Raw genomic sequence first — 72,089 nt, 5'->3', positions numbered from 1 at the left:
TTGAGTAGTGATCTGAGCAGATTTCATCAAACACATGCACAGTTTAAAGACACTCTCTGACAGAATAATCAAAGAATTCCGAAGTCCTGCTGCCATAAGATTCTTAAGCTTTCTGAAAGGACACCTCTGGTCTTTCATCTTTAATGTGCATGCAGAACCTTTGACTGGACTTAAATAACAGTATTTTTTGACAAATGAATATCAAATAGGCTGAAACCTGCATTTATCCTTTGCTTACTTGAAATGACACTTGTTATGTTTGGAGGCTACAGAAAGCTTGTAGTATTTGTGTAATTATCTCTGTAATGTCCAGAGAAAGAGACAGGAGATGGTAAAATGCTCCTCTTCAGAATATTGGTAGTGTGTGTCCAAATCTGGTCATCCAGATTATAATCTAGTAGAGCTAATGTAGTTTACGCAAATATTTCCAAAATTGTTAGTAAGTCTCTATTAAGTTAGTAAGTCTCTATTAAGACTTCCCAGGCTTGTCTCTCTTCCAACCTTCCAACCAGTTCTAACTTTCAACCAGTTCTAACTTTTCTAGGAAGGCTTTACATTGCTGGAAGGCTTTACATGGCTTCCCTGCTACAGAATTGATAATTCTCCATCTTAATGAAGTGCACAAGTACTTATTACTGAGGAGATAATATTCTCTTGATAGTTTTATGGCAACTGAAGAAAACCATACATTGTCCACTGCAAAGCCACCCACACAACTCCAGACGCTGAGTCCTTTCTGTAGGACAACGATAAAGGAAAGTCAGGTGGCTTGATGTTTTTCTTGAGGAGCTCACCTACTTCTTAACCTTCCTAAGGTGAAATCCACCCTGGTGGAATGGGATATGCATCAGGCCTATATGCTACTTAGTCCTACTTAAGTCCCACTTGTGTTTGGGAGCATAAGTGACTCTTTGTTGCACAGGCCTTGTGCAGCCAATCAGAAGTAATCAATGATTAGGGATAACAGATTACAATCTCTGTCCTAATTCAGGCAAAAATTCCCAGAGCAGATACTGGTCTTTTCCCTCTCCTGAAATTCATGGCTCTTCCTCATGCCTGACCAAAGCACCTCACATTAGTTCAGGCATCAGCCAAGCTCTTTCTTCTTCTTTTCCTTCCTCACTTCCCCGTGGCTTACAAATTGGCCTCACTCTGTATAAATGCAGTACGGCAGTCACTGTTAGTCAAATTCATTGGGCTAATTTCAACCTTGAAAGCTGCAAACCTACTTTGAAATTAATAAAATTGAAATTTTCTCATAGCTGGTGTGATTTGACCATGTAGCTTAGCTGCACAGACTGATTAACTAAGGTACCGGTGAACTTCCACACTGGGTTACTCACTTTGCAGATTAAGTTTTGTGTGCTCCAGTAAAGATATCAAATAGTTTATTTTGATCAGATTTTAAAAAGTGAAAATGACACGGTTGTTTTTCTAGGTTTGACCTAAGTGTAAACAAAAATCTTTACAGAATCACAGAATCACAGAATGGTCAGGGTTGGAAGAGACCTCTGGAGATCATCTAGTCCAATGCCCCTGCCAGAGCAGGGTCACCTACAGCAGGTTGCACAGGACGACGTCCAGGCGGGTTTTGAATGTCTCCAGAGTCTAAGACTCCACAACCTCCCTGGGCAGCCTCTTCCAGTGCTCTGACACCCTCAAAGGAAAGAAGTTCCTCCTCATGTTAAGATGAAACTTCCTATGTTCAAGTTTGTGCCCGTTTCCTCTTGTCATATCACTGGGCACCACTGAAAAAAGACTGTTTCCATCCACCTGGCACCCTCCCTTTAAGTATTTATAAGTATTGATAAGATCCCCCCTCAGTCTTCTTTTCTCCGGACTAAAAAGACCCAAGTCCCTCAGCCTTTCCTCATAAGAAAGGTGCTTCAGTCCCCTAATCATCTTTGTAGCCCTTTGCCAGACCCTCTCCAGCAGTTCCCTGTCCCTCTTGAACTGGGGAGCCCAGAATTGGACACAATACTCCAGATGCAGCCTCACCAGGGCAGAGTAGAGGGGGAGGATGACCTCCCTCAACCTGCTGGCCACACTTTTCTTGATGCACCCCAGGATGCTGTGGCCTTCTTGGCCACCAGGGCACATTGCTGGCTCATGGTAATGCTGTTGTCCCCAGGACTCCCGGGTCCCTTTCCACAGAGCTTCTCTCCAGCAAGTCAACCCCTAACCTGTACTGATGCATGGGGTTAATCACCCTCAGGTGCAGTACCCTACACTTGCCCTTCTTGGACTTCATAAGGTTTCTCTCTGCCCAACTCTCCAGCATGTACAGGTCATGCTGAATGGCAGCACAGCCTTCCGGCATGTCAGCCACCCCTCCCAGTTTTGTGTCATCAGCAAACTTGCTGATGGTACACTCTATCCCTTTCTGACAAATAAAATAAATTTTAAGGAGTGCACCAAAAATATATCACAGGGATAAGGTTCAATGGAAAGCCAGAGCACAAATACACACTAGAGAAAGAAGAGAATCCAGAAAAAAATGCATTTGTTGAATACGTACCAGTTGAGCCCTGCTCCAGGAGTCAGGGCCAACTGCTTTTGGCACAATAGGCTAAAGCTAAAATCCATGTTGTAGTTACTACTGTTTTGTTTGTGATTGGGTTTTTTTGCTGGTTTGGTTTGTTTTTTTTTACAAAATCTCCTTATGCATATAAAAGAAACCATGTGACTTCTTTACTAAATTACATATTTATAGTGAAATAGATTGAAGTATAGACTGAGAGAGTAGCAGAGGTGATGACTGATCCAATTTTTGTTTATTTGTTTTTCATGTTTTTCAAAACTTGCCTGGATTGTTTTGATGTTGTCTTGTACAACAGAGTGGGCTTAAGTTTTTCCAAGTAATTTGTAAGTTTCGGTGTAAAAGAGAAAGACAATATCATTGCAGTAACCAAGAGAGGAGAGGGAAAACAAAATTTGCAAAATCTTGTCCCTGTACAGCTCAAGCTCTATAGAGGAATTTTTCAGGGGAGAAGAATTTATTCTTTTTTAATAAATTTCATGTCAGCTAGAATTTTGAACTTTATTCCAGTGATGACTATCTCACTCTTTAAAGTTTATTTAAGCTTTCGTTTTATTTTGAAGGATGGACTTGGAAACTGGCATGACGTTTCAGCTTCATGTTACAACTAAACCAGAAAGATGATGAGGGCGCTATTATATCATCTCTGCAGTTTCTGTATTTTTGCTTTCATTCCCTGTAACTATCAAACAGTTATATTGGCTTGGTGTGAGGCATGCAAACTTTTTAGCTAGTAGTAACAAAGAATAACAATGGCCAGCACTCTCATCTGGGCGCTTCTGACTCCCTGACCCAAACCCCCAGGTGCCCAGGAGGTAGCTCACAGCATGAAACCAGAGCAAGATTTGAGTTCAGCCCCAGTAGGGTCTTCAGAGAAACACCACCTCTGTTTGGAAGTTTAAAGGCAGACAAAAGGGTGGAAGAAGGACAGACAGATCTGCCACTTTAGAGAGGGAGACGTGGCTCCACTGGTTTCAAGGAGGGCAGAGAGAACACGCTGGTTTTGTCTGTTCGGCAGCCTGAAATCTCATTGGCAGGTGCAAGACATGGGACTTGCTCCTGGAGTGCATCTGCTGCTTTAGTTTCATCCAAAAAGCACCAGGTTCACAAACTCCAGGAAGACTCTGCAGCAAGAACCGCAACATGGATAGTGGGAGTGATCAGGAGATTCCCATCAAAAGCACATTCCTGATCTCACCTAAGATATGAACATAGTTCAGTCTGAGTTAATTTCCTACTGTTTTGACTTCCACTTTGGAAAATTCAGCAGATGCAGTTCCAGCAGCACTACAGGCAGGAGGAAATAAAGTGATCTTCTAAAACAATTGTCCCTCTCTCCTTCACTCACTAAAGCTGTACGGGGACGGTTAACGGAGGAAACAGTCACTATTCTACTTTCCCTTCTGTCAGAGAGTTGTATAGTAGAGAGAAAAATCTGTGTCATAACTGGACTGAGGATTGGTTCCAGCAGTAAACACTTTCTCAAGTGATTTTCAGGAATTGATACGGTTATAAAATTATGCTCTCTACCCAGTTAACTTATTCCTTCTGTTCCTTAGCGAGTTCACCTATCTGACCAGAAGCACAGTTCCTTCAGTTCACCTTCACCACCCTCCTACTTCACCTGTCTCTGCCTTTGCTTTATCTAACGTCTTTTTTTTCTTTCTTACTCACCACTACTGTAGCTTGCATTTGATGTACTGTCAAAGATACAGTAAATATACTCCAGCCAATACAATTAAAAGTCGCTAGTGGATAAAAATGGGGATAAAAAAAAATAATCTTGAAACAAAAGATTTGTAAATTATCATGTGTCTTACACTTTTGTCCCCTTTCCTGAGGCTGCTTATTTCCACTGCAGCACCGTTCAAGAGAAGACTGTCTATTGCCCTCTAGCTATGGAATGGGCCCTAATGATCACTGGAACCTCCAAGCAATAGTGCATTGCAATCAACAAGCAAAACAATAATGCACAAAAAGAGAAGAATGTGTCTGTCAGACAGAAGGATCTGGTTTTTCTGTAACTATTGTGTAAGTATAATCAGATTTGACCAAAATTTTTCATTTGAGTTTTCATTGCCAAGGAAGCTTTGGTAGATCATTTTGACCCAGACGGAACAATTACAGAATTGTCTGAACTATAAATATTCCTGTTTCTTTCTTCAACCTTGGCTCGAATTTATTTTTCCTCTACTTAAGCAATACTATTTCATTCTGAAAGGTTCAAGGGGAGCGAATAAAAAAATTAGTAAATAAAACAAATGTAAGATAGATACATAACAGAACCTCACTATGGTTTATCTAACCCTCACTAGTCATGAGAAAAGAGTTCTGGGGTCTTACAAGGGTTATACCCCTTGGGTAGCTTTCCAAAGATTATTAAGATTGAGACTATAGCCTTGACATGGATTAATGGATAGCGTTGTGCAAAACCGCTTGCAGGATGATGTGTTTGTATGCTTATGAAGCAACTTGGGAGGTTAATGAGTAAAAGTGCATACTTCAGATTCTCCACATAATTTTAATCCCCTCGAGACAAGAAGATGATGCAAAAAAAGCTTTTAGTGTGTCCTGATAAATGGTAGCAGCAAATTTTAAAGGAAGAGAACATACTGCTCCAGAGCCCCTCAGCAATCCAGATGTGCCATTCTTCCCTACCCAGAGCTGAAGACTGGTTAAGTTGCAAGATGTATCTGCAGAGGGTAGCCATTCCTCCCTTTTCCAGAAAGTTTATTAAAGCACTTATGCAGTCCTTGCTTCAGCTGTCAGATCCTCAGGGCATCTTATTGCAAAAACTCTCAATCTCGATAGCTATACAAGGCTCACTGTTCTTGGAAGCAAGTCTGATTTCATGATCAAGCTCTCCAAAAGCTGACCTCTGTTCTAGTGCAGAAGAGAATATCTCAGGTTGAATGCAGTGGAATCAGCAAGGTAATTTTTTTTTTTTTTTTTGATAAGGAAATGAGACCTAGGCTAAAGAGTATGGTAAATCAGACCAAGGAACTCTGGCGAACAGAAACATTTTCCTGTATGTGTTGTAGAGAGTACAGCTGAAACTGGGTTTGTGACCTCAAAAGTCACAAAAATTCTTTTGTTTGTACCACATCTGTTGCTGGTGTGTTTTTACATGCCTTTTCAGATACCCAAGTAACCCATGGAGAATGCTTAGCAAACTATACTAATTTCAACACTTACATATCTCAGATATAGTCTAGTCTGAAAAAAAGCTGGATGAAATTAATCAGAATAAGCAATAGATAATCTCTGAAAGAAATAATCACGATGACAAATACAAGACAGAGAACAAAAACTAAAGGATGTGATGTGGGACTAACAGTTGGTAACCAGCTGAATCTGTCAGCACTCTTATACAGCTGCAGAAAAAAAAACCCAAACAGACCACAACTGTATATTCAAACAAGAGTCCAGCCTGCAAAATAAATGAAGTTGTTCTGCTTTCCTCTGCACTGTATGGACATTGTGTAACAGTCTATGTAATGGGTCAGGCTCTGTATTTCAAGAAAGATGTGAACTAACTGCAGACAGTTGAAAACTGATCAAATGCCTGGAAAATGGGAGTTAAAAGGAAAGATTAAACAAACTGAGACTGGTAGAAAACAGGGGAAGACATAATGGTCAAAAACGGCTTGTACAAAGAGTTTATTTTAAAAAAAAAATAAAAAAAGAAGTCTTTTTGCCAAGGTCCACGGTGGATTGGAGAAGTAGAAACAGAAACAGAAAAAGCTGTTATTTGTATAGGAAAGCATTGGATTCAGTATTTTGAATGGGGAGATTACAGAATAATGTCATGGTTTCAGTTTGATAGAGCTAACTTTCTTACTAGCAGCTGGTATAGTGCAATGTTTTGGATTTGGGATGGAATAGTGTTGATAATACACTGGTGGTTTTAGTTGTTGCTAAGCAATTAAGGCCCTTTTCTGCTCCTCAAATTGCCCTGCCAGTGAGTAGGCTGGGAGTGCACAAAAAGTTGGTAGGATACATAGCTGGGACAGCTGACCCCAACTGACCAAAGGAATATTCCATGTCATGTGATGTCATGCTCTGCATATAAAGCTGGGGGAAGAAGGAGAAATGGGGGGACTTTAGGAGTCGTGGTGTTTGTCTTCCCAAGTAACCATTACGCATGATGGACCCCTGCTTCCCTGGAGATGGCTGAACACCTGCCTGCCCATGGGAAGCAGTGAATGAATTCCTTGTTTTGCTTTGCTTGTGTGTGAGGCTTTTGCTTTACTTATTAACCTGGCATTATCTCAACCCTCGAGTTTTCTCACTTTTACCCTTCTGATTCTCTGCCCCATCCCACTGGGGGACAACGGTGTGAGCAGCTTCGTGGTCCTAGCTGCCAGCTGGGGTTAAACCAAGACAGCATCACTGAATATTTTTAAGAACACATTGGGTAAATATCTACTAGAATGGATACAAACACAGTTAGTCCTGACTTCGATGTGACAACACTTACTTTTCTACACAAACATGGACTAGAAACGGCCATTGAATTCTTTTCCATTCACTTGACTATGATTAATGTGCCCATAAAAAAATGAGAAAATCTATATAATGTTTCATTCTTGTTGTAAATTCTTCTGTCCCTTTCTTTCTTTTACAGTGTCCTAACTTCAATCCATATTGTTTTCATTAAAAAAATATAAAATTACACTATGAAATTTTATATAGTAATATGGGCACATCTATGTGTAGATGTCATGTAAAGTTCATGAATGTGTGAAATACCTGAAAATTCATCTATTGACGTGAAAAAGGAAAACCATTTGTGGTTGTGCATCTATGAATTTTGCAAGCATGTGTAGTTTATTCTACCTTCCATTTAAACTGGTTGTATTTGAAAAAAAAAAAAAAATAGTGGCATTTGTCTGCATCTGTGACTTCAGGCATCTAGTAAAATATTTAAAACATTTCCTAATTACTATTATCCACTTATTTCTAAATACTATCAAAAAACTACACACAGCAGGTATTGGATGGCACTTCTCCCTAACAAGTTTCTCTGTTGTCTGATTCTTCAGTGTCTAGACCTCCAATCCTACCCCAAACTAGAGCTTTTCGGTTGCAATTTATAATCTAAGGCGATGTTATTTATGTGCCAATACTCACATTAAGCACTTTTCTTGCTGTATCAAAAGGAAACTCTAAATGATGTTGAAACACATTGCTAAACCATAAGTATCCTTGATAGGTAGGGACTCACTCACAGAAATTAGGCATGGCAAGTGTCCTAAGCCACACGTTATGAGATCATTTATTTAATGTGTATTAATTTAACAATGTAAATATATATGCCTCCAAAATTAACCATATTTTGCACTGGGAATAGGTTATTACAAAGACTTTTTGCACTCTTGAGAACACAGTGAGACCACTGATCTTCAACTGTGCCCGGTTGCTGTGGAGTCCTTGTTTCATGCACAACCCTTTCAAAGGGTGAGCAGGGGTGCAGAGTGGTCCCTCCATCCATCCAAACAGAGCTGCAGGACTGAGGTTTTATTTCTGAGTGTGCACCAGTAAGAGCATAGACGAGTTACAAGAAAACGGTAAAACAAATTTTTATGACTTTTTAAACAAAACACTGATGTTTCTCCATGACAGAACTTATTGAAAGAAAAGGATGAAGCCTCCACCAGACCAGCCTGCATCATTATCATAACTTGTCTGAAAAAGCCAAAGGTCATTTTTAGTGGGATGCCAGCAAAGCTGACGCTTCATTTCAGCACAGCCTATCTCAGTTAATTCCCCAGTGAAGAAGAGGCAGAAATTCATGCAGTGGGATGACTGCTGTCCTGCTTGAAGGCAAAGCTTGGTATTGAATCAGCACAGGGAAAAAGCAACTCTAGAGAACAGATACAACTTCTGACTCCTATGTGGGATTATGCATCTGATTTTCTGGTTTCTGATAAAGTGAACATGAATGCATTTTTAACTGATCTCTATGGTTTGCAGAAATCTTTCACACAGGCTTTGCAGCCCTGAACCACCTGGTTTGGCAGTCAGGACTGCTTTCACTAACAGACCACCACACTTCATAACCTGGTATGAACCACAAAATATCTAAACTTTTACAGAAGTCAGCCCTGCCAAGAGTTCTAGACCAAAGAACTTCAGAATAAAGGTGGGGGGTGTCTGAATAACAATTTGTCAGGGTCCTGTGTGGCCTGCCTCCCTCCCTCCCTACCAGGGGTTCAGCCAGTGGCAGGCAGGGCTGGCTTGCCCACAGCACAAGCTGCTGTGAGGGAAGGGCTGGAAAACGCCCTGGCCAGGGCTGGTCCCCCTTTCCTTGGGGGCTGCCTCAGCCAAGGCTCCTGCCCTCAGCCTCACCATGTTTTCCTGGAGCCATGTCCGACCCAGCTTCCCCTCACCAGGCCCAAATCCTGATGCCTCCGCATCTGCAGACCCATGTCCTGGCCCACCCTTGGCCTGTCCTCATCCCCAGGGAGGTGCTCAGTGCCTGGGACTTGGCCTGCCCCAGTGCCCCCCTGGCTGCCCTGCTCCTGGCTGGGGTGTAGGATGGGCCCTGGCTGCTGGGCCCTGCCCCAATGGACCCCCATGGGGAGCCCCTTGGTCTCCAGGGAGCCCCACATCTGCGAGCCCTGGCACTGAGCACAGCAGCAGGCCTCCTGCTCCCCTGCAAGTCTCCCTGCCCCACACAGCTGTGGCAGTGTGGGATAAGACAGACCCCATGCCAGGCAAAAGCTGGCGGGTGGGAGAGGGGCAGCAGTCATGGCAGAGTTATAGCAGGCAGGAGTAAGGACTGACAAATAGAGCTGTGACCATGGAGCAACTGGAGGCCCAACATCTAAATCCTCCGTATGATATTTCAGCACTTCTGTCTCCTTTTTAAATCCAGAGACTTCTTCAATTCACCATGCACACACAAAAAAAAAAAAAACAAACCACAAACAGTGCAAGTTTAATAAAGAAAAGGCATGGGCAATTGCGAGTAAGTCCAGGCAGTCCGTTTCAATAATTTGTTCCTTTTTACTGAAGTCTTTGTTAAATGACATGTAAATTTTGTTTGCTTAACACTGTCAGAAAGACAAAAATCAAAGTTTTGGACCGCAAACATTAAGACTGCAAGACAATCATGAGTTTTGTAGTACGGGCCTTAGTTTTCAAATAGCCTCACTTTTATTAATAAACCTAGCTCAACAGATTTTGAGGACAGTAGCATTAAAAAGCACGTCCCTTTCATCAAGTTGCACAGCAGCTTAGCTCCCAGTAAAAATGAAAATAATATACTGCAGACACTGGCATTGTTTATGGGACTTAGGACACTGAAAATAATCCCATTATCATAGTCATGGCCTTAGTAAAGATTTGTTGTGTATTAAAAAAAAAAAACAAACAACCAATATGAACATACATCCAGAAAGAACAATCACCTTAAAGAATTCTTATAGGCAAATTTGCCTCATTATTTGTTTTACAAGCTGCAGGGCCAGAGTTTCTGAAGCTCCTTTTCAGTCTCCTTTTGAAGTGAGAATATGGCCCATCCTTCCTGCAGAGCTCCCCTACATTTCAAGACCTCATCACCTTACGGTTGTACATAATGGAGTTGTTTAACTGTGGCAGTAGGTGGTCTAATGAAATATTACCACACCACTTCTTCAAGGACTCCTTTGGCTTCTTGTGCATTTATCCTTCTCAAAATCATAGTGTTTACTTTGGACTGTTTAGCTGGAATTGCTCCTTGGTGCCTGATTGATTTGATGAAAAGAAGGACAAGCCGCCAGTGCCCCTGTGCCCCATTCAATAACAGAAATCTTTTCCCAAGGTTGGCAGCCTGCACTCGCTCCAGGCGCTGCTCCAGGTTTCCTCTGAGGAGCAGCTCTTTGATGACACGTAGCCTGATCGGAGGAGTCCTGTTGACATCACCAGAACTGGCTTCCCTTGCATGCTGGTTGTAGGAGATGCAATTCAAAGAGACATGAAAGGTGCAGGAGGACAGGGGAAGGAATGATCTTCTGTGAGTTGCATATCAAATGCCTTCTTTCTCTTCCAGAGTTGGAAGCCGAGCTAGGGAATCGAGGCTGTCGGCCCGAGAGCAGCTGAGACTCCAGCTGAGCTGCGATTGTTTGTTTAGTGACAACAATTATTCTCAGCTAGGGCCTTCAGCAAACAGTATGGGTTTGGAGAGGCAGGACAATGCTGCTGCTGCTGCTGCTGCTGCTGCTGCGAAGTACCGAGTGTCTCCCCACTCTAACTGCAGTGGAGGCTGAGTGCTCTCAGCACTTTGTTGGAAATGATCATCACCTCATGATTAGGCCCATGGACAATTAAGGCTTTCAGATGTTCCCACACAGAAGTGATGAAGAGTTGCAAACATGAGGTTCTGATTCTCACTACTGTTATGAAGTGTGACTGCTGAAACATTTATTTCCACTTTGAGTATTTGTCCATGTGTGTACTCCACTATTGGTATCCTTACACAGTATGGGGTTGAAATTTGAAATCTTTGGCCAGCAGTATCTGCTGGGGACATTCCTGCTTCTTGCATGTCCCCCTGCTGTGATGCCAAAAGTGTAAAGGACAGTTGAGGTATAATTGCAGTTTCTTTTTAGCATTCATGTTCTCCTAGCATAATCATTTGTATCATAGTCAATATATGCAGCAATGTTACCTTAACAGTGCTAATTAGGTAGCTGTTCCGTGAAAGTTCTTTAGACATATTTAGTTCGTTCACAGAAAGCAAATGAGCTTACTTCTTTGTGATAAGCTGTTCCACACTGGGAGTGCTGGATTGAAACACTGCCCATTTTTTAAGACAGAATTTCTTCTTACTTAAAGAAAGTACTTCTTTAGAAAGAAGGACCTGAGAAACTGCAAGAAGTACCTAAAGATGTTGTGGTTTGTTTTTTTTTTTCCTACACCCTTCTTTGTTCAGTACAACTGACCCCATCTGAAATCCCACAGTTGAAAGCAGAAGTTCCTCCAGACTTCTGGGTTCTCAGGATTCATCCTCACTCCTCCTGTTCAGCAAGCTCTGCTCACCCTTGTCATTTTTATCTTGAAGGGAATGTCACTTTCAAAGGGTGTGTTTTTAGGACAGCAGTCTAGATGAAACAGATGTCTTTAATCCACTTTTGTTAAAGAAATCTAATTCGATCATGTACCAAAGGGACTCTACAAACAGAAGCATGGACTTAAGGAAATGAAAGAGACCAAGTCAGCATCTGTAGCCCTGTCCTTACCTAGTTTTATCCCTGTGGAGACTAGAATAACTTCTAACATTGCTTACAGAGCCCAGTAGCTTTGTTAAGTTCAGTAATGGAAAGGGAACCAACACCATTTACATTTGCATTATTAACCTACATCCATGGTGATCCAGAGTGGAATTCACAGCACTGAGTAAGATCACATGGGCAAAGGACATCCAGGTTTTGAAATAGCCAGTTGCCCCTCCTCTCAAAGGGGCTGACCATTCCTCCAGTACACCTGTATCAGGGCCCAGCCTGATACAGACAAATGGAAAAACAACCAACTGTTCAAACAGAAAGCAGGTGGCACAAAATTCGGGCAGTGGAAAACGAGAGGAGTATTTTGGTCCCTATAATGTGTTACTTATGAGATAAGATTGATATTGGCTTGCCTGGGATAAAGGGATTTAGAAAAAATTTAGGTGTTCAGATACGTGAAAGGGTGCCACAGAGTTTGGCAGTGAAGTGTTTTCTGTGTTCACTGTGAATAGGATAAGAAGTAATAGGCTCAAAGAACGGCTAGAAATACTTTATGAATTAGAGAAATTCTTCTGTCTGTAACTGCAGTTAAGGAGAATATCTAGGGCAGTTGTGAAATCCCTATCCTGAAGAACAGACCAAGAAAATCATCTGTCAGGAGTGGGTTAAGTTGAGGTTGCCCTGCCTTGAGGAGGAAGCATGAGTCTGGATCTTTCCTATTCTATGACACTGATTTGATGTAGTATGACATGGGCAGAGGTCCATGACTTAGAGAGGTCTTCACAAAAAAAAAAAAAAAAAAATCATTAAAAAAGGCTATTATCCATTGTTTCTTCTTCAGTTTTTATTCTATTATTCTAAATTTCAATTTAAGCCAATCTTTCTTTGATTTTCTCTTTCTTGCAATTTACAATTGAAGACTTTTGTCCTCACCTGTATAAACCTGTTCTAATTCCCCTCACCCTCCACCTTGCTCAAAGCCACTTTTTATCCATACAGTATGACCCATAACACTTACCACACTGCCGCCAGCATGGTCTTTTCCCTGCTTGACTTCTGTGCTTTCTGTGCGTTTCTCAACATCTGAGATCTCATCTTCAAAACCCTCCACCACTCTTCTGTTTTCTTCAGTATTAAAACTATTCTGCAAAAGAAACATTTCATTATCGTGTCAGTGTCAAGCTTTCACAAACCATAAGACTGAATCACCTTTCCTTACAGTAGGAAAAAATCCCACACAATATATTAGGAGTCACAAAACACGAGTGGTACATCTAAGCAGCCCGGTCTTCAAACCCAGGGCATTATTTCAGTCCCAACTATAATTACAGTAAAAGACCATCCAGGGGAATACTAACAGAAGTATATAAAATGAGAAACTAGGCAATATGCTCAGCTTGTTAGTGTTTATTTCCTTTTTTAGAATGAGGTGAATAAAGGGAACAGCCATTGAGCGTTTTAGCAATTTGTGTACCAGTGAGGATGGGAGAAATTCAGCTAGGCTATTCAGGCACAGCAAGTGCTAATCTGGGATAATAAATCCTCGTATCCAATGAAATTATGTAAGGTTAAATGTATCTGAATATTGGAATAGATACAGAAACAGAGTTCAACAGGATAGTTTCCTTAGTTCTGGATTAAAATGTTTTGTCAACAAATGAACCAAAGTTTATTTGATCAATATATCTGAAGGGTCTAGGAAATATGTAAAAATCAGTTAATAATGATGTAATTCTGTACATTTTCATTGGGTTGGTTTAGGGGGGGACATATTTTCTTTCGGATGTCAAGAAGGAAGACAAAATATCATGGTTGTCTAAGGGGCAATAAAGAGCAAAACTGGGGTGAAAGAACTTATAATGATCTGTCAGGGAACTATCAGACTGTTTAACTATTTCAAACTAGTTTCTGTTGAAATATAACGAATAGTTGAGGGGGGACCTGATCAATGCTTATAGTTAAAGGGTGGGTGCCAGGAGGATGGGGCCAGGCTCTTTTCGGTGGTGCCCAGTGACAGGACAAGAGGTAACGGGCACAAACTTGAGTATAGGAAGTTCCACCTAAACATGAGGAGGAACTTCTTTACCTTGAGGTTGGCAGAGCACTGGCACAGGCACTCCACCACAGGGAGGTGGTGGAGTCTCCATCTCTGGAGACATTCAAAACTCGCCTGGATGCCGTCCTGTGCAACCTGCTCTAAGGTGGCCCTGCTCTGGCAAGGGGGTTGGACTAGATGATCTCCAGAGGTCCCTTCCAACCCTATGATTCTATGATTCTATGATTCTATGATTCTATGATTCTATGATTCTATGATTCTATGATTCTATGAATAGCAGTTCCCTAAGTGATATGACTTTTTTCTTTCCTAATTCTTTTCCTATCTTTTTTCTCTGGATGCATACTTGTTACTTCTATCCATATGACCGTAGACAGCAATGTTTGTGTCCAATAACATGGAAGAAGATGATTAGTCTAAAAGATCTTATGTGCTATGGACAAACTGAACTCATTCCTCTTGCCTTTTCAAATTCTGCCTGAGACTTCACAACAGATGCTAATGAAAAAGAACAAAAAGTGACATTTGGGAAAACTCTGTTTTGTTCTCAGTTCCTCACCGACCTTTTGTGGAAATTTGGGGAAAGCCCCTTACCTGTCTATTACACTGCTCTCCATGCACCCTTCCACCCTTCCCTCCATTCCTGATTTCCACACACACTTGCACACAGGTATCTTTAGTCTATGTAAACCATTTAACAGCTTTTCCAGGACAACAAATTGCATCTTAAACTGTGTTTTTGCAATGCCTAGCAAATAACCCCTGAAGCTTTGCTAGGGCTTTCGGTACTAATATAGAACAAAGAAGTGACAACAATGACTTGTTTTTGTTTGTTTGGCTTAAATTTCAGTGAATAGGCCACTCATATGAGGGTTCTCACCGTTTTTCCAGTGACACAAGTCCATGGGCACTGGAACTGGTGACTGGCTTCCAATTAATTTAGCTGATTTTTCACTGAATTATGTGAATATTGCCTCATGAGCTTTGCCCTTATTGGACATCAAAGAAATTACAGATCCACTAATTATGAGAAGATTTCATTCTTTCTATGACTTACTAGTAAAAAGAGAATCTACATGGAAGAGAAATCCTAATCAATCCTATCTGCGCAAAAATCATATGTACTTAATCTTTGAAATGTCTGTCAAATTCAGCTCTGTCAAGTTGATTAAAACTGGCCAATGAGCTTATAAGTTCTGTTAGTGATTTACTAGCAGATGATAGACTGATGGACAGCATGATCATGCCAGCTTAATTTCTTTGAGAAACCAGGATTAGTAAAAACTTCAGTTCCTAGTTAGTTTTTCACCATAAAATTGGTCTAGTGGGTACAAATCATGTTCTGTATCCTTAATGGTTTACTTCTTTGACTGTTTTTTTTTTTTTCTTTGTTTGTTTTTTTTTTTTAATATATATTTTATATTTTTCTTATTTAGACTACAGTAAAGGGAAATGTTTTTCAGTCAGAGGAATAAAGAGGTGGAAGCCCTTGAGAAGAAGCAGCATCACAGTACTCTGCAATCGTCTGATTTTCTGAGGCAGAGGAGTTATATTGGGACCAATCAGGCAGTTTGGGTAATGGTTAAACCCAGTGCCAGCTCTAGATATCTGCTGGTCTAAATAGGACTACAGTGACTTCCCGTCTCTGTCTAATAGAGTGTTAAGGGCTCTGTCTTCCTTCAGGATCTAGGGAACGAGGGGGCAATGGCTTTAAACTGGAAGAGGGTAGATTTAGATTAGATATTAGGAAGAAATTTTTCACTCTGAGGGTGGTAAGGTACTGGACCAGGTTGCCCAGAGAAGTTGTGGAAGTTCCATCCCTGAAGGTGTTTAAAGCCAGGCTAGATGGGGCTTTGAGCAGCCTGGTCTAGTGGGAGGTGTCCCTGCCTATGGCAGGGGGAGTGGAACTCAATGATCTTCAAGGTCCCTTCCAACCTAAACCATTCTATGATTCTGTGATTCTATGAGCTATGTAATTTGATGTCCTGCATGTGGTACTAAATATAGGTTAAATATAAGATAACTGTACAGCCTCACACTTATCACTGTTCTTTTTTTTTTTAAAGTCAGATTTAACTTCACCATTGAAATCCCAACTTGCTTATGGATCTTCTTGCTCAGTCTAATTTGCCACTGAAACTCTCCCATTAGTGATGAATCACTTGAATCTGGTGCTTCTAGCAAGCTATGTAAGATCTCCTTTAATTTTCCATCTTTTATAGAGTCACAGACTGGTTAAGGTGGGAAGGGAACTCTGGAAATTGTCTAGCCCAACCCCCTGCTCCAAGTAGAGCCAGCTGGAGCAGTTGCTCAGAACAGATTTTTGGTTTAGTGATGAGGTTTCTTATATCCCAGCAAAGGTATATATATCACAGCAGTGTTCCTGAATTTTTAGGAGATTATTTATATCTATTCCAATATTGTTAGTATATCTAGAATTAGCAATGTCAAGTGAATGCAGCTGCTCAGATCCAGAATCACAGCCATTTGGGTCCTTCTCTCTGGTCAGAGTACTTTTGCTTACGCTCAGAAATAAGTAATTAATGAGTAATTCTATTCAAATACCTCAGTGCAGAGGTGTGAGTAGAGCAAAGGTCAGCTTGAATTAAGTCAGTTTAGTGAACACAGGTAATGAATCCTTCTGAACCAGCCTCGTCAGAAATAAAACACTTGTTCTATTTGCCTGGATAAAATTAAGTGCACCTTGAAAAACCTTTATGGAAAGATTTCTCTATACTCCACTAAGAGTGCATAAGAGAAATGTTGTCTCTACAAGAAAAAAAAAACAGAAAAATATAGAATATCTATAGTGTTATAGTCACTTGTGAGTGGGGCACAACAGGAGGGATGCTTTCCTTCTGCATCTTAAAGAATAGTTTTGTAAGTGCATACCTCTTTTGGCTTGGATTTGAGCTTTTCAGATTTATTTGTCTTATTTTATACACCTACTTTAAAATAAAAACTTTGTTCTAGGAAAGCCTGTTTTTCTTCGCTAACTGAAAAGAAAGTATAAAGAATTCAGCCAGGTATAAATACCTACATCTCAGATGATTAAATCCCATTTCTGATTTGGGGTTTTATTTCCATTTATTTACCAGATTATCATCTGTCTCACACATCTGGAAATAGAGCATTTCTTACAGCCATAGCTGCAAATGGGACATTGTGATACACAGATCAAATGGCCAATCCTTTATGACCAGTATTCCCCTGGGAAATATGATTTAACAGTTGCCCTCAGCTCATCATTAACAGTCTCAAATCATTTCTGTTTCCATCTTTAAGAAGCCTTGGTATTTCTTAGGTAAGACCGTGGATCAGTGGCCTTCATTCTGCTCTGAAAGGATGAAGAAAACAGAAAAATCTCCCAAACAGAAAGTATGTAAGTGGAAAACGCCACCTCTGTAAGCTCACTCTGAGGAACATAACTTCTGTATTTTATGCATATGTCTAATTCTTCAGCCTGTGCCTTTGCACAAGTGAAGCAAGAATTTAGCTCTCTGGTTTTATAATCTATTTAATAAAAATTACAAGGCAAGAAAGAAAGACTAGCAGCTGGTTTCTGATGCACACAGCACAGCAGTTCCCCAGGGGATCCTGCAAGGCATCTTAGGTGGTTCAGACACGGACTGATGATATCTGCAGATCAGATCCTACATTTCTGCAAGTACTGCTTATGACTGAGCATTGTATTTTTCTCCCCTGCCCACCTCTTTTGTGTGGTTTGTCAGTCCCTATAAAATTTTGTGCAATTTTATTGCTGCTGCTTTCCCTGCACTCATTCCTCTAAGCCACATCTGGTATGTTACATGTCTCCATCTGAGAGATTTCTTCTGGCTTTCCAATAGCTACAGTAAAGTGATATTGGCATAGGTATTTTAAAAAAGCGGAGGCCCCTTTGAAGCACAATTCATCACAGTATGTCTCCGTCTGCCACTAAGCCAATAAGTTTAGTATGGATATTTCTGCCTATGACTATTTTGAACCAGCAGCTATGCTTTTGTTAACAGGAATTTTGCAAGAGGTTCACTTTTCGTTGTGATTTGCATACAAACCCCAGTGCCTACAAACACTTATTTTGTATAAGTCTATATACAGGTTTGTCTATATGCAAGCGTACTTAAAAATGGATATAGGCACAAGTGCTTTGTGACTCATCCAGGGTGAACAAAATTAATATCCTTGTCCCAGTAATCAACAGAAAGCCTATATTAATAGACTTTATTAATAGAGTTTCCCAAGGTTTTTTGCCTCACAGTTGAACAACAAAAATTCAGACACCTTCCCTCCTCCTTACCCCGCAATATCTCTGTCTCATCACAAGGGCTGAATTTTTCCCTTCCTCCCATGGCAGCGGCTCTGGCACTCGTGAAACTCCCTACCTCTTTCTGAAAAATTAAAAAACCTCTCTTTGACAATTAAACAATTCTCTTTATAGCATACAAAATGTATTCAATTTAGTACAAAAATAAGGAGGATTTTTTTTTTTTTGCAGTGTACTCCCTGAAGTTTTACCAACATCAATGTGAAATATCATCAATGGAAGAGAAAGAAAACAAACAAACCTTAGATAGATCAGGTGACAAATATATTTGGCATGCGCAGTTTCTTATTAGACAAGTTTTAAAAAAAATCCCTTTGGCTTGATACACTTCAGGAAATTAATATTTAATCTGAACAAATTATAGAAACCCCTAAAAGCCCCCCTCAGGAGCAGCTACTTGATGTTGTGGGACCTGGCATATAGCTGTACAGATTCCTCCTATCAGCTTTTTTGTCTTCATCCTTCTCCAGTTTCCTTCTCAGCACTTACTGGTCTGTGATGCTGGGATACTCTGCCTTCCACCACCTTGGCATTGCTGTGCGCTTCTGAGAGCTGTGGCAGGTAAAAAAGGAAGGATTTTCTACCTTTCCTATAGGTTTATCCCTGAGAGAAATGGACCGACTTCTCATGTGATAGGGACATCACAGTGCAGAGCATAAACATGTGTCAAAACCTCAGATGATGAGATACAAAAATATGGAAATAGCAGGAAATTAAAATGCTCTGAGACTGTTTCCTTTTGAATTAAAAATTCTTTCCATGGCTTTGGTTTTATTTTACATTTCTAATGTAAAACACTTGCAACACGAGAAGTGTCAGGCTTTTTGCTAAAAGATGATGTATGTCCCTCAAAATTATGAACACGTGTATGAAAAACTGGTAGTCCTAATAAGGCAACATTGGTTCACGCCTCATGGACACGTCTATGCAGAGTAAAGACTGAGCAATAGAAGAGGTAAAGATGTCCCAGATGCTTGCCATTTCTTACTTTATTTATTAATCACCTCACAGTGAAACATTTAGAGTTACTTGCAAAAATTAATATTTCTTCTTGAGAAACACCAGTTCTGCATCTTGAATTATTTAGACCTCACAGCCCAAAGATTTTCCAAGCCACTTTTTAGTGTTAAAACTTTTCCAGAATATTACAGGAAAGAGCACAAAAATTTAAATTGACAAAATCTTTTCTGTATACATCTGGAAGTGTCAATATTTTAAAATTCATATTAATATTTAATCAAAACTGGTCAGAAAAGTAAACTTCCTGTTTATAAGGCAAAATGTGCAAGTGGAGCATTAATGTCTTTTGAAGCTATGGAAATTAATGCAGTAGTTTTCCAACTAATCTTTTATTTCTGAAAGTACTGCAAAAATGACAGTGGCTCCACTCTCTTTTGGGAATTGCACAGGACCTAAATACCTGATATTGTTAAATCACAGTATTTCATGCTTTGTTGGGAGAAACAATACAGATATAGAAAGTATGTACGTCATTATGGACCTAAACAATGTACATTTTTTGAGAAATAGCAGCCACCACATTATGAACTTGTCCTGGACAGGAATGAAGATGCACAAGAAACTATCCTTCACAGTGCTACAACAACATAATGCTTTGCATTGGAGGCATTATTTCATCCTCTGGGACATACAGGAGCATTATGAACTCATAGTTCATAGAAGAAAAAAAAAAAAAACAACAAACACTGGCATGAATATTCCAGAAATAAAAAAGTAAAACTGTTTAGGTTTAGTCTCTATGCATCATTAAGAAAAAAAAATCTTAAGCACAGCATCCAGGTGTTAAATCTGGAACTAGACTGTAGACAGATGCATTGGCATGAGGATAAGGGAAAGTATTTTAAGTACAGGCAACACAACAGCCATGGAGCTGATCTGCAGACCTCAGTGCTTGAAGTAACTCTGTGGTCTCAGCACATTTTCCCCCTCTCCTCTGTAGGGGACTGTGCACAGGCATAGCTGTGTGCAAGATTTCTTACCTTGGCTGTTTCTCTGCAATGGGTCAAGTGGAATCATGCCACAGGTGCCAGCTCCTGCTTTCAGTACCTCACCTGTACTGTTGCTCTCATCAGAAGGCAGTCAATGCCCACTGGAGGATGACAGTTCTTCCTCCCTGCAGAAGAGACAAATGGTTCTGGCGACAACTTTCCTGCCCAAGACACATTATTTCACTAAAAACTTGAACAGGTCTTCCACGCAGTTGAGAATGATTGCTAACAACAAAAATCAGCTTCTCAGTTTTATTCATGAAAAGTTACCAGAGACGAAAACAGAACAAAAAACCTAAACAGCCTAAGAGCTGAAAAGATTTTACAACAAAGACCCTTCAAGCACTGAAGAAAAGTGGATATTATCCACATATTTTCAAATGTGATACAGTAAATATTCCCCCTCTTTGGAAAATATTCCAGAAATATTATTTGTCTTACTAGTAAACTCAGATAATATATTAAATACCTTGCTCATTTGTTAAAGTAGCCATTAGTTCTGAACCATTTTTCTGTGCTCAAAACTGCAGATATGTTTGAAAGTGTGGGCCTTCCAGTGCAGAGGTCTCAACTTGCCAAATCTCACAAGTTAGCAGAAGAGCGTTCTTTTGATCTATCTCTCTAGCGTAGTGCCCCACGGTTGAATGAATAATCAGAATTTTCAGATGTAAATAAGGGAATATGGAAGCAGTCAAATAAGATAATTTTTGTGATTGTCTGCATTTCTCTGAATGGGAGGTTAATTCAGGTTTAGATGAAAGTCTTAACAGGAAATAACAGGAGCTGATGTTTTCATATTGCTGTCATAATGACTTGTGCCTGTTTCTTTTGAAATGGATGATCTTGTGATAAAAACATTGGCTCAGAAGCCCTCTGCTTCACTTCTGTTCAGCCACAGCTTCTGTCTCCCTCAGGTTTAAGAAGGGTATCATATTATCTTCTCACAGGGAAGGCTGATGCTAGGCATGAAGAACAATAGGTTTCTTGATTGTCCACTGATGGAAGATACAATTCCTACTCAGGGTTGGGCAATCTTCCTGTCTACAACCACAAATCACTTAATTTGTTTCCATTTAATGAATAATACTGATTTAAGGACTATTTCAGGCTCTGGACACCAGCCTTCGATGGACGCATGTAAGATGATCCGAGAGAGTAATTTATTATATTTGACAATTTTAATATTGTTGAATAAACCAAGAAAACTATAAAGTCTTCAAATGAAAGCAAAGAATTAAATCCTATGGAAGGATTTGATGCTGTATAAATAATAGTCCTCTCAGTTCCCTCTGTGTACAATAGAGGATGCTTCCTTCTCAATCAAGGAGGAACTTTTCATTGATATATTAATGAAAAAACTGAATGCAGACTGACACTTTATTTCTGTGTGTTCTTTCTGCACTTAATTAAAAAGAAGAATTTCCAAGAAGACAAAAATCAAGAATGTGGTCTCTTGCCATTTTACTGCCTACGAGTGCTCCATTTCTCTGAAAATTGTGTAAATCTTTATTTGAGCATTTAACAGCGTTCTGGTTTTCTCCCTGCTCCTATCTCCTTTAGAAACTTTGGAACTTCTGTCTTTAAATGGAGAAATGCTGTTGTTTAGAGCAGTGATTGCCAATATCTTTGTAACTGAAGCTCACTTGAGAAAGCGAGTGATCTTCCACATGTCACTGGTTTCAGCTCTAGACATTGTTCCCACTTCTTCAGCATCAAGGCTGAGCTACTGTGCGTAGTTAAACCCACTGGATTACATTCATGACCAGCTGGGTGGTCCTTTACTTCTGACTGCAAAATCCTAGAGCAGAGACACTGCAGCTGAATCTTCAGAAAGCAGGACAGATTAATTTTCTTGGGCTCCACAATCCAACTCTAAAGAACTCGAGTCTCACCAGCAAGGAATGTCTTAACAATTGGTAGCCATTGCTCCTGAATATCTGTTAAAGCAAGCTGAGATATTGGTTTTGCCATATCTTGAATCATTGTCTCTTTATGATGGGCAGATCCTTCCCTAAAATTTCTTTTGGATGTTGTTGCTACTTTCAAGAAGGCAGCAGCAGCGACTCCAGGAAGAAAACTGGATTGAGTGATCAATCAGAAGACCATCTGAGAGAAACCTGCCTCGCATGAAACTGAAAACTCTGGGTTTCATTTTTTTCACATATGTAAAAAGGCGTTGGTCAAAAATTATCCATTGCAGCAGCCGACAGTGCCTGCAGCTTTCCACCCTCTTGCTTGTTTTCTTTTGTGTCAGCATGATTTAAAGAGAGGAAATCAGCTCACAAAGGGAGTGTCAAGACTATAGCTCCTACAAGTTACTGAATGTCTATGTAATCTCAGTGACTAAAACCAATTTCTAAGTTACAAATTACCTTATTATAACTGTTGCTAAGATTTCCAGTGTGATTTGCAATGCATGCCTCCGGCGTCCAGAGACGGCTGCGTTCAGCAGTGCTGAAAAGAGTCTAGAAATGCTCAGCAGATGTCTGAAAAGGAATTCGCTTGCTCCTAAAGGAACAACACCAAACCTGTTCACATCTAGCTCTACAAATATCAAGATGAACGGGGTAATGATCAATGATCATTGACAGGATAAAAGGTTGTGAAATATCTGTGCAACTCATTTGCCTGATTCCATCTGTGGCCAGTAGCAGATGGCTGGGGAAAGCATCAGGAACGAGACAAGCACGGAATGACACTTATCCTTTGCAAAATATGCAGATTTTTTAGTGTGTGTGTGCGTGCGCATGTGTGTAGCATCATGTACCTGAACAGAATTGCAACATGACAGCCAATCTTTTCAGCAAGCAGAGGAAATTCTTCTACCTTTGATGTATTGCATGACCCCATTACAGACACATGCACACAGGCAGTAAGAGTAAAGCAGAATATTTTTCTTCTAACATGCAGTTTTATGATGATGTATATATACTATTCACTCCTTCCCAAAGTCTGTGAGAAATAAAGCCTGTCAATGAAATTAAACAGTAACAGACCTGAAGCTGGTAAAAGGAAATTTGTACTGTATATCGTGTATAATCAACCTCCAGAACTCTCAATAAGTCGAGAAGTCGGATTAAAAACCTGAGATATTTATATGAATAACAAGAATATTTGCAGTTTTATTAGTGCAAAATAAGCCACGCAGGCATGAAGGCAGAAACCACCCATTAACCATCTGGGGCTAGGAATGATGTTTCCCTTCTAGGCATGCTAATGCATGATTTTTAATGATAAAGCTTTTACACCTTCCGCTGGTGCATCTGGTTCTGGTAGCTTTCAAGAAGCAGGATAATGGATCAGAAGAACCTTTGGTTTAATCAATCCCAGGTTTCTTTTGCTTCAAAGTCCCCCTTCCTGATCTACAAGGGTGGTCTTTTCCACATTGGGAACAAGACTGCGCCAAGTTATTACACAGTTATTTATTTTTCAAATGGCTTTAGAGAGCAGATGTTCCCATGCAAGCATTAGAGCTCTTCCTCTATGGAGGTTTGCAGCACAAGCCGCACCCTGAATCTCATCCAGATATCACTCAAGTCCATAGCAAAACTCCCACCGAGCTGACCAAGATAAGGACTTGGCCCACTGACCGGGGTAGTCTGTTCAGCTTCTGCTCCCATCATGTAGCTACCAGAGCAGACGCACATGGTAGCATTCATAATGCTAGTATTTAGGCTGCCTAATGTGTGAAATCACAGGTATGGTCTTGGGTGGATTTTTCTTCCTTCCTTTCTGGAAGAAACCATGGCAAATGTGGTACTCTTGTAATGGAAAAATCCTTAAATGCTGTGAGTTCAGCTTAAATTTTCAGAATTCAGAGGCTTATCCAAAGTTTATCTGAAAAACTCATGTTTTAAAAGCAGTCAAGAAGACTCATCGGAACTTAATTTCAGGGGGAGGTTTCAGGATCTCAGTATTTCCTGTTTTATTGTCTGGCCCAGAAACAATAAGATACATAAAACTTACCAGAAGGATTTTAAAGGGGAAGAAATTTATCATTGACTTTTAGTAGATGGGAGCCTGATGCTCAGGGAAATGAAAAAATTCTGCCTAGTGTCACGCAGGAGACAGTGGCACAATCAGTGCCTGCTCTACTCTGCTTCCCCTTGTGAGAATCACAGAATCACAGAACGGTTTAGGTTAGAAGGGGCCTTAAAGATCATCTAGTTAGAACAGCCTCTCTGCAGGGATTCCAAGCTTTTTCTTCTGTGCCCATATCTCTCTGGGAACCAGAGGCACAGAGGCTGCAAAACTTTTAAATTTGTATTTTTCCCAAATGAACCAAATATTCCTGAATATCTTCAAAAGCCTGCAGCCAGAGTTCAGAGGGTGTCACTGCTGTATGTGAACCTGATCATTCACAGCACAGTATTTACTTTTTTGGTCGTTCCCTCTCTGTTTTTCTCAGGCACCCTGTACTAGTACTGAAGCGCTGCTCAAAAGTGTCTTGGAGATCCATACCAGAGATTTAAATGGGACTCTTGAGAACATTGGTTACAAGATCTTGACCATGCTATTACCTGAACAATGTCAACTGACACCCTTGCAGGATAAGTAGAAGAAAGCCACCACTCAACGAGCCTGAACATTTTTATTATTTTAAAGGGCTCATCAAAAGATTGTGCTGAAGACCATATGGCTTTCTTGTGTTACGTTCTGAGTACTCACACCGGACCCAAAAGCCAAGGAAAGCAAATGGCTGGGATATTTGTAAAGCCAAGAAAAGTAAATAGTTGGGATGTTTATAAGAGAATACGGCTTGAGTTCACACCTCAAAATAAGCACTTTGATATGCTGGGCATTCTTACTTTTCCTAACCCAATTCAAATTCCCCTCTCTGGGAGCAGGTCATACTCATCGCAACAATCTCTCATGCTAAGAATTTTTTCTTTTATTTTATTCTGTTTGGTTAATGACGATTCACTCGTTCCTCAACTGCTCCAGCAGGAAGGAAATCCTCGCTCACACCAACGAATCCCAGTGACTCAGATGGGACTTGCAGCAGAAGCAACGGCAGAACAGGATCGTGTATTTGTTCAAACCCATCAGCCAGGACACAATGCGGAGAACGTGTGTACGAGTCCAGCAAAAAGAGAGGCAGGACCAACATTTCTCAGTTGCAATGCCATAAATAAAACTTGGGATAGTTTGCCAGAGAAAGACTTTACGGGGAATGAGGCTTTGTCAGAGAGACTAGGAAACCTGTTGTTTACAACCTTAGAAGTCAGTCGGTGATTTGTATCTAAGCAACAGATTTGCTGGTTTGCTTGAAAGGAACTGGTGTATAGCAAGGCAAGAGGCTTATTTAACTGAGGGCTTTGGGGAAGGGAATACCTTCTTTAAAGAAACATTTTAACTATAAAAAAGGTAAAGAGAATTTTGTTTATAAAACCTTTTTACAGTTTATTTCCTATCATTAATTTCTTTATATATATATATATATGAGGATCTGACTAAATGAATCAGGACGTTATATGATAAAGTTCCGTCCATGTAAACAAATAAATAATTATTTACAATCTTTGGCAAAACAAAATGAAATTTCATCGATCTCACTCTTTCTCTCACACACACTCGCAAGGAAAAAAAAATGAAAAAGAAATTAAAAAAAAACATCATAAATAATTTACATAGAATAGGAAAATTATGATACAGTCCAAATATTAACATCTTCACCCCCACACTGATGTAGCTCTCTGACAAAACAAAAAACCCTACACAGCCATTACAATCATTACATTTAATGAAGTCACCCTCCCTTCTGCTTGGGACTTGGGGATACAATTTGAAATACCAAAAGTAAGAAACTGAAACATTTAAAAACCTCATGAAGAGGATTTGGAAAAAAAGAAAACAAAACCAAAAACCAGCAACAAAACAAAATTGAAACAAAAACAAAAAAAGATTTGATAATATGAACACTATAAAATGTGCAATAAAGCCAGCAACTGTGGATTCCTTTCTAATGAATATAGCAACAAAATCTATTTCAAGGGAGAAAAAGTTGATTCACCATTTAGCTCACTGTGCCCTGTAACAAGGCAGAGGTACTGTATTATTCCATTAGTAAACCCACCTATGAATAAAATCACACCAGCATGTGTTCATTTTGTGAACAAAGCTCATACAACTTAAACAAAACAAAAAAAAAGAGTGTTAAACATGTTTATACTATTGTATATCTGAGTAACTGTTGTATCTGTTTAGAATAAACACTGGTATCCCTTCAGCATTATTTAAGAAGTTCTATATACAGCAGACATAGGTAACAATAAAAAAATATTAAAATTAGGGTAACTGGATATATATTAAGGTTCCATTTATAAATTCCTTATTATTATTCATTTAACTTTAAAGCATACATGAATATAACCCATGAAACTATACTTAAGTGTATATTATGCTTTGACAATATCTAAATGGTGTGATATGCTTTTAAAAGTAGCTTTAAAATATCATTAATTGTGAATGTATTACTGATGCACTATATGACATGCTTTAAAATAAATTATCAGAGAAGGTAGCTCAGTGTAATAATCATAATAAATACTACCAAATATTTATAAATGGAACCTTAAATTCATATGTTACCAAATTAAGTAACTGTGGCGTTGCCACCTTTTAAAAAACCCACATCAGGATTCAGGATGTCAAAGTGCTTTTTGCAGCAGAGGTGGGAAAGTGGTTCAGGTTCATTTTGCTCCACATAATCATGGTATATTCTTTATTACAAGGGAATGAAAAATATGATGGAAAAGGAACAACTGGAAATATTTTTTTGAAAGTCAGACAACAGCGATAGCTTTGGACGTTTAAATGAATCACTCTTCCCTTTCACATAGGAGCTTCTAGTTCAATTCTGTTTGGCCTGAATTAAGTCTCGACTACACAATGCTTTATGTTGCAAATTTGACATTTCTACCAGCTGTAATTTTAATAGGTGTTATTAAGAGCATCCTCATCAGCTAATGAACATCTTTTTGGATGACGAAATGTTCATAACTGACCTTTACTTTATTATCCAAAGGCATTTTCATTGTTATTATAGGTACTGTTGGTGTTGCCCTCCATTACTTTGCTAAAATTAGACCCAGAGGCTTTGTGTTACTGAAGTCCAGCCCTGACCAGAGCAAGAAAGTGTCAACCATACAAGTAAAAAGTTATTCAAACACATTTTTCCTCACTTAAAGACAATGACTGATAATCATCACCCCCCTCTTTTTCTCCATATATATATAAATACATTAAGTAATTACATTTTTATATGTAAACGTCATTCCTTAAAAAAGACAAATAAACAAACAAACGTGTTTTGCTAAGTTTTCACTGTACAAAAGTGTTCTAATGTATCAATCTGCTTTTGCTTCAGTGGTGGGTCAGACGCTCACATTTAGGTTTCACTAGTCCTGGCTGTGAGAAGGCACTTGGGTGGCAGGATGGCTGAGGCACTCCTGGCAGCAGGGAAGTACCTGGTGAGTGGAGCATAAGGACAGAGGACAGGAGGTACACAAAAATAGAGACTGGGAGTACCAGGATGTACTGAGGTGTCTAGGTTGCATAGCATTTACAGTACTTTGCTGGTAATGCAGCAACCATTGCTCAAGCATCTGAAAGAAATGGGAAAAGAAGATATTAATTGCGGTTGTTTAATTTGGTTAGGAAGTCAATCACACAAGAACAGAGCTCCATCATGATACAGTCTCAGGATGCAGCACAATGTTTCCTGTTCTCCATTTTCCTACAAATGTGAGAACTTTATATAAATAGGTATCTACCGATATAGATAGAGACACATACATATGTGTCTGTGCACCTATGTATCTAAATGTATATAAAAATTCATATATGAGATAACTGAGGAAAGCATTTTTGGCATTTCAAAACATTTTGGATAAGGCACTATAGACAGCCGTGCTCATTAAAAATATCTGCTCTCTCCTTTTTGCCTCTTGAAAGAGGGGTGATCCAGAAGTAGCTCTCTGCCCGCAGGACACGCTGAAATAGCCAACAAAGGAAAGTGGATATACAGGGAGAATTCTAAGCACGCACCTCGCTCAGAGATTTCTATCTAATTTTTTCCAGGTGGGTAGTATTAAACATCTGGGTTTTCTTATTCAAATTGAGATTACAATAGGGGGAAAGGGCATTCATGGTATTTCAGCAAATCAAGGTTTACTCCATGCTATATTACAGATTGCTTTCAGTAACTAGAGGATACTTTTCATTTCCATATGTCATGCTTGCTCCACAGGTTATCAAAGGCTTCAGCATTTTCCAGGCATTTTCTGCAACTAACCTCTGCATTCATATTTGAGGTCAGAGAAATAGACCATCTCTTGAGAGAAAACAAAGAGACCTAATCGTCCACCAGCAAAGGTTGTATCATAGATCGGTCCAGAATCCACCATGACTTGTTTCCCTTCATACACTAAAACTCTGTAAAGAAAAACAGAATTTGAATGAGACAAAGGAGGATAATGCAGTGTCAAGTGCTAGGGGCTGGTAACAGTTCCCAAGAACTGAAACAGAACTATTTCTAACAAGGCACCAGACAACCCAACTTCATTGTAAGGACAGCTTCTCATCTCTATCTCACGCCCACCTGGCCGGCAGCCACAACACATTAATCAGAAGCAGTGGAACTATTCCACAAGTAATTTTATGCAAACCATCTGCAAAAGATTTCCCAATTCTTTATTTAGAACAGTCATGTCTCCTGGAATGAACTATATGATGTACTAGCATTCATTGATAAGCCCCTGTCCCTGTGAACTTAGAGGTTAGCACAAGACCTCGCCACATCGCTTAGCAAAGTTGTCTTTACAGCTGTGTGAATAGCTGATTTATTTATCTTTAGGTGCAAGGGCCAACATCAGAAATTGGAAGAACTCCCTTTAGAGTCAAACAAAACATTAATTGGAGACATGCTGAATCTCAATTTCAGACATTTTAAGAGCTTAATGAAAGCTGGAAGGATTTGGACACAAACAGCTAGACTAATAATAAATTGGAAAAGAAGGAGAACTTGGGGTGGGTTTTTTGGTTGGGTTTTTTTGGTTTGTTTTCTTTTTAATTTTTTTTTGGGGGGGGGGAGGATTGTAGTGTTTCAGGCATCCACCCTGGAGCCAAAAAACCTCTAAAAGATGTCTCTTCATTTTCCTTCTCTATCTGATAGACTGCAGTTCCTTTAACTTGGATTCTTCACTTCTCATGGGAGACCTTGAGATAGTCAAGGTTCTTAGGATCTCAGCCTCTTAAAATAGCCTTTGGGCCAAATCAGAAGTGACTCTATAGTCTCTTAATTAGAGCAGTCTCTGGAGAAAGGGATTATGGTCCTGCTTCAATTGACAATACATTAGTTATGCAAAGCAGGATGGCTTCACATGAGGATGAATACACTTCGGGACAGATTTCTATTTAGGCAGAAAGGCATGTCCACCACTTGCTCTACCCTGAAGTGTTTTATTTTCTGAAAGGAGCCCAAAGTCAAGTATGAAACTGCTCCCTGAAAACAGTATTTAATGGATGGTAAAAAGAACAGCAAAAAGACCGACAGGTTTTCATGTAACCCTATTTAATGTAATTCTCAAAATTTCAAGAACCCAAAGCACGTGGGAAGAGTTTAATAAATTATTTATCCCACAAAAAAAAATATGCGGATCTAATTGCATTCATACTAGATGGCTACTTCTGTACAAATAAAATGGTTTCATTACTGAAATAATTTATTGTATTTATTTTCTATTTAAACAACCTAAAGAGTGAAGGAATTTAATGCCCTGGACCATAGAATTTGGCATGCTGGATTAATCTAATGGGATACCAGTTGAAACACGCTTTGTCTGACCCTAAGTAGATTCTGCAAAGGAAGATAAAGATAATAGCAACATGAATGAAAAACTCGTTTCCTTTTGACCTGTATCAGTCAATGCTTTGCACTGCAATACATTGATGCATAAAGAAACTCTTTTCTTTCCAAGAAACAGATACTTTAGTCTATCCAAATTTGCCCACCCCATGTCTTTCACAGCCAAATGAAACTCCCCTGCTCATAAGCGCAAACAAGACCTTAAGAGGTAAGGTCAGACTCTGCCCCATGAAAAACGTCCTTTACAGTTACAGTAGTTAGTAGAAGATAAAATTGACATGGACAGCTAATGCTCATTCTTTGGAACATCAGATAAACAGCTGGACTCCAAGGAAAGTCACATGCCATAGCTCCTTGTTGAGTGCATTACAGACGTGCTCATGGCTACTTCTGCAGTATCTCGCATAAGCCACTATGGGAGACAGGATGCTGAAGTAGACAGGCTGTTGGCCTACTTCCCTGTGGCAATTCTGATGTTTCTAATTAATTTAATTCATTCAAATTCCAGAGGCTGGGGAGGAATCTTGAGTTCTAATCTTGCTTAGAGTTTTGCTCAGGACTTTTTTGTCCTTTTACAGAAGAGCTATTGAGAAAGAACTTTATTTTTTCCTTTCATTTAAGGCTATTTAGCTGATGTACGTATTGAACCATCAAGACTAAATTAAATATATCTGAAAAGGAAAATAACTTATTCTAAAGATAACAAGATGTCCCCAAAATATTGGAAGAAACTGTCACATGATTATCATCATTATCAGAACAAAGAAACTGGTAACACAGCTCTTATATCAGAGACAAAACTTTTGCTACTAGAAAATATAGAGGTGCAAAAACATTTCTTACTTTATTAATCCCGTTTTAGGCCTATGAATCAAATGCCACCTGTAAGCAGTATAATCTTTCCAGCCAATGTTCTTGGGATCATGCCACAAAGTACGCACCTACAGTAGGAATACAAATGCCTTATTACAAACAGACCACGCTTCAGTAACTGTACGTCCACTATAGTAACCACACATGCAGCCAAAGCTTATTTGCTGCAGAGCACAAAACTGAAAATAGTGGTTAACATTTGATGGTATGACCAACAGACCTCTTTTACAGAGCGAGAGTAATGAACATTTCTGTCGTAAATTATTGATCAGTTACTCATCTGTATTTTTATGGCTGGAACCACTGAAGACCATTACAGCGTCGAACCTGACTCCCCTTAGGTAGTCCTGCCCCTGTTTGCACATACACACCCACGCAACCAGAGTCAGCGCTGCTTTTGCTATCTGCATAAATGCCTCCACCGAAGCTGAGAGACTGCTGCTTGCACAGATGTTACTGCCTCTGGCCTGCTCCTTGAAATCTCTCACACTCAGTCAAGGTCTTGTTTCTGCAAGGACCTCTGAAGTGCGAAATTCCTATCCACATGCAAAGCCCAATAACTTCATTTCCAAAAGGCCCTATTTGGAACAGCAGCAGTTTTTCTCTTTGTTTTCATTTCTTTTCTCTTTGGCTGTCACTGGTTACTGAACTCTAAACCACATATAATTCAAACAAGCTGGAATGCCGAAGGAGCAAGTGCCAATACAGAGGTCACAAAGGATTTGTGGATAACTGGGACCTCTCACTCCTTTTTCTTTGGACCGCACCACATCTTCCTTTTTATACGTGTCATTTTTTCCATTCATAATTTTTTATACGTGTAATGTTTTCTTCGAAACACAATGCAAATGTCATTATTGACATTAATAATATAGGAATTGAAGAAAAGATGATAAAAATCTGCAAAGACTGAGGTGTGAAGGGAAATTCCTTTTGAGACACCCCCCTTCTTTTTAAAATATTAGTCATGCATTGTTGGCCTGAAGTTTTAAATATCTCACCTGCCCAGGGGTGTTTCCTGTGTGCCAGAGAGCATTTCTCAAGTGTTCACCAGTACCAGTTGTTGAATTCACTACTTTGAGCGACACACCAGAATAGCCATAAGCCCTGGTGGGTTTGTCCTCCCAGTAGGTCTGAGTGACCTGCTTCCACATCAGAACGTAAAACCGACTGCTGGACTGGTAGCCAAACACAAAGCCAGCGTAGTCATCATCGCGGTCTGTGTTAACATAGAACGTCCCACTGAAGTCAACGGAGCTGAACTCATCGTAGCCTGGGAGAGGACAAAAGAGACAAACCATCATTACAAAGCTGAGTCTGGCCGCCCACACACACAGATCTATTCCGAGTTTTCCAGGAGTTGTAAACTACCTTTTTCAGTTTCCTTACCTGTAGGAGAGGAGGTAATTACACTTGCCTACCTATTGCACAGAGGCTTCAGGAGAGAAATAAGTTGTTTACAAGGGGTGTTGAAGACAGCAAGTACTGCTGTTCTTCAACTGGGTATTTTATATGTGTCACAGTCAGTGACAAGACGAATGGTCAAAGGCAAACAGCATTGAGCCAGTTTTAATTTGGGCATATGCACTGTCCCCATGTGTTGGTCCCAAAGCTTGCAGCACCAAAAAAGGTGTGTTTATCTACTTCCCCCCCTGCCTTTCTTTATTACCACATCACTGGTTACTTCTCCAAAGTATGTCTGGCATCTGATACTCACCTACAGCTATTCCAGGATCAGAGTTGGCAGTCTGCACCAGTTCCTTGCCTTGGTGGCGAATAACCCAATTGGGATCAATCTGAGCTGTTCCCTTGGGGTCCAGGGGGACCATCTGGAACTTTCTGAAGTCAGTTTCACTGATGGCATTGTTTTCAGGGCACACATCATAAATATCTGGGACATTGTCATTATCAAAGTCATCTTTGCAAATATCACCTCTGCCATCACCTATAAGCAATGTGAATAAGCAAATGCAATTGTTAGCCATTCATCCACCCGTCCTGACAGCTCTCCCACTGATGGAAGAAATTTATGATACATATGAATACGTTATTCTCTTGTGTCTCAAAGAATGCTCCAAATGACTCCAAAGAAAGCTTCATTCTCTGAAAGTCCATTCGAAATGTTGCTGGTAATGACTGGAAGAAGTCATCAACTTGGATCAGAGCCAAAATCATTGTTAATAAAACTGTCCTGTCAGTGGTTTATGACAGTGATCAATCTGGCCCCAGTTCATATGCTGCTTTAGAATCAGGGTGGGAAAAGTTGGAAGCTTGCTATGTCGATGTAATTCATTAATGCTTGTATTACATTTTCATTTTGATTTGTCCCAGATGTGGATACAATGCCACATTTTAATATGTGCAGTGTAAATGAATTCAAACAATAGTGTTAAAATCTTAATCTTCCTGCACATTACTAAATTCTTATATACAACTGAAGATATTAAACTTTTTTTCAGACTCTTATCTCCGTCTCAAGATTCCTTCAGCAACAATCCCTCTAAGGTGCTTCAGATTGCAGAAATGTCACATCCATGTCAAAATAAAGTGGGGCAGTATTGCAGTAAAATATGGATACGTGCTCAGTCACTCTTTCATTTGTGGCTAGAACAATATGTCTCATGAAAAAATATAGCATTTCAGAAAAAATATAAGAAAAAAGAAAGAACTGTATCCAACAGGACTAGCCTTGGAGGAATGGAAATATTAAGTTTTGTTATATGAATTGCAAGAAGTTTTTTAGAGAACCTAAAAATACATCCATACAGCTAAGCTGCAGTTGTGCTGCTGCTCAACACTATTATGCTCAATATTTAAAAAATTCCTTTCTTAATGTGCCCATAATATTGGTGGAAACCAACAGATGTGACTTGCCTTGAATAGCACATGGTAAAAGGAGGCATCTAAAAAAAAAAAAAAAATCTCATCGCCAATGCCACTGTTACTCAGTGGCATACAATAGGACAAACACTTGAAATTGGCTAGACAAGTATAAAAACAAATTCGCAAATGGCTCTGACTTTGACAACAGAAACCCCTTGATGTTACACTGAGTACTAATGTAAAACCATCTAGTTGTTTCCTATCCTCATACAGCTGAGCATCTGCTCTTTTTAATTTAAGAGTTTGTGACTACTCTAACAACATGGGAATTAACACAATGGGAAATAGCAATGATCCAGCTCATTCATTATTGACCTACTACTAGATGCTTCACAGGCAAATGGAAAGCTCCATTACTATGCCTAACCAGCACAGCATTATCCAAGAATTAAGCTTTCTGAGAGAAAGCAAAATTAGTTTTAGGCAAGAGCGAAAAAAAAAAAAAAAAAAAGTAATTAGAGAAAGCTGAAGCATCTAATATCTCAAAGACTTTCCGCAGTTCAGATATGTGGTAAAATAGTCCCATTTTCCACCCTGGCAATTGGCCAAGTCCTGACCAGCTGCATACTCCTGCACCTGTTTGTCTTAGTACTTATTGGAGAAAAGAGATTGAATTTTCCATTTTGTTCCCTTTGCCAATATCAAAGAGGTAATTCTTGAGTCACAGGAGAATCTAGTTATTCACTGAAAGCCCTGATGATGTTCATTTGGTACTGAGCTGCTGTTGACAATGTTGATTCCCTGTCAAGGAAAGTTAGAAAGCATTTGTTTACCCAGTCATGTCCAACAGCTCTCCCAGGGCCTCATCTTTATATGCTACAGCTTACATCTTCAAGAGTGTGGGAGCATCTTTTGGATTTATTTATCGCTTTTCCAAGGTTTCTGTTGGCCCTGCCACTAATGACAGTGATGAGCTGGCTAAACTGTTTAAATTTACTCTTTTTGTGAATACTTACTCCATATATAAATGTGTACATAATACGCTTTCACAAGATCCAGGTGACAGCTGACTGTAACAAACTACCCCAATTTGGGGGCACCTTTATTCTGGAATACTTCTGAAATTAAAGGGCTATGCCACAGATCGGCAAGTACAGAGACATTTCCATTACATAATTGGACTGAAGAGTTAAGTAATTTAAGAACTACTACTGACTGCCAACCAGAAACTTCCTACTGCAAGTAGTTGGCTTACCAGGAAGTCAGTCAGGGCTCAGGATTTTCTTTCTAAATGTACATAAAATCATATTGTGTAAGTACTAAATTCTGCTTTCAATTTCACCAACGTAAACATGGAATGACTCCAGAAAGCTGTATAACTCAGTAAAGAAAATGCTCACCTGTATTTACTGCAAGGGCCACTACTTGTAGACATGTTACAGTGGTTTTCAAAGGATCATATATAGTTTTACTAAATTACATCTATGATCGTAAAACTATCACAATTTCATTATTGAAATATTGTCAAACATAGAGAAGAACTGTCTGAGAGTGACCAGCAACATTTTACCACAGAATTGAAGACGTGTACATCAAGACATATTTAAAGCTACCTATAAACCAAATTTGAGAAAAGGTGCTTAGAAATTTTTTTCAGAAATAATTAAAATTTTAGACTTAAAAAAAATGGAGAAATAGTCTGTTTTTCAAAATAAGACAGCACTACATCCCATTTTTTTCCATTTTAATTTTCAGAAGACAACTTCTTTTGAAAGCAAAGCAGCTCATTTTTTATCTTAAGACATCTGAAATTCAAGCTATTTGAAATATTTTCCCAAAGTTTTTCACTTTGAATTTCCCAATTCAGAGTGAAAATCAGAAATATATTTTTAAAAAGTCTGGGGGTTTTTTGTTGGTTTGGGTTTGTTGTTTTTTTTTCTTATTTCTTAAAGATGTTCTTCTAGAAATAAGGATGTGCATGTTTCAGCCCCCATCAGAAGGTTTCCTAATGCTCTAAGTCTGGACCAAACCAGCCAGTGCTGTTCCACTGAAGTCCACAGCGTCTCAAATGTCAAAAGCACCTTAGTTTGATCTGAAGTCTTTCTCTTCACCAAATACTAATGCTCCAAGATCATAATTGGATACTGAGAACATAATGAAATTCATATGACATTGCCCTTACCATCAGAGTCCTCCTGATCAGGATTATATCTGAGGCGACAATTGTCCCTGTCATCTGGGACACCGTCATTGTCATCATCAGGGTCACAGGCATCTCCTTTACCATCTTTATCATGGTCAGCCTGGTTAGCATTGGGGATGTAAGGGCAGTTATCTTGATTGTTCTGGTGGCCATCTTCATCTATGTCCTCATTGTTATCACACTGGTCACCAACAAGGTCATTATCTGCATCAGTCTACCAAAAAAAAAAAAAAAAAATCAAAAATAAGTACATTTATTATTGTAACTAAACACAAAAGTATGGGTAGCCTGGTACTTAATTTCTCAACATTTCTCTTAAGCACTCCTCTGTGCTTCTGTGACAAGAGATATCATGATGACAACTGTACTTAAAGTGGAAACGTAACTTCAAACTCATATAGCTACTTATTCTACCATCAGTGCATAAGATCTAGTCACCAAGACACTTCCAGGGCAGATTTTTGGCCATGATCTTCGGTGCTCTCATTCTAGAGATCATGGGGGAGTGGCAGTCTGGGAAGCACATTTTCTGATTGCTTCTGTATGTTTCACATTACTTATCAGCTCACGGACCAACAAACTCGGGCATACCAAATGCAGCCCTGAGGCTGTTCTCACTTGCCACAGGGGAAGAAAACTGTTCACTAAAGCCTCGAAGATGGATTAAAGGCATCATCACTCTACTTCCCTTTCATCTGATGCAAAGAGATCTGACAACCCAAGATGTGCAAATGAACAATACAGATCCACCTCTCTGGATCTACAGCAAACAGGGTCTGACAGCAATTCCTGTGTTCTTTACTCTGCCCTTGTTCTGACATTATCTTTAAGGAAACTGTGTCTAACATTTACCTGGTCTGGATTATGCATCAGTGGACAATTATCACACTGATCACCAACTCCATCACCATCTGTATCACTCTGGTCTGTGTTATAGACGTAAGGACAGTTATCTCGTTCATTAAAAATGTCTGTGAGGAAAAAAAACAACAAGAGATTGAAGAAATCCGAGTGATTCAGCATCCAGCACAGATGGCCATAGACTGCAGGAGTCACCAGTAAAGAAGAAAGGCTCTTAAGGGGGTCATAGGCTTTCTGATTGCTACAACATTATTGCTACAATATGAAAGAGTGAAAAAACTAGTATTAGAAAAAAAATCCACTTTTCTCGCTACAATAGACTTCCATATTTATTTTACTAAGGGATTTTGCTAGAGTAAGGGCTGATTATGTCTTAAGAATTTTGCCCTTTTGCATAGAATAACTGATAAAGGGGTGGAAGTTTTTTTGTTTTTAAATAATTTCATTTGGATTTTCTTCCCAGACACTTTAAGGAATGACAGAATGCACAGCTATAACATGGTGGAATTTCTAAAGAGTTTTGTATAGGAACAACTCCATTAATGTTCAGCTGCCTCAGCACTAAATAATTTCATTTTACCAGAACATGTGCATCATTTATTGTACAGCATTTCAAGTTTTCAAAAGAAACTGCCCCCCTCAGGAAACTTAATTATCCAACCAACTATCTCCTTTAAAATTATAATACATTGAAAAGAAACAAATAAGATATGTTGGCATAGCTGTCTGGAAAGGACACAAGTACCCCCTCCTACATTATACGGTCCCTGGACATTTGCATAATATACAGTCCCTGGACATTTGCATAATCTTTCAGCCAATAACATATGATTACACTTTTCTTCAAATGCAAGACTCCCACAAGTACTACTAAGAACCTGATGATCAGAAGGATGAGGAGACTTCAAAACGTTCAGAAGTTCAAGTCAGATAAAAATCCAAAAGTAGTTTAAAACGTTACTGAAGGAAATCCAAAAACTAGATTTCTTCAACTTCCAGTACTTATGGATTCTTATAAATCCGAAATGCTGCAGGGAAAGACATTTAAGTGCTTTTCCCCCTCCTTAATTCTGATCAAACCTGTGTCATATAGGCACTTACTGGCAGATGAAATAAACACCTTTAATAATATTTTAAGAGACGTAAAAAATGTGTATTTGGATTAGTGTGGGCTTTGCAGTACATTCATAGAAAAGCAGATTAATTTCCTACAGATATTGTCTTAACCGCACAGATGTTCTGATATTCTTTTCCCTCCCTAAAAAGGAAAAAAAAAAGTAAACAGAAGTGTTATATTAGACCCTGATTATTTTGGAACACAGACGAAGGAAAGAATTATTTTTAAGATTACACTGATAAAAGACTTGCTGTGATTTATTCTTCAATAATATCCATTGTAGTCATTTAGGGACTTCATGGACAACTATACTACACAGGACAGATAAACCTGTCTTCTCTGCATTTTTGAGCAGCTAGACCCAATTTTATTCCATGTATAAAAAGTAGGTAGCCCATCTTACTGGACATAAAACAAAGGGTACTTGTGGAACAGCCCTTAATTCTCATAACTGAAAGCATACCATCTCCGTCAATATCCACAGCACATGAGTCACCCTCCCCATTATTATCTGTGTCGATCTGAGCAGGGTTGTGCACATAGGGGCAGTTATCACAGCGGTCACCAACTTCATCCTTGTCATAATCAAACTGACGAGGGTTGAACAGAAGAGGGCAATTATCCTAGTAAGAAGAAATAGAAGACTTCAGAATATAAATCACAATTTGTGAGCACATACTATAAAGCAGTAACTCTTCCTGTACATCTTGGTCCACCATTTTTTCAATGCACAAGCTGTACCTACACTGAAGATCTTGGTGGCAACAGGATGGCATCTGCCCAGCCTGGCTTACTGTCTGGTTTTGTGGGTTTGTACAAGGCATGCAAAATGTGTTCTGTATCTCACTAGGACAGCAACAGGCATTTTAAAATGGATCTGTACTCAGATATTTTCAACAAAAGTATACCACTGGTACAAGCATTTTAAAAAAAAAAAGTCACTATGTGTTGTAAAATCAGGCCTTCAGCTGTATATTATATTTTTTGGAAAAAAATATAATTACTACTGAGGTTTTTTGGAACAACCTAGTATCAATATTCTCACTTTTAAACCACATATTTTGATTTTTCAATTTAAACAAGGACTGACTATTTTTGTGGGATGTACTATATTGCATACAATAATAAAATGTAAAAAGTTTCAAAAAGCAGAGTTAAAATGAAATACTCTCATGGACCCAATTTTTTTTTTCCCTGAGACCATTACTTTTAGTGGAATTTTTAAAATTCCATTTCAGTTTAGTCCCTAATTTGAAAGTCCACCAGGACAAGAATGCTTATGTTTTACACATCCCCAAATTACACGTGGACTGTTGCACAGGCACAAGGAAGTACACAGTGTAGAAAGCAAAGAAACCAAAGCAGTGGGAGTGAGGGCTACATCAGCATCATGGAATGTGAAGGGAGGTTATTTAGAAAAAAAATTAAACTACTTTTTCACTGTTAAAGCGAAACACATTTACTACAAAATAATTTTTTTTAGCCTAACATTTTGAATTCATCCGAAATGCATTTTACATACTCAAGGACAAGATATAGAGACAAGTCAACATTTTACACTGCTGGTAAAACAGAACTTACAGTTACAATTTTTCAAATATATGTACTAAATAATATTATTTTATCAAATGATTCTTTGGTTTTTGAACTATTCTAAGTAGAGGCTCCATGAACACAGTTCTAACCCAACTTTAATCATCTGAAGCTCTAGAGCATCTAGGCTCCCTCTGAAGGGCACCAAGAGGAACAGTAAATTCCTAAAACCAATTCACTCATCCTAAACACGTCCAGAAAAGGCAGGGTGAATCCCACTCTGGAAGCGAGTGTACAGGGAGAACAGGTTTAGACTAACTGCCTATTGTTTAGGCTTTGCAGGTAAATGAATTTCAGTTGTGTGGGCAGATCTAAAGAAGGAAAGTATGAACCAGGCTAGGTGCATACTCCCGTCCTTGGTGCTGGCTGTGTTCATATCACATTTCCAACATACCTCAGATACAATATCTACTAGCTTTTCAAATACAATGGACCTATCGTTGTCCCATTGCAAAACAAAAAACCCAATACCACCTTCGATTAAACTGTTTTCATGCCCACAACTGAATCCAGAACTGATACAGAAAACATAATTCAGCCTCAGGTTCCCCAGGCTGCTTTGCTCTGCACAGTGCTACTCTCCCTTGACCCAACACAGCTTTACTGATGCACCAGGCATCATTCAGGGAAGGCAATGCAGAATAACTCTGCTGAAGGTCTGAACAATAAAGCTCTCATCTGTTGTAATGGTTTTCCTTAAAACCAGATGTTTAGGTCAAACATACTGAAGACAGAGAAATACATCTTACTTTGTCATCTTCGACACCATCATTGTCATCATCCTCATCACAGGCATCTCCTTTGCCATCTTTATCAAAGTCTTCTTGGCCAGAGTTTGGCAGAAGGGGGCAGTTATCCTGGCCAAAAGAAATAATCAATACATTATGTTTACATTATGTCAGAATAACTTGCCTGGGCAGAAGAGTAGATATAGTACACCAGAGGCTATGAAACAAGAATGATCAATCACAAATACTTTTTAAAGCGCCTGTTTGTTTGCTGCCAAAGGTAGCAGTTCATTTGCTGCTTTCATATTGCAAAGCAAGTGAGATGCATCTGCAAATCATTCTATTTCCCAGCTCTCCTTCTGTTAAAGGGATGCTTCCAATAAGTTTTAGATAAAACTAGCAGAGAACAAACACACCACATGCAACAAATGCACTCTGACATCAACTTTTTATAGACAACTCAAAGTATATTTGAGGACTACATCTAAAAATGACCAGGTTTGCTTGCCAGAAAAATAGAGATACAAGCCACAAGATGGTCTTCAGAAATAGCTGTTCATATGGAAAGTTACTGGAATGAAGCAGTACACAGCAATGAAGGGGAATACTGTGGGAAGGGTTTGAAAAACATGCCTTTATACTGTTCTGCAAAACCGTACCTTTCCACTCCCATGCTCCCATGACTTTGAAAATAAAAGGCAAATGTATGTCTTTATTTTGTATCACAGCTTTGTAAAGAATGATTATTTTAAGTGAACAAGTCTTATATTACACTGAAAAAATAAGAAATGAAATAGTTTGCCAAACTTTTAAAATTTATTCCTTTTTAAAATACTAAAATCAGCTAAAAATGGATTTCAGTTCTACCACTGGCTAAGAATAAATACATCTACAAAAACCCACTCCGTTATTCTCACTTTTTCCTCACACTCCGTGTCTACCTCAGACCAAAACAGAATGCGCCAATAGAGTGCAGAAATATCTTTTTTTGTAATACATACCCTAAGAAAATTAACATTGCATTGAGGTTGCTAGCCCTGTTTTCAATCTCAGTGGTTCTAATAGTATAGAAACCACAGATAGTATAGATAATTTAAGAAAATGAAAACTGGAAAATTTGTGATAAATATCAAAACCCCAATGCAACTCCAAATTTTTATGGCACTTTTTACCAAATACCTGTGAACAGGCTTGACTGTCCAACTCAACAGTGGCAACCGGTGATACAAAAAAACTTTTTTGAAACAATGAAAGAAATTAGTCAAAGCTTACTTAATCACTTTGTATGTTTGTATCTATGTTTGTCTGTCTGTTTATATTCTCTATAGATTTGAGTCCAATTTCATACAAATCAAGTAGTAAGGTGGAGACCTCATGGGTAGCAAGATCCTATAAACTTTTTAAAAAGAGGTAGCAGGGTAGAGGAGAGAGATCCAACCGGTGCACTCGAAAAATCTCTTATTAGATATTAGACATCACACCTTCTACCTGGGAACTCAACCTTGAGGCACAAACCCACTGGAAGCCATGCTTCTTTGGTACTCCTACTGACGGAGTTGTGTGTTGGTATGATAATTCTTATGGAAAAAAAAGAAAATGGTACTTTCATGTGAATGAAAAAGAAATTTACACCAAAGGATATTGCTAAGATTTTATTCTTATTATTTACAACGACTTGCTTTATTCATATAGCTTTGCAGTAAGTTAATTTTCAACCATTATCAGCTAGAGGAAAGAAGCTTTGGTTTGCTTTTTTTAAGATCAGATTACTCAACTAGTATATTTTGTAATGAATATAAGGACCTGAAAATACCTGGTATTTTTAAGAGTTTTTTTTCCCCTTATAATGAAGTACTTATGTCTACTAGATCAACACATGTATTAAAGAAACCATGAATCAACCTTTGAAAACAGTTCTTTTCTGAATGGGTTCAGCATGTTGGGTTTTTAATGAAAACTAATCATTTGCATTACATCTTGAGTCAACATGTTGCAGATTCTGATGACAGGAACCAAAAAAGAATATATGAGCTGCAGTTGCTGAACTGGCTGGATCCACAATAAACAGACATCAGCTACATCGAGGAAGTTCAATATTTGAGGTTCAATTTTCCGTCACGGTCTGAAACTCTTCTGTCGATAATGGCCAGATTCGCAACTTCAACTGCAGTACATCTGAGTGACTTCTGATTCTCTCAAACAGCCCAATTTCAAATTTTCCTAGTCTCTTGATCTTGGCCTTATAGCCCTGACTGATTCCGCAAATTACTTGAGCACATACCCCAGTGAAAGCAAGCAGGTAATCCAGTGTTGTCAGTGGTCCCACGGCTAGGTGTTTAAAACTGAGCACTTGCTTATGTCTTCTACTGAGGTAAAACTCACTTCATCCCAGTTGCTTAATTTGCTGCTGCAAACAGTGCATGCCCCTCTATTGTGCCTGTCACTCAACCATCAGCAAGGCCACCACTCAGACTGGGATCCAGGGAATTACCTGTTAGGGGGTGCCTCAGCTATTTGGTCCATTGTTAAACTGGTGGACCTGGAACAACTTTCAGCCTGGTTATACAGATTTATTTTATCTGTTTATTTATTTGTTTCTTAAGGCTGTATACTGAGTTAATAACTCCATCAGGATAAGACACCCAAGCGTGCTCACCGGTTTTGAGCAATTTCCACTGGATGGAACCTCTAGGCCGTGGAGCAGAGGCAAACTTATAGTGTGCTCCAGATGAGCACAGAACCAGGTCCCAGGGAACATACCATGGTGGGCACCCACTGCTAAACCTACATACCACCATTTTTAGGTTCCCCAATGCTTATTTTCTCCTTGGTGTAGTAATGTTTCATTTTTCACTACAATGGCACAGCTGCAGCAGGGGTGGAGAACAGTCCCCTGCCAGGTCTAGAGACAATGGTGGCAGGCACCCCAGGAGGGTAAGAGCTGGGACTCCACATCTTTGAAGGGTAAGAGAGGCTGAATCTCCCATCCTCTCCCACTGAGCTTTTGCAATAAGGAGAACTCTGTCTAATTACTCATTCATTCCTCTTAGGTCCCTATTGCCAAAAGTTATGTCAGGCTCTGAATCCAGGTTTCACAGAGCATGTGACCTGCTTAACTCTTTAAAAGGAAGGAGTAGTTCATGAAAGGATTTAGAACTGTAGACCTTACATGTCTGTCGGTGTCTTGTTACAAGTCTTCCAGGTAGGATTTCATACTCACCTGCACCCAAAGATTCCTGTTTAGTTCTCACTGGCTGTGCGCTCCAGACCCGTGCTTTAGGCAGCTCCTGCTTGGTGTGCTAACTCTACTCACAAGCATCCCAACCTTCCATGTATACTGAGTAGGAAGAAATCCAAAGCAGATGACTCTGAATTTCATTTTGAGAATCCCTTACTGGATCTAGTGTTAAGTGAAGATACATTTCAGAGCACCTCCTAGAAAATGAGCGTGCCGTAACAGTCAAAACTTAATGAAAGCAACCACCAGCTTGATGCTGAAAAGTGTTATTCACAACTATTTAGGAAAAAAAAAAGAGAAACTTTGGTTATGGTACGGCATTTTTATCAACCTTTTTTACTTACCTTCACACAATGGTATGTCGCATTAGCAGCACAGACCAAGTTATTATTAGGCCAGCCATCCAAATCCGAATCCTCACCACAGATGCGTCCATCTCCAGCATAACCTGTCCTACATTCACATTTGTACATAGGATCACTGAAATGGCCCAGATAGATGCACTCTGCAGACTTATGGCAGCTGTGAGTCTTGTCCTTGCATGGATTCTCAGGTTCACAGACCTGTAACAGATAGAGCATACTCACTGAAACCTGATGACATTCGCAGCCAGCTGTGTGCCTGGACTTTGTCAAAATCAGGCCAGTTACTTAGATGCCTGAAGACAGGAACTTTGTTTGAGTTGTGGTTAGTAAGTCATACTGCTCTGTCAATTCACAGCTCCAGACAATGTGTACAATGAAAATAATTAGACCAAACCACAGGAAAAATTGAACATTATTCAAAAAACAATTAAAGTGATTAACATTTTCAGAACTCATCTGCTTTCTTCCAGATGTCATTAATCCCCAGAAATTAATTGCAACAGAAAGTAGACTGTACTCACCTCTTTCTTTTAGTGTTCTGCCTGTCTACGCAAGGACTATCTTATTTTCTTAAATCAAAGAGACCCTAATGAATTCTCCTGTTTCCCTCAAGTTTTTGTTACCTCTTTCTTACCACTTTGCCTATTTTCATTGACGGTTTCTGAGAATCTTACACAGATGTTTTACATTTAGACTTCACATGTTGAACTAACCACAGATTGATTCAACAGCAACAAAGACAAGGCATCCCACGACATCCGTTTTAACATTTTTGTCTTGTCTATCAAACTGTAGTCTTCAATACCACTTCCACTTCCTTCTGTCCTTCACCACTGACAGGTGTTGGCCCAATGGAATTTAGGAAGTGAGGACTTCAGACTTATGTCTTTGACACCTACATTAACAGCATTATATTTATGGAGATAACTACCCCAATTCTTCAGTTTCCAATCCCCAGAGTAGCTATATACACTAGAGAGAAAGGAGTGCAATGCAGGGGAATGCTTGCTCCTGGCATTTTACACTTATTTGGTGCAATTGTACAGATGCCTAGAGAAAATAAAACCCTCAAAAAAAAAAAAAAAACAACCCCAAATTCAGTGGTTTTTTACTTGAACCAAAAATAACCTGAAATAGTTAAATGCTGTTCCAGGGTACCTTTGTTTGGTACCCAAGTTCAGCACATGCTTTCATTCACAGATATTTTCAGGTGGGAGTTACTTGGTTTCAAAGCCATCAAATTCTCTTTGACGTCACTTACTTGCTTCTCTGTCTTGGCAATCTCCAGCCCTACACCATAGGGCTGACTTCCTTTATAGCGTGGAGGACATGGCAAGCAGTGGAAACCCGGATTTGTGTTCACACAGCGATGGACCTGATTCACCTTAAAGCAAACATCTGACACAGCTATGCACTGCAGGAAAAGAACGAAAGGAGAAATCAATTAGACGGCTGTGCAATTCCCAAATAATTAAAATTTCTCAGTGATTCCTGATGTTAATGGAAACAAAGTCAATACCTCATCAAGATCCTCGCAGACAGTACCATTGCCAAGGTAACCTGCTGGGCATGGCCCACATGACCAAGACCCATCTGGGTAACTGTTGCATTCTGCTCCAGGAAAGCAAGGATTTGACAAACACCCATCTGGCAAAGACACATAAATGTAAATTAAGTTAAGAGCATAATGTAACACTTCATTTAAGAAACTGGTATTCTCTGTTCATTAGCTTAAATCACATCTGATGCAACAGACTTATAAAAACCCTTAGAATTAGGGTTATAAAATGCACTTAATATACTGTTGATTTAATATGAAAATATTACAGATTGCTACATCCAGTTGAATGCATTACAGCATACTGAAGCCCTGCTTAAGAAATACATCCTTGTTCAAGAGAAGTCAATATTAAGACTGTGTATAAAATCCCGCTGATCTAAACAGCACCCAAAAGAGTCAAATATGCTTTCCTGAAACAAAGGTATAATTAGTTGATTTCTGTAGTGTCAATTCATAATTATCCATTAAAGAAATAACAGCAATAATAATTATTCAGACTGAATAAAGAATGACTAAATACCAACCAACTGGGCAATCCTTCTTATTGCACATATCATGTTGCTTGGTATCTCCGACACATGGCTTTCCTCCATACTGTGGCTCTGGACTGTTACAGAGGCGAGACCTCTCACGAATTCCTCCTCCACAGGTTACAGTGCAGGCAGACCATGGAGACCAAGGACCCCACTGGCCGTTCACTATAGGATATGCAGAAGAGAGAACAGCATCACAGGCAACATACTGGGGACAACATTTGGTGCCGATAACAACCACCCTTTCTTCAGATCCCTGACTGGGGACAGTTTCTCACTACGCACATAGGAGGAAAGATGCTGGCAAAGCTCTACACTGAGATAGCAGTATTTCAGAAACAAACAAATAAAAAATACCCAACTGCTTTATAGGCATTTTTTGGCCAACAATTAAAACAACATGCTGTGCCCACTGACATGGTGTATTTCCATTTAAGTTGATCAGAAAAAGTATGGTGCCTTCAGAGCTTCCTAATAAGCTTTCATTTTCTACAGAAAGCAGGGTGTGACCACATGATACAAACTTCTGCTGGGCCAAACATGAGCTCTACGGCTTTTTTTATGGCAAAAGTATGCTCAGTAAGGTTGCAGCTATTATTTTTTGTCTTGTAATCCATTCAATTGTATTGCTTGACTCAGTATAAATAACTTATTTCAATGATTCCTCTGCACATTTTATATCGGTACAACTCTACTGATACTATTTGTCATCAATCTGGAATTTTCTTTATATATAAACATCTTTGAACAAAACTCTGTGGTTTTTTTTGCAGTACTGCAAACAAACAACAACAATCAAAACCATAAGGGCAATGGTGTGTGACCTTAAATAAATAACCTTTTCACTAACTTCACATGCACAGGTAGATCAAAAAATAGATGAATTCTGTATCGCTATTTAAGTAGTATTGGGTTAGAAGCTTGACATCACTTTCAAGCTCATATCCCACAAGTAGAAAGGAAAGGTTGAACAGAGGAGGGAATGAAGATACACAAAGGGAAAAAAGTGAAGAAAAATTATGTGAAAGCAAAGTGAAAGTAAGTGGAATGAATGGTCTCTAAAAAGGTTGAAAAATGTAGATGAGGAAGAAATACTTATAATAACAATTAAATTTGTTGAATATGTGTAAAATACTTATGCATACTTTCAAAGTACTTTCAAAAAGCCAAAGTCTGGCTATTGGGGAACTATCTGTCTATTCCAAACATGTACAGCATCAGCTTCCTTTTAGATAGAGAGTGCTTATATTCTTGATATGCGGAGATAAATCACTAAGTTATAAAATGAAAATTTCTCAAACTCTTAATGTTTAAAGCCAAGTCATAACTTGAGACGGTCCCAAAACCTCTGTCTACATTGTTGTCTTCATTTTAAGAGAACCCTTGTGTGTTATTTCATCCCTAAGCTACAAATTATATTTTCTGTCATAGAAATTCACTGTAATTTAGATCTGAATAAAGAGAAGAAATTCAGCTGGATTATTGCTGCATCACCTCAGATTCAAAACCACAGACATACCTGGACACGGAACCTTCTCACACTTCTCTGTTTCACGTCCATTTCCCACACAGTTTTTCCCACCCATCTGGGGGATAGGGGAATTGCAGAGGCGGATGCGGGTGATATTTCCTACTCCACAAGTAACTGAACAGGAAGACCAGGGAGACCAGTGACTCCAGCCACCATCTTGACGTACTGCCAGAGAAAAGAGCAAAACTCAAGGAAATAGCCCACCTGCAGCAGTAATACAAACTCACTTGTGAAGTTAACCTTCCAATAAGACTCTCGCCACATCTGATGAATGTCCCATCTCTTTCCTACCACTGTCACATACAAAGCCCAGCACGTCAGCTCAGACATTCAAGTACAGCTTTCTTAAGAATCTCCGCGACCAACATACGACTAACATGCATGTTAGATGTTTTTACTTAAAAATAAACTTGTTCCAATGAAACAAATACTTGTTTAAAATGAACATTTGGGTATCTAGCAGCTTCAGCAATAGCCTTAGGTACTATGGTAGCCTGGATACAGCAGCTACCTGCAACAGTATTAAGTATAGTTCGGGAGACAGAGTATGATCCCTCTAAGTGCCTTAAATATAAAGGCAGTTTGATATTTTGCTAAAGTCTTTGATTACTGTATTCCTAAAAACTACTAAGCTAATGGAATAGGCCAATAATCGTGAATGAATTGCAGAACACAACACGACCCACGTATCATGATTATGAACTGAGTGTTGTCTCCAAACTGACTTCAAACGAGACTTTAGTTCATAATGTAAATAAAAGATCACCCATTATCTTTTTGTTTAAAAGAGCTGAGCCCAGAATGCACATACCTATTAAGTTGTCAGGAAAAGGAGAAATATTTGAAAGGGGCAGGGATGACAAAGAATCTAATGATAGCTACTTTAATTATGCATATATAAGTGTTCAAATACATAGTGTTCTGATTAGTAAGCGTTCGTAGCAAACCCAGACTAAGCTTGTTTTCGCTCAGAGAAATCCAAAAGAAACCTTAAAAAAAGGAAGACATTTTATTACTTACTGCGATGGTCACATTTCTTAAAGCTGCACATCCTTGTCTGGATGTGTGGCCCTGTACAAGCGCTCCTGGTGACATCACACGACCTTCCTCGCATCTGAGTCCCAGAGCCACAGGTAACTGAGCACTTTGTCCAGTCTGACCATGGTGACCAGCCTTCCTCACTGTCATCAGCTGCAGAGCAAAAGGTACAAAAAAAGTACTTAGCGTCGAAAGTCGCTCTATTATCCTATTCAGAAGATTTTTACTTCTCTGTCTGTGGAACATATGACTTGTCCTTTTCTTTTTCTAATTTTGCTTTCCCAAGCTGTCACTGAAGTTAGGGAATTATGGTTTAATGTAATGAGAGGTTCGCATGGATAAGAATCCTGGATCTTCATGAACTTGTATGCAGTCTGTTTGCACAAGGCACTGACCATTGGAGGAAGAAGAACATCTTATTCCTAGAATGGGCTGAGCCAAAAGCTTGAGTTCCAACTGCCTTTGACTTCAAAATATAGATCAGTATGATGACATGTGGCCCACGGCCCTACTTCTGAATACAGCATAACAGTGAATGTGATCAAGAGCACATTTTAAGAATATGCTCTACACTTAAACAAGCAAAATTATATTCTGAGTATATTCCAATGATTTTTATTTAGAACATCTAAGTAACTGTTTTCTTCTGTAATAAATCTGTCTAGTAGAGTGAAATGCACTTAACCCACACTGAAATCACTTAATTAGTAAAATTACTAAAAGTATTGTCACTCCAAAATCTAGTTTACAGACTGCAATGTTGTCTTAAATGAACCTTGACAATCTGTTCCACATAAGTAAAGCTTTATACCAAAAGAGGATGTATGACAGAGGAAGAAAAAACACAGAATAACAGCATGACAATAGCAGAGAGGAAAAATAACTTGCACTCTTAATAAATATTGCATCAAACCACATGAAACTTTTGATCTGGAACTTCAACATCCTCTACAAGCAGACAAGAAGACAACCTAACCTATGTTAGTCTGTTTTAACCAGGCAGTATGGAAAAAAAAACCAATAGTGCACAGTGCTACTGCAAACCAACAAAAAATCAGAATGTCCAGCCTTAGAGGAGTATGCATCTAAGCTTTAGTGCCCACCTTAGCCAGGCAAGTTATCAGCTTACTTCCAAGCAACCAATGTAATCACTGAAGAGAGACCAAATCCTTCAGACAGTAACTTCAAGTAGCCAAGTTACTTCATATGATCCTTGTATACAGATAAGTTTTTTATTTGATCTTACCTGCCTCAACCTCTTACTTGTTTTGACCTCTCCAGCACAGTAGTAGTGATTTTAAATACCGCCAAAAAGTATCTTTCTCTTTGGCTAAATACTCACAGTGAGAGCAGACTGGACAGCATTCGCCTTCAACAAAAGATGGATCAGCACAGGAGACTGCTGGGCAGGTGATTTGATGGCACACAATTTTAGAGTCCTACAGGCAAAGGAATCAACTTACTGACTTATGCTCACATACAGAGGTAAATAAAGGTGAGAGTCTAGGGAAAGTTTCACGTGTGGAAATTCTTTGATTTATTCTAAATGTCATGGACACGGGGACTACTTTTTATGACTATCGCTATGTCTAGGCCAAGCTCTGATTAAGCATGACCTGACCTGGAGCAAACTCACTATCCATTTTCGCAGAGAAGAATGTTTCCAAAGCCTTACCTGGCAGGTGCATTTGGTGCAGCTGTCTACAATCCAGCTTTCATTATCTGCAAAGACACGGCCATCTTGCCAGCAAACTGACTGGTTTTTCAGTGTTTTGTTAGGCCCAATCAATTCCCACATAATTTGGTTCTCTTCAGACTAGAAGATGAAGCAAATGAAAAAAAAAAAAGTGTACTTTGTAAACAAACCATTTTAAATAAGGCAAAACTGAGACACTACTGGATTTCATTCTTCCTTAAAAAAAAAAAAGTGTATTGTTTACATATTTATGTACATAAAGTAGAAGATCTCAGGTATCGCAATACTGCATAGTAATTCTTCAGCTAATAGTACAAACACAGTCACACAATACTAAGGGAAATTTGTTCTTAGCAGTTTTGCTTTCCTGCAATACAACTCATCTTTAGATGGGAAGATTTAAGTCCTGTGACATATGGCATAGTAATAAACTTCCTTCAGAAAGGATTAACTTATTTAGAACAAGAAGAGGGGCAGACTTCAGCAACATGTCACCCTCTTACTTTAACTATGAAAATCCCTTATGTTTACTTACAGTTTACATACCCTGCATAGCCACTTGCTAATGTATTCATAAACGGTATAAGCATGGTAAACATGCTTCAACAGTATACAGGCAAGGTTGGGTTTGTTACTTTTGATTTCCAAACCTGCAGTACCATTAAGAAGATTGATTTCCTCTGCATATGAGCGCGTGTGTTCTTTTAAACCCAGTTTATGAAAATCAAGCCTTCATTGAAGTGTTATACTCTAGAACTACCTAAGTAGTCACTCTGAAAATGTAGGCTGTCTCTACATTATGTGGATATACCAACAGGTATGCACACATACACGCAGAAACCTCTATTAATCGCCTGTGGTACAAAACAAAGAAGGAAAGAGTACTGCACAACGGACCCCTTTTGGTTCTTCAGACTTAGAGGTACCTACCACTTTTTGGAGGTTATCAGCTAAGTTGTTCACCACGATGCGCAGGCCGGTGAGCTCTGTGAACATCGTTCCCAGCTCTTCACAGGAGCGGTCACAGAACTCAGCCTTCTTCTCTGGCTTCTCACCTACATACTCAGTTGTAACAGCAGGGCTCAAGTGAAGGATTTCAGTGCTCTCGTTGATGGTGTTCACTTCAGCTGGTAGCAAGAGAAGAAAAAAAGAAGAGCTGCATATACAAAGTTCTTCCACAGATTACACATTTTTGCTGAAATCAGAGACTGGCACCCATGGGTAGGGTTTAAACACATCTATTTTGGCACAGTCTCATGCTAGATTATACCCATGAATAAAAGAGAGGGGTTAGATGTCAGCTGGTTCCAATTATAGGCTTTCCCTTTTCAAAATTAAGACCCAAGCTGTGTCTCACAGGGCCCTGACTTTAAAACAGTGCTGGCACTGCAACACATTAATTTATGAAGAAGGCATAACAAAAGGACATAGTATCAAAAAAGCAAACCCATTTTATCCAATCAGATCCATAAAAGGTTTCATATTTTTAATGACCTATCACATTTTCCTGATGCAGAGAAAAAGGCAGGAGAAAGTCTCCTTGCAGAAAGTCATTGTCCTTGTTCTGCCCATAAATTCCAAGGTTACTTGGCTCAAATTTGGACCATTATGCAATTTATACCAGACTCTGGGCTGCTCTGTGTTGCACTGCCTGGTGTTAAACTCAGAGGAGATGTTATAATGATAGCTTAATTCTGAAGTGAAACGGAGGTCAAGCTAAGATCAGGCTGAATATTTGATTTGTCACTTCAAACACTCCTCCATCAGGCAGATCACAATTAAAACAGAACCTTGCATGCATGATACAGGGAGAACTGGATGTGTTTTTATATCAGTTTAAAAGACCTTCCTGTCTATAGCAAATTCTTGAAAAGGAATATAACAGAAAGCATGAGTAGTAATTAACAAAAAAGAACACAGATAATTAAATAAAACAGTCTGCATTCTGTTAGACATTTAAATCTCCACCAGGTAAATATCTTATGGATTCCATGGGAGCTTCCTTTAAGGACTCGACGCTACACTCAACTTTGGTATCAGCTGTACAGAAATCCATACTGCCCTGTCTCTCGATAGACTTGTTTACTAGACTCAGTAACGTTGTAGTAACTCAAGGTTACCAAACAGAAAGGAGAAGCAAAGGATATAGCAATTTAAAAAGAAGAAATCAGCACAAGAATGTGAGCCATAAAACATATGCTTCAAAACACCCCAACACCATTCAGTGTTGACAAGTCACAGAAGGTGGCAACGCTTCAAAAATTTTAAGGGCTTGATCTGATGCTTGATTATCCAATGCAAAGTGTTATATATAAAGGTACAAGCAATAAAAATGGCAGCAGGACTACCCTTCATTCATTGAGAAGGCTAAAAATAAAAGAACAACCAACCAACCCATAAGATGACATTAAATAATTACTTCTCAACCATACTTAAAATGATTGGCTTGATGTGCTTTTCAACTAGCTATGAAGTATCTACCTCCAGCCAAGGTCTACAACAAATTGTTCACAGTATTCCAGAGTTGAAGTAATTATCCAGCTTCACTTACAGGATGGGAGAAAATCGATACACTGCATAGCGGATCAGAACTGTGTCATAACTGTTTACTTCAGCTCCTTTTTGATTCCCTGGAAAGAATGCAATTTTCCTACCGCACTGAAAGACTGGGTTTCTCAGATTCCCCCATAGCACTTCTCAGATCATTAATTTCATATTTTTCAAGCCAATATGGAGTGTGCCTTGACCGGAACATTCTGAGGACATTAATAAAGCTGCAATCTCAGCAGGAAACATAAACCAAAACTATGTTAGAAGAACTAAATCCACACTTCCTACTGATACTTGGCAGCAACTGAAAGAAGATGCCTGGGGATCATTGGGAAATCAGTTCTCTGCTGCTGGCTTCCTGCTAATTTCCTAAGGACCACATGATTACCTTTAAAATGAGAAACCAGAAAAGTAGAATGTGCATCCTTTCACATATGCAAATGTTATTCTGTTGATCTAGCTGAAGAAGGGATTTTATTGATGTGCCTATTCAGGCATGTTTTTGTCATCTCTCCTACCCTGTGCTGTGTGTAAGTCCTGCCTAAAGTATTTGCAACCACCACACTACAGGCATATTTTCCTACCCTCAACACAACAGCAATCCCAAGGTACCATTTCACCATACCTCATGTTCTCATACTAGGATTAAAGATACAGTAGGAAAACACAGTCCTCGGAGCTAAGGGCACTTCACTCGTAACATCTTCCATGTGGGACCTTCACACCTAAATTTAGCACCTTAGGGTCTGTACCCCAGCTCAACAGGAGGGCCATCAAAATAGGAAAATACTTATGCACTTTGTGGTCAGCAGAATATTGCCCATGGCTTTTCAACTGTGGTAATCAAGCTGGATGGGCAATGCCAGAAAATCAGGCATGCATTAGCAAGCCTCTCAATTAATTTTTATGGCCTCAAGCCACGGTGTACCATTAGCCCTCTTCTGTTGTTGCCCAAGTAATTTTCACCTTGTAGTGTTCTCTCGGTGTTGCAAACTAAAAGTTAAAATACCGTGAATTGAACTACTTGCTAATACTTACCAAGAAGCATAATGCAAAAAACCAAATCTGTATAATTTATTTGACCTGAAAATCTGGTAGTTGACAGATGTGATAACAAATACATGAAAAAAATATTATCTGTTGATTATTAGCTGCAACAGCTGAAGGGTATAAGAATTCCTCCGAAGGTACCTATCAGCGTTGAGAACTCAGTTATCTCTTTAGGTTCCTATTGGCTTCCTCTTTAGAGTAGACGTCAGTAACCTCCCATTTTTATTTGATGATACTTCTAAGCATTTGGCCAAGCTATTTTCCTTTGCCGTTATCAATTAATAATACTGTAAAACATTCGAAGACAGCCACTTCCGTTGCTTTTGCTGTTTCAATCTATCTACACCTAAGGACCTCATCCTCTTGAATGAGACTGTTCTGTCTCTGACCACTGAATGTGCCCTCAGGGTTCTACGTCAACTTCTGGGAATTTTGTTTCCACTGGTAAACGAAGTGTAATAGCTGAACTTCATCCCTCCTGAAACCATCCTTCTGTTTTATTCAGATTACAATTACACCTAAATAAACATTCTGTTTTCCCACAGCTTATTTTGCTCCTCAAGTATTTTCTTCCACTACCAAAGCTGAAAACCAGTAATAAGTAGTTCTGAGTAGTTTCTGAATACAGAGAACAGCTTGGCTGGGGTAGACGACAACCAACAAATGAGGGCATAGCTTCTTGCCTGTGCCACCTAAGGCCACTTCTATTCTAGCTCACATGACTCATTCCTAACACATCATCACACTTGTGTCAGGTCCTGCAGCCAGGCACACCTTTGGAACGTATGAAATAACCAACCAATATCCTTTATCAAGATTTAAAAGCAGACTAGCAAGCTCTTTTTTTTTTTTTTTTTTTGCACATATACGTACATACACACCCCTATATGTATATATACACACACATTTATATATCTTATAGAGACCTTTTGTTACAAAATCTCAGTACTCTGGCCCCTTTAACAACTTAAGACCTGCTACTGCTTAATTTATGGGGATTTGCATAAACAAGGAAAGAAGCTTGCTTAACTGATTTGCTTTAAGCCACATGTTTTTGTGAAATGACAGATATAAAGGCATTTCATATAGTAGGAGTTTCAAATAAAACCCCAAAGTCCTGACTGCCTTGTGTACCCACCATGTTCCTTCAGTGGAATCAGGTATCTCTGATTCTTGACTGAGCTCCTGCCAGTTACAAACACTGGGAAGTAAAATCGCCAGCACCTCCCACGAGCTGAAGTACAAAACCGTAGTGGATACTTGACAAATTTTTATAACTCTTTAATGATGAATCCAATAAACTCCCACACACGGAAGGCTCCCCTCCTGGTGAGGTCAGTATGAACTGGACTAACAAGAGCACATGGCAGCTTGTCACATACGTGCCTTCCATACCTCTTTTTTTTATTATTATTATTTTCCTTAGGTTGTTTTCATTAACAGCACTTTGGGATTCAAACCCAAAGCCTCTTTCAGTCAACAAACTTATTTCTGAGAAATTCAGTGTCTTTAAGACTTGAAGACTTGCTCATGGGCCCATTGAAAGTCAGGAGCAGAATTCAGAAGCAACGATCCCAGTCTTGTGCTCAAAGACTCATGGACATCTCTTGGAAGAATGTAGATATTTTCATACATATGCATTCTTCCTTCTATTTCTATTAATTTCTTGCTTGACAGCTTTTCTCCCAACTTAAAAACAGAGGCTCAGAGTTATAAATCTAAGCAATAAGAACTAAAATAGTAGCCTAGAGTGTAGAAATAGTGTTTCAATATAGCTAACAAATATTATTCCTATTACCACCAAAAAGCAACTGAATTTTCTCTTTTTAAATAAGATTCCTCCAGCATTTCAAAGAGGTCTGTTGCATGGCTTTAGGGTAATATGTAACCATTGACATTTCTCATTTTCAGAGTCAAGTGAACAGTATTAATGAGGTAAAAAAGGCTTACTTGACTGGCTCCTCTGGCATCCTTTTTTACGCAGAACATCCTCTATTGAAGTATCAAAGATTAACTGAATATTTTGCAAAAGACCCTGTAATAATAATAATAAAAAAATTTAAAAACCAGTTAGATCGATTTAGAATTAACCAATAACTGGTCTGTCTCAAACCCACGCGACTGACTGGATTTAGCTATAAGTAAATACATAAAAAACAGCATACAAGGCATTCAACTCAAAACATACTGAAAAAAAAATCTGTTGATAGTTTTGTTACATACAGTTTCAATACTATAAGCAACACAATTAGGTATGTTCTAAAATAGGTCATCATAAAACAGTTATAAATCAGCAATGAGCTCAAATCTCCATTTCCATAGACTGCATTTTAGATTGTAGTTCTACGAGACATTTGTCATGAGGCCAAAACCAACTTTTGAAGTTCCTGACCCAGTGCACTTCCATCCTTAGCCATTCTCATGCACCATACTTCACCGTCTCTTCAATTGCGCTGGCACTACCCTTGAGACATTACAAAAATAGACCAGTGTCTTGTTTCACCTTAAAAAAAAAAAATTAAAAATTACTTTAAAAAATAGATTACTTCAGTGACCCACTTAATGGTACAGCTCCAAAACCAGATCTATGAACACGACTTATGGGCTAGGAAGGGAGGCAGGAATGGAGAGGCTGTGGGCAAGAGCTTCTGGCTTTCCTGCAAAGACTGGTCATCCGATGGAACCACATTCCAGCATGTCACGCTCTGGCTGACAACTAGATGGCACAACAGGATGAGAAAGAAAGGGCTTTTCAAATTTTTGAAACCATGAGTTCAAGTTTGATTTCAGTGGTGAGTGAAAAGAAGCCACCCTTAAAGCACTTGGGCCACATCACATCACTGTAGTGTAGGTAGGAAGAAACTTTCATTTTATAGGAAAACCAGAAAGTTTCTAATTGCTTCATCTTAAAACAAAAGAGAAGCGATAAATGTTTTCCACAAAAAAAAAAAAAAGAAGAAAAAAAAAATCTCATTTATAGGACTTATTAAAACATTTTGTTCTGTTCTTTTTATTATTTTTCGTTATCTTTTTTTAAAATTGAAACAAAAGTTTATTCAGAATGGCAAATCAAGATACTCTGCTTCCACTCCATTAAGGTTTTCTTTCCTCCATCTTTCTTTTTCAAATAAAATTTAACAAATATTGACAGGTTCCTATGACTTGAACAGATATATTTCAACAGAAAAATAGGTCTTCAAGACATTTCCAAAGAACTCTACATATCACCACAAAAACATGTTCAGAAGTCTTAAATCTGGAAAAGAAAGCGGATGGTTGCATAGGAAAGCCCATAAACTGGTTTTGTGCACTCTTCCTGGCCTTAGACATTGCTTTACTAGTCCTTTGTTTTCAGGAACCCCCAAATTCACACAACACAGATCCTCTGGAGAAATTCAGTTTGGGAACACCTATGACTCCACCAAATCCAAGAGGTGTTGGGAAAAAAAACCCTACACCTATTGCATCTTCTTAAACTAGTTGCAGCTACATCCTTACCTCACCAGTGACCCGAATTCCTCCAGGTTACCTACCCTGAAATGATTCTCCCGAATGGACCCTTTCGCCACATACATTCTGCTGTTCTCTGCTTTCAGCTGCTCATAGAAAGGCTCCTCCAGGATGAAGCTGTCAATTAAGTCACAGCCAACATAGAGGTTGTAGTTCTCCCCTGTTATTTGCACGGTGAGGTTCTTCCACTGTGAGTCCGCAAGGTCCACGTCTTCCAGGGAAATCACGTTCTGGAACCCATCCACCCAATAGATAAGGTCCAGGGTGTTGGCCCGGCCATTGGAAATGATCTCAAACTGCCTCTCACTGATGCCAGGACCCTCTAATGCAAGGACAGTGCCTCTAGATTGCCTGTCCTGTCTCAGGGTGGCTGAAAGGATAAAGCCCTCATTTTGCCGTATGAGTTTGACAATCTTTTTTAATTTCTCTGGTTTACACGGAGGTATATGGTCAAACCGAATGAAACGATATGCTGGGATAGTGGGGTCTGGACCCCGAAACAATTTTGCTCCAACTGTCTTTCGGTTTATGTTACTGATTTGAAGTAAATCAAAGGTAGTCTCCTCTTCCTTGTCACCATCTGAAAAAGTTAACAGTGTATGACAATGTGTCTACAAGAGGTGTTGCAAGAAACACAGCTCTGCACACTATACTTAGTAACTGCAATTATATGACAGACCTGAAGATCAGCAGAGTAAACCCAGTACTTTCCTACTTCCACAAACAGAACTGTTCCTAGTAGCATGCAAGTGAATTGTATTTTCCACCTGTCATTTTCACTTACATGACAACTCTTGCCTTCTCTGTGTAGATATAAATAAGTTTGATTATAAAACTAAACATATGGCTATTTTATAGTACTATATAATACACATTTGTATAGAAATACATGCTGTATGTTCATGTACATGCCTATGTATGGATGCACGTAACAATGGAATCATTAAATATTTTTTATATATATAAATGGATAGGGAAGTTGAGACAATGTCTGTATTTTGACTGTCAGCTAATAATCAAATTATGAGAAGCCACGTGGCCACATGACAACAGGAAGCAAGACATTTGCTTTTTAAAGATTCAGGCCAAGAAGTCAGATGTAAATGGGGGCCTGGCACTGTGCCAATTTACATCCCATTTATATTTGGTCTGTAGAGGTCTACTTCTCTACCTCTGCCTCTTTAAAATGTTCACCCCACTCAATGGTTCTGTTTATGTTACTGTCACCACACATCTCCACTGTGGAGGAAAGTATAGTAGCAATTATTTCTGATATTATATACTTTTTGATCAACAATTTCTAAAGAAAACAATTTTTCCATATTTATTGAGGAATCTTCATTTAACAGTAGTAAAATTTATCTACCAAAGAAAAAAAAAAAACAATAGCAACTACCATTCCAAGCACTTCTAAAAAAATCATTATTACTTTGCCCACTGTAGCTCAGGTAAGCCAATGGTTTACACCAACTTTTAGCCTGGAGAATTACGCTATATCTAGTTGAGAAGTGTCAGAACTTACCCTGAGCACTTGAGGAAACCCACAGGGTTATCAACACAGCAAGCCACAACAGCCCACTCCTCTGCAGCATAACTCCTATGAATAAATCAAAATGTAGTAAGTATTAGGGAAATAATATTTATCAGCTACAAATATTTTAATTTACCTCATGAAATGCCATAAAAAGAACTCTCATTATAAGCAACTATGCATATAAAATCAGATTTGCTATCTTGTCTGATTCTTGTAATACCTATTCTGGGGTTATGCTTGATGCCAGAAGTAAAACATGACATCAAGTGAAGGGAGTAGGAATTCTTGACAACAAAGTTCCTTTCTATGCAAATGTCCCTAATGATAAAAAAGGAAAGACACACGGAAAACACATGCTATTATTTTCTCCACGATTTTTCAGCAGCTGGCATAGGGACCACATGACACTAGAGGAGATACAGCATATTAGGAGCCGCATCTTTACCTTGGAGCGCAATGTTCAGCTGAAATTCCTTGTAGGATAATGGGATCTCAGTAGATGCTGGTTCTGAATACTAAGGGTACTTTTCACTACCTTTTTCAGTGTCATCATACAAACTCCTCTCTCTTTCTTGTGTGTGTATGTATATCTATCTCACTTACCCATTCTTACAAGGCTCTGTACCCAAGAGCTAACCCCACAGCGGGATAAAGTGACCTTCACCGTGATGCTGTTTTTGCCCCGCGGCCCTATGCGGTTCTAAGCTACATAATTGCATCGCCGTATGTGTGTGCTCCCGCAATGAATGGAGCCGACGGCGTTCCCCGCACCGCGCAGACATTCACTTCCCCGCACGCAGCCATACCGCCGCCCCACCGCCCTAACCCCACGCGTTTTCGGACGGACCCCGGGACGCCACCTTTTACTGTCAACGCCGTCTTTTCTTCCTTATCGCCTGTCGCCCCGAGGTACCACCCATAACCCCAACCACCGCCGAACTCCGGGAAGCCTCCCTCGCCCCTCAGACCCAGCGCCTCCCCCGCGGCACTCTGCCCGACGGCTCCGGCACAGCCCCGACGGCGCGGCGGGCAGGGCCGCCGGCAGCCCCCGCCGCAAGCGGCCAGGTGCCGCACACCGCCTCCGGCCAGCCCTCCCCGGGGCAGGGCCCGTCGTCTTTCACCCCGAGGGGGCGGAACGGCAGTGCGGGGCTCCCACCCCGCCTGCCTCACGCCAAGCTCCGGTCGCGGCAGACCCGCCGGGCGGCAGCCGTAGGGGGCTTCCCCCCGGCGAGCGCCTTCCCGCCCTGCCGCCTCACCTGGCATGGGGGGAGCCGACGGCGCGCTGAGGCGGTGCCGGTGGGGTGGAGGAGCGGAGCGTGGTTCCCTGCCGCCGTCGCAAGTCCCTCCGCGGCCCCGCGCCCCGCGCCGCCGCCTTTATGGGCTGCGGGCCGGGCCCCGCTTGTCAATCAGCGCCGCCGGGGCGCGCCCCCGGCTCGCCCCTCCGTGGCGGTGACACAACCAGCTCCCCCCCGCCCCCCCGCCGCCCCCTCCCCAGCGGGCGGCCAGCGCTCGCCTACCTGCGAGGCCATGCCGGTCCCGGGCCCTCCCCTGCACCGCCCCGCCATCCCCCTGACCGCCCTCCGCGGGCGGTGCGGGAGGCGGGGCGGGCGGCCGGGGGCTCCCCCCGGGGAGCGGAGGGGCCCGGGGGGCGGAGAGAGGCGGCCGGGAGCGGCCGTCGTGCCCCTGCCTGGCCGGGGGTTTCGCGGGGGGACGAGGGAGGGCGGCCCGGCGCGGCAGGGCCCCCGGGAGGCGGCGCCAGGCCCCGGCAGCGGGGCTCCGTGCGAGGCCGGTACCCGCCCGCCGGGGCCTCTCGAGGCCGCTCCCCGCGGGCGGCACCGAGCGCGGCACCGGCCCCTCCGGCCCGGCCCGACCCGGCCGGGGGCTTCGCGGCTGAGAGGTCCGTGCTCCGTCCCGCCGCTGCGGCGAAACTCAGCCTTCCCGAGGACCGAATCCTCTCGTTTTTATGCTTTTTAAAGGAGACATGCCCCAGTCACCTCCTTCCCGCTCCCCGTTTGAAAAGCGCTTATTGGAGCAGCTTCTCGAGTGAGCCCCACCACCCCGGTCCCTCTGTCCTCCGTGGGATGCTGCACCATCCCCTTTGATCTCAAAGAAGGGTCGGTGGGCTCGCTTAAGCCCACTCCTGGTGAAGGCAGCTCTGCCTCGGGCTAATGAAAGCAGCACCCAAGAAACGTCACGTCTATGCTGCTGCCGCTCTTGTTGGGAGGACTGGCAAGTATCTCCACAAGCTAGGGCTCCAGTCCCAGCACTTGGACTGGTGGGTCGCGTTGCTGAGGAGCAGCCAGCGTGGCTGAAGGCACCATGCTCTGTGTGGAGCAGGAGAACAGAACCCTGCAGTGGGACCACAGAACCTGCCCTGATGTGCAGAAACATTTCAGAAGTCAAACAAGACCAGGATCCCCGCTGCCGAGGCCCAAACTGTGGTGCAGAATGCCTGTGGAAGGATCCGGCAGCTGATGCAAAGAGGCATGGATGTGGTTGAGCTGCCTGCAGAATCCAAGAAATGGAGCCCTGTCAAATGTATAGGGGGATAGACACCACAAATGTTAAAAAAAAAAAAAATGTTACACATCACAAATGTTAAAGAAAAAAACAGCATAGGAAGTCATCAACTTGGCCCATCACAATGTGAAACTCCAGTAGAAAAAGGTGTTGATGTTTCAGAACTCGGAAGACTTCAAAAGGCTCCATCTGTCACTAGAGGAGAAAACGCCAATGCAAGCACTGCTGCCTTTCTTTTTGCCATGGAAGCTCCTTCCAACTTGGCTGGCCTTGGCCTTGCAGGGTAGCAGGAGCCAAGGAGCCTTCCCCTTTCTCACAGTGTCCAGGGGACTGAGCCAAGCTAGGAGGGAGAGGGCCTTTTTGTCTTCCTAAGACATTTGGTTTTCAGTTTTGCGAAACCTCAAGAATTTGAAAAAATAGCTAATGAAGTTCACAAAACCTCAAATTCTACTGAGTTTACTCATTCCCCCCACTACATTAAGACTTAGTCTTTATGTCTATATATGTAGCTGTATGGTCTTCCACAAAACACCGGCACAACTCTCATCAGGAAGCTGCTCGGGATTTACAGTTGGAGAAGAAAGGGCAGCAAAGTGTTTAAGAGACCTAGAAGGTATCTTTCATACAGTGCAGTTTACTACTGGTTCATTCATATAAGAACACTTTCTACGGTGGAAATTTTTAAGTCAGTAAAATGACAGTGCAAAGTAAAGCGACAACTTTTATTGTGATTGCTCTGAACCAGCTACCTCATAACAAAGCTCTTCTTTCCATCTCTGTGGGCGTTGCAGGAGTGAAGGATATATATATAGCATATTGTTTCAGGCTGAGTGATTTATACGCAGGATGATGACCTTTGAGAAGACAGATTTGTTTCTGTTCTTTCCATGACTGTGAAAATGCTTGCTGCTTCCTTTCCTCTGGCCACCTTGGAAGAGGTAAACATCCTCTTCTATCCAAGGTTCTTGATGGAAAGCCTCATAGGACTGAATGCACACTCTGCTTTCCCCAGCTAGACAAACATTCAAAATGTGTTCACGTTTCTCAATCTACCTGCTTTTTTAGTACAAGGTGAAAATGAAACGGTAGTTCGAGAGATAATAAGGTCAGATTTACTAACATTTAGGAATGCCAGTGACGTAACAGTAGTTATACTAATGGTTTTCTGTAGTGTTTTACCTTTCATCGCATTTTGCTTCAGATTGTCACATCAGGCATGAGCACAGGTCCTTATTTTCTCATTTCTCTATGCCACCTCCCTATGCCTTTTTCAGTCTATTGTCTGGGTTTTTGCTCTTTTTTCCCTTTCCGAAATGCTGTCCCACAGGCATGAAGAAATTTTTGCAGCAATTTCAGTAGAGTCAGAAGACTGAAGAGAAAGTTTAGCTTCATGCATGCCAGAAGAGCTTTTTAATTATGTTACAGATTGTATATATGCCTTATGTTATTTTTACTGAAGACTACACTTTCATAAAATAGTGGACATTATACTCCAAATTTTATGTGTGTGAGTGAAGACTTACATGAACAATTCCTATTTTCAGTGTCTGAAAGCATTAGACCATGGTTGCACATTTCATGGGAATTCCTGAAGTTAGATGGTTACGTTTATTCTATTTTCATCATCCTGCTTCGTTCATAGGAATTACCAAACTTGATAAGAATAGGCAGCAATAAATCATCATCATCAGTAATAGCAAGGATTAGCTCTTACAATGCCTTTTTCCATCTGTTGTGCATATTTACTCCAGACAGAGGAACAAAGAGGAAATAAAGTTGCAGGGCTCACATAGCAAACTAATGATAAACTTAGGACTGTTACTCAGTTCTTCTGTGTCTGCATCTATTCTTTTATTCTTTGAGGCAGTATCTCCCCGTGTATTACAGTTTCCAACATCAGTGAGTATCAGATGCATTATGATTGCCTATAAAGTCACCATGTAAGAGGAAAGACCCTTAAAAAGTCTATAATCATTACTTTGGGAGAAATCGCTTATTATTGCACTTATTATCCATTGAGAATAGCAACTCTGTGACTGTTGATTTAGACTGTAAGTAATCTTTCTTCACTTCTAAATAGACATACCAGAACTAGATGACAGCAGTATGAGCAGGAAGAGGTTGATCCAAAGTGGTTCTCCAGTGTTGATTGTACAGGTCATGAACTACCTTATATAGCAAACATCAACTTAATTCTGTACTCCAGGTTAAAAAAAAATAATAGTAACTGCGCCGTAATGTTTCGATTTCCCATGTAATTTCAGCAAAATGAAACTCGTAATCATTTTCACAAGCTCAAAGTGTTGCCTCTGGAACTGCTGACCTTTTCTGAGCAGCTGGTTACTGAGGTCAGTGCAACAGCAGCAGGGTAAGACTCCAAGACTCAATTACGTAGATTAGATAGAATATTTTAACACTCCTCAAAAGCCTTGAAATCTGCGAATCTCCAAGTTTCCTTTGCAAGTGCTTCAGGAACATCTGTGGGTTTATATTCTCTATTTCTATTAATGTAAGATCCATGAAACTCAGTGTTAAAATGGAGATGACACTTTTTTCTTTTTTCTTTTTTTTTTTTAATTCCAAACAAATACATAAGATACAGCAATGCAGTTTTTTCTTCCTGTGGTGAGGTTTGATTTTCCAAAACTGAAACAGATGACTTCAGATTAGCATGTGACTCAGGCAGTCAGTTTTCTGAATGAGCTTGTAGTGACAGAGAGGTGGTTCCTCAGACAACACGTTGTAAGTACTCCAGCTAAATGCAGATTTTGATACTGGAATAGATTACACAAAGGACAGTGCATTCATCTATGATGAGGGAGAAAGTTAGTTTTGAGGAAGCTTTATGTATCCTTTGAGTTCTGGTGAACAAGTAGTCAGAAAAAATGGGCATCGTAACCAGGTACTTAGTTTTCCATTCTTTGATTCAAAGGGAGAAGTGTTTTATATCAAACCTTCCTTAAATAATTTCCAGATATAAAACGTATCCAGATACAAACGCTAACACATTCTGTCTGAAGAAACGGCCATGGGCTGTACAAGTACAGGAGGTATACTTTTACAATAATCTTGTCAAAGAGGGAAATCTTGCTACCACCTGTTTACAAACTTTGTCTTTCCTCAGCAAAGTGCTTATACACAAAAGCTTGTTCAGTGGTGTCGGCAGGAGGACTTTGAGTTTAAAACTAAGCACATGTTTAAGTGCTTTGCTAAATTGGTTCCTACATGATTTAATGGTGTCACACAATAACTTACAGAAAGAGCCGTAAGTGGAGCCCGAGGCTTCTAACTCACGGTCAGAAATTTTAATCTGGAAACTGTTTTTTCCCTGTCCTTACAGTACATATGACAAAATAGATATCTGTCTACAAACAGTTAAACATGTCCTTAACCATTTTACAGAATTTTTGTATTCTTTCCCCACATGTGAGCTGCTGAACATGTGAGGGCTGCCAAGTATTTTCAGCCTCCAAAAAGGAACATTCCCCTACCAAGTTCAATGCAAATGAGCACTGAAAATGCTCAGTAAATCCCACGTTGTTGCTCTGGGTGCCAAAAAACTGCTTTTACTAGTTTCAGAACAGATTTATTACCCAAAGATATGCTTTTATTACAACTTTTTTACATAATTTCACATTCTATCACAAAGGTATTGATACTTTCACTTATAACAGGAAAAGAATACATCACTACAGCACTGACTTTTAAACAGCTAAAACTATCCTTATTTTCCAGGCTGTAATATTATTATTTTATTTTATTTTATTTTCAGTACCGTGCTTTCTGTATGTAAATTTGGTCTGTTGTATTTACATATGTTCAAAGACAGCACAAATCTCAAAGCTTTTAGATGGTTTGGATTCAGTCCTTATTTAGAACTACTGAAGATGATAGTAGTTTTAGCTGAGGAGCAAGTGAATACAACAAAAGTGATAACCTTGATGGTTCAGCCATGGACCGGACGCCATTCATTTCCGCAGGAGGTCAGAGCCAAACTGCCTTTGAAGGCTCTGGCCTAGCTTCTTTTCATTTATTTGGGTGAAATAAAATACCAAACGCTTACTGAGGGCTTAACAAGTTATAGCAAATGTTTGAATGCTCTCAGTTTGAAAAGGATTTTTTTTATTGCAATGAGACCCACGTTTGTGTTTCACCAGGATCATACCAGGTTATACCTTACCCACACAACCGCCCCATGGAGTGAGGGTTATTCCCACTGCTGCGTGTGTCGGTGGCTGTGGGGACCCATCCTGCAGGGACTTTGGGCATAAACAGAGGACAGCATCCCTTCTCCTGGACTGACCTGCAGCCCCGTGCCTGAGGGTGCTGCCTCTGCCACGCTGTCTCCCTCCTCTTGGCAAGGGCCTGGGCATCTGCAACCTTCCCCTTCTTCTCCATTTTTCTGTAGGTACAGCAGGGTGGCTGGCCAACAGCAAAGTACGGTCTCACCAGGTACAGTGCGCCCCTGAAACATGGGATTCGCAGCCTGAAGAGATCAAGGGACAGAACTGGGAAGAGAAACCGAATGGATGAAAGCCCTGACAGGGCACAAAACCCCATGCTCAAAGAATTGAAATTGATTGCAAGAAATTTGAAAGGCCACAGAAATCCGTCTGGGGGTTTGATATCTCTCCATATGTTCAAAACTCCCACAGATGGAGTCATGGGTCCCACAGGACGAAGTGAAGAGATGAAAGCAAGCAATTCATGAAACTACTACAGCTGGCTGTGGGTCTCTAACTGGGAGAAAGAGCGTCATTCAGCTGTGGCCTGATAATGATTATGATGATTAAAGCTGAACAAATAATTCCCATATTATTTTTTTTTAACTCTAATATGTGTTTTGCCTCTTTTTCCCCTCATAAGAACATCTACACACAGACCACAGCTTCCCCTAGCACATTAATTACATGAGTGTGCTCATATAGCCGTTACTTGCATTGTTGATGAATATTTAAAATCCAAATTGTCTTGCCTAGCTGTGAGTGGTCAGAGGAGTCAGATGACAGCATTTCAGCTCCCAGTCAGCCCACCATCACCTCCCAAGCAAATACTTGGGCATACGTATTAAAAGAGGGACTTCTTCTAGTACTCGTGCTTATAAGCCTCGACTTTGCTCTGAAATGGCTCTGAAAGCCTTCACCCACATAGAATTAAATCATTTTAAAAACCCCTCTGAAATAGTTCAAAGGTGAAGAAAATTGTTTTTGCTGTTATGTTTCTTGTTCCATCGTGGCTGTTTCCAGTACTCTTGAAAAGTGAACAATGAGAAATTTGCTCTGGTGATAACCATAGACTAGTCAATTTGAAACAGTCATATAATGAAACACTGGGAAAAATAGAGCAATGGGAAAACTAACTATTGCAGCATTCAGCAGAAATAAAACAATGTATCTCCACACACATTTGTTGCAGACTTGCCAGTTCTTGCAAGTTATTAGCTTTTTATTTATTTACTTATTTGTAATTAGTTCTGTTTCACCCTATTCAAGACCTAATTGGCTTCACAGCAGTCAAAAGACCATAAGGAAACTGCAATTTGTTCCCTTTCCTACAAAACATACTCTTCTTATTTCTATCCATGCTCTCCGGCAATAAAAATTATAAGCTAATCATCAGTGATATAATTCAACCTATGCATGGTTTACTGATATTAATAGTCATGCTTATTTACTTACCTTACAGCAATTAACTGCATTTTTCCCTAGTGATATTATTTTCTTAACGTTGCTTCATTTTCCTTTCCATGAATGCTCACAATGATATACTGGAAGTGGGTGCACAGGAATGGACTGATATTCATCAAAAGAAGAGGGGCATTAATATTTATTTTTGTCTTGCATTGATTTAGTTAGATATTTTATGTTTTGAGAAGGCTCACTTCTAGGAAACCGCATGAGAACAAAGCTGATTCTACTTTAAGAAAAGCTCTGTTGACCAGAAACTGTCTCATTTTTCTCTCAGCTAACCACATAACACATCTTAAATTTGCATGGTAATTTGCATGGTTCACAACAAAGAAGAAAGAAAAAGTAAAGTTGATGGTTGTGGCATTTTTGCGACTTGATGAATTTTTTTCAGAGGTGGGGATGAGCGTGTGTTCATGTCACTGGTGGTGGATGCCTACATGTTGGTGGGGTTTGCATGGTGTTCTGTTAATGCATTTCTGTAAGCATAAGTGTGTGACTGCTCAAAGATATGTCCCTCACTGCAGTATCCCTGGAAGCTACCTGTGTTATACTAGATTAGAGACGTTGAAGTTCAGACCCAGCTTGGGCAAAAATGTGTGGCTTTACTTCTATTTATTTTGGTTCATCGTATAATACATGTTAATCCTGTCATCAGACACCCCGTGTTCAAATACAGCAGAATGCCTTTCATTTGTCTTTTCATTTGGATTTAATACGTTTTTCCTCAAAACTAAGAAAGCAAACAAGCAATTCTTCACTTAGTTTGAATTGTGCTTACTGTTATTCCTCACTCCTCTGCCATCAAATCCTCAATGAAGGTGACATTTAACAGTTGCTAAAAAAATATACAAAATCTGGATTCAAGTCTAAATATCCACTTACAGATCTCCTCTGAGACTGTCCCAGATGAGACAGAATCACTCAAATTACTTGCTATTGGGTTTGGAACCTCCCATGCCAGTTCCTTCTGAATTCTGATACAGGGATTATATGATGTAAATTTTGAGCATGCCTGAGTCTGGTAGTCTGGGCTTTTCTTCCACTTCAGATGTTCTCATCCTTTTTCAATATCCTTTATTCCTTTCTTTCTTTCTTTTTTATTCACCCACATCCCCCCCACCCCACCCCCACCCCAGTGTTCAAAATCAATGCATATTTTTGGAATATGAACACCAGAAATGATATAGCTTTCCAGTCAAATGAGTGATAAAAATATCTTCCCTGTTCTACTTGGCATTTGCCTATGTATGTGTGTCCAAGGTTTATGTGCTTTTTCATAATCCTAACATAGTGCTGGACACATTGTTCAATTAATTATCACATCATGACACTTTACAAATCTTTCTTAGAGTCATTACTTCCTATGTTCTCACATTTAATTGAATTAAAATATGTGTTCTTAAGGGAGACCACCTCGAATTGTTGCGTAATCTGAAAACCTCAGCACTTTTAGTGTATTGTTTCGGGTACATACAACTACTAAATATAGCTGCATCGAGAAGAACCCCTTGTAGGACCTCTCTGCATTACTAACTTTAGCCACCCACAGTAACGATCTTTCACTTACAACTAGTAGTACAACAATTACTATGCTCTATTTACAACAGCTTTGTATCTACGCTGGATCTATGTTGAAAATATTCTAGGGAAAACAACCGACAAACACTTGATATACATGACAGCAGAAGAGTTCACATTTTGCTCAGAAAAATATTTCATTATTTTCTTGGTCCTGCTCTCAAGGAAGATTACATTTCTGTCCTTGAGCTAATGAAAGAATTCTAAAACATACAACATTGCTGAACTCGTATGTTATAGTCTGAAAGAAAATGAGGAAAAAAACAAAAAATATTTTTGTTAAAAATCTTCCTAGTGTTTGGCAAGATCTGCTCCTTTCTACCATGTCTGTAATATTTCTTACTTCCCTCACGGAACTATTTATTTCATTGATTAGTCATGTCTGAGGGTGTTTTTATATTCTGAGGTGGAAGATGCCCTGAAATTCTACATCATTTTAGTTATGTACTGTTACACCTGTTACACTTACCAAGAGGAGGTGTCGATGGCTCTGTGTACACATAGATATTCTTGTATCTGACTGAAATGGAACTTGCTGTATAAGTAAGGCTATGGGCTCAAATAAGAAATGCCTATATAGAAAATAAGAAGAGAACATGTTTTCTTACTAGCTTTCCTACTGAATTTCTTATTAAGCGCTCTCTTAGTACTGAGATAGAAAAAGTCAGCAATATTTTTCTTTTAAAGTAAATAGTGTAACTTTGATAAAGAGTTTTGTTAAATTATACAAATGCTTTTTAGATTAGCTTTTGTTCAGTGTCTTCCTTCCTTTGTGCCCCAGGATGACTGTGGCAATTTGATGTTCTTAAGGATGGCAGAGGGAGATACCCAACTATCACCCTGTGCATCCCAGCAGAATTGAAGACCTTTTTCACAGAATCACGGAATCACGGAGTATTCAGAGTTGGAAGGGACCTCTAGGGATCATCTAGTCCAACTCCCCTGCTAAAGCAGGATTGCCTAGAGCACATTACTCGGGACTGCATCCAGGAGGGTCTTGAAAATCTCCAGAGAAGGGGACTCCACAACCTCCCTGGGCAGCCTGTGCCAGTGCTCTGTCACCCTCACCGTGAAGAAGTTTTTCCGTGTATTTGAATGGAACTTCCTGTGTTCTAATTTGTGCCCATTGTCCCTCGTCCTGTCACTGGGAACCACTGAAAAGAGCCTGGCTCCATCCTCCTTCAACCCACCCTTTAGATACTTGTACGCCATAATAAGGTCTCCCCTCAGCCTTCTCTTCTCCAGGCTAAAGAGTCCCAGCTCTCTCAGCCTTTCCTCATAAGGGAGATGCTCCAAGCCCTTAATCATCTTAGTTGCCCTTCGCTGGACTTGCTCCAGCAGTTCCCTGTCCCTCTTGAACTGGAGAGCCCAGAACTGGCCACAGTATTCCAGTTGTGGCCTCACCAGTGCCGAGCAGAGGGGGAGAATGACCTCCCTCGACCTACTGGCCACACTCTTCCCTATGCAGCCCAGGATTCCTTTGGCCTTTTTGGCAACAAGGGCACATTGCTTGCTCATGGATAATTTACTGTCTACCACGACCCCCAGATCCTTCTCCTCAGAACTACTTCCCAGCAGGTCCGCCCCTAACCTATACTGGTGTTTTGCATTCTTCCTCCCCAAGTGCAGGACTTTGCACCTGCTTTTGTTGAACCTCATTAGGTTTTTCTCTGCCCAGCTCTCCAGCCTGTCCAGATCACGCTGGATGGCAGCACGGCCCTCTGGGGTGTCAGCCACCCCACCCAGTTTGGTATCATCAGTGAACTTGCTGAGGATACACTCTGTCCCCTCATCCAGGTCATTCATGAATATATTAAAGAAGATTGGATCAAGTATTGACCCCTGGGGGACACCACTGGTTACAGGCCTCCAACTAGACTCTTTTTTTACATAAAGCTGGCTATTATATCTTTATTTATTCTTTCAAACATCCAAAATCATACTGAAATGGCATTGGTTCCCACATTCAGAAGCAACTAGCAATTTGGCCTCTGTTTTTTAATCAACTCAACACACCTTCAGAATGACTAGTCCCTAGAGAATAAGTCTATGGAGATGTATAATTCATTAGAAATAGGCTTCTATGTGGGGTTATTTTTCAATTTCTTTACAGAACTTGGGAGGGAAAGTGATATACCTGCCACTGAATTTTGGATACTAGGTGAAAAATAAGATGGCTGTTTGGAATAGCTCCTTTTAAAGGCTTTTAGACATAGTTTTAAGATTTCAGTTTTCTGTATGGTTTGCATAATATTACCATCATAAGAAAATGTTAGTAGATACTCTGTAGCCCTGTTCAGGTTTGATCCTGAAGAAACATTCTTGATCAGCTGTAATGCATTTCTCTTCAAACAAAAAGTAGGCAGTAAGGCATATTCCCAGTGTCACCCTCTTTGCCTAACAACTGTAGCTATAACTTTCAATAAGTTATACCCATGTGAGTCCCCTGGAGGCCACATTCTGACATGTAATTAAAAGCCTTTTTCAATATAATAAACAAAGTTTGTGTTTTCAAATTCAGTGAAAGGTTATTAGATGCTTAAAAGTTGTTTATTTTTCACACCATCACAGATAGTTAACTCAGCCCTGATTTGTGTCCTTTATTAAATTCCTCAGTGCTCTCTTGTTATGATTTTCTCAGATTCATTTCCAGTATATGTAAATTAGTGGAATATTTGGATCCTGAACAGCTGCGTGTACATTTTATGTGCCAAAATTAGATTGAGGTTCTTTGTTGGAAACAAGTTTTTAGTAATTAATAAAAACCTAACTGCCTGACCTTTGTTTAGAATTGCCATTTCAGCCACTTGGATTGTAAAGTAAAGCTAGACACCACCTACAGAAGAGTGGCTTTCACTCTGTAAACGGAAATAGTGCAATCTCTTTAGCCAATCTGGGGTTCCCTGTGGGGATATATGGACTATGGAGTAGGATATGTTCAGTGAAATACTGCTTCCAGTGTCTTAAACCCCCTTCTGAAGGGAGCAGATGAGCGGCACAGCAGCAGAGGAGGAGGTTATTTGCACCACGTGGCCTAAGTGGCTCTTTACAGAGTTGCCTTTTGATGAGTATATGCTTGCCTTTTCACCCTGCTTTCTAGTCAGAGGTGTGCATCAGCCCAGGATGTAAATTTGGGTTATGTGTCTCTGTTGTTGTGTGTCACTTAAAAGACTGCTATGAGATGATCAGCAGATTGACAGCTTTAACATGTCACAGAGAAACAGCAACAATTAAGCTTACAGGGGTTGTAGTTCAAACAAGCTTGAAAGACATCTGGCTACTGATGTCAGTGTTGCAGCTATAGGTATACAAGCTGTTTATTGACCATTGCTACTGTCTCAGTTAAGAGGGTGTCTATCATCTTTCTTTTAAACACACAATAGTGACTTCTGCTCCTGGTAGGACACAGTCTGACCTTATCATATAAATCTGCAGTGATTAGTTCTGCCAGGAAAATCAGTAGCTTCCAACTGCCTTAGACATATGGCCTCC

At 40.0% G+C, this 72,089-nt stretch overlaps 1 protein-coding gene across 1 annotated transcript; it reads right to left on the bottom strand.

Moving 5' to 3' along the window:
• Window positions 1-27,613: 27,613 nt before the first annotated feature.
• THBS2 (thrombospondin 2) lies at window positions 27,614-59,708 on the bottom strand. The gene is made up of 22 exons (XM_082480428.1): window positions 59,670-59,708; window positions 58,798-58,872; window positions 57,299-57,855; window positions 55,716-55,800; window positions 51,096-51,292; window positions 50,145-50,285; window positions 49,812-49,908; window positions 48,452-48,622; window positions 47,420-47,596; window positions 45,892-46,065; window positions 45,326-45,453; window positions 45,068-45,220; window positions 43,786-44,004; window positions 40,225-40,332; window positions 38,346-38,505; window positions 36,757-36,875; window positions 35,884-36,118; window positions 32,596-32,823; window positions 31,880-32,151; window positions 30,849-30,946; window positions 28,434-28,573; window positions 27,614-27,744 (listed from the first exon to the last, which is right to left on the bottom strand). The coding sequence occupies exons 2-22, from the start codon at window positions 58,865-58,867 to the stop codon at window positions 27,737-27,739; spliced, it is 3,537 nt and encodes a 1,178-aa protein (XP_082336554.1). The 5' UTR covers window positions 58,868-58,872; window positions 59,670-59,708; the 3' UTR covers window positions 27,614-27,736.
• Window positions 59,709-72,089: the final 12,381 nt, after the last annotated feature.

Source organism: Vanellus vanellus, assembly GCF_965231255.1.
Source record: "Vanellus vanellus genome assembly, chromosome: 3".
NCBI classification, from domain to species: Eukaryota; Metazoa; Chordata; class Aves; order Charadriiformes; family Charadriidae; genus Vanellus; species Vanellus vanellus.
This window is presented reverse-complemented; position numbering and strand designations above follow the sequence as displayed.

Coding starts and splice junctions, on each gene's coding strand:
- THBS2 (XM_082480428.1), bottom strand. CDS start 58,867: ATGCTGCAGAGGAGTGGGCTGTTGTGGCTTGCTGTGTTGATAACCCTG. Junction 55,801..57,298: donor TTCGGGAGAATCATTTCAGG/GTAGGTAACCTG, acceptor TTATTATTACAG/GGTCTTTTGCAAAATATTCA. Junction 32,824..35,883: donor TGATCAGGAGGACTCTGATG/GTAAGGGCAATG, acceptor CATTGCTTATAG/GTGATGGCAGAGGTGATATT.